Consider the following 72,089-nt stretch of genomic DNA (forward strand, 5'->3'; position numbering starts at 1 on the left):
ATTCAATCTATATTAAAATGTGCTTGGAAACCAAATTTTGTATTTTTTGGAATTTTTTTACTATTTATTAAGATGGTTTGAAAATCGTTGTTTTCCAATGATGCATAATTTTAATAAAATCAGCGATTTTCAAACTATCTTAATAAGTAGTAAAAAAATTTCAAAAAATGTAAAATTTAGTCTCCAACAATGAAAATATTCAATAACAAAAGCTCGGTATATATAAAAAACACATATGTATTCTCATTACAACACTCATGATGGGCAAACTTATAAAACAATATTTATTTGGTTTAACAGGAAAACAAGATACAGATGTTAATTATATTGTGATATTATTATCATTATTAACATCCCTTTTAATTTAACCCACAAGCCAGCAAATGAAAGCAATCAACAAGCAAATGCTAGCTGAAACTTTGGATGAATATGAAAGAACATGTGGTTAAACTAGTCTTATGTCTTAGGAGCGAGCTTGGTCTTGATCTCCATGACCTCTTTGTTATCGATTTGAAAGGCCTTGGCAAGGATGTCGTCAGCAACTGGAGGAGTGGAGGCGAAGAGTGTGTTGGCGATGGACACTGTGCCCTGCAGCTGGCTGTTGAAGGCTGCAATCACGGAAGCCGGCATGTATCCGGCATTCTTCTGGAAATGGACGAGACCTCGTGGGAACACAAAGACTTCCCCCTTGTTGATGGTCTTCGAGATAAGCACGTTGGCTGTGGTGATGAAGCCAACATCCAGGGTACCCTCCATCACGAACACAATCTCCGTGGCGCGGGGATGCGTGTGTGGTGGGTTGATGCCCCCCACTGCGTAGTCAATGCGGGCTATCGACACGCCCAATGTGTTAAGCCCTGGGATTTTCATCACGTTTGCCGCCGTCACAAGTGACCCCATCAGGTTGTTCGTGTTCCCGGCATTTGCCAATTCCTTGGAGAAGAAGTCGTCGGCTGTCACGTTGTTGTTGTTCTTGCATACGAAACCATTCACCCTAGTGGCTGCAATTAGATATTCATGTGTAAATATTTAGATACTATAAATACTTGATTGATTAGTTGAATAAGTTCATTAACATTTATACAGATATATGCATTTGATCAATGGCGCTTACCAGCAGCAAGGTCAGCTACACAGATGTCTTGAAGCATGTCGGGGTCGGCTTGAACAATCGAAGGAAAAACAACAAAAACCAACACTGCAATGGTGGCAACCTGCAGCTGGTGGAAACAAGACATCATCTTGGCCATGGCTTTAATTAATTTGATCGATATCTTTGTAATTGGAAGTAAGTTATGATTCAAGTAATGGATGGAGCTATGCTTTATATAACTGAGGCCTAAGGGATGAGGGTCACGGCATATGTGGAAGAGCGTTGACATATCCATATAACCAACTAACCAAGTAATATTATAATAAAGATTAATTGATCGGTTGTTTGGTTAAATATTGCAAGTTGGGTGGTTAAATATTGCAAGTGGTAAGGTAAGGTATACCTTTTTTTTTTTATTGGTGACTAATGTACATCGATCCAACAAATGAGGTACCTCCATTATTATGATAAAGTCATGGGTCGATTTCACAAGGGTGCTATAGTCGTTCATATATATATCTTAGATTAAATTTGGTATTATTATTTGCACCATATAAAATTTTAAGCAAGATCGATGTACTTCTTGATTAGTTCTTACTATTAAAAAAATAATGTTATAATGGAAGTAATATGCAAAGTCAACGGACCTAAGGGACCTTCATTTTAGTTAAGAAATTAATGTTATAATTGAAATAAATAAAGAGAAAATTTTCAGTGTACCCATCTAAACTTTCAAAATAACCAATTTCCCCATGAATACAACATAATATCCAATATATCCATATAAACTCAACTTTCTTTCTTATATCCCCATTCATTTAATTTATCTTCTATTTAATTATTTTAAAATTTATATTGACCAATATACCCTTTCCTTATCTTCCTCTTCTCTTTCACAGATTAAATTTTACAAGACATGTATTAATGTATAGAATTGGGGAGGATGTGAATTCTCACAACCCAACTAAAATTTGTGCCTTCCAGGTATCTAAACGTCTTCATGTCTTTGAGCATTTACAAGACAGATTAAGTTTTAGAAGGAATTAATGTATTTTTCGTACAAGCAGATACATGGCTTGGTACAGCTAACCCTGCTACCTGATGCAATGTATGGGCATGCTCTCTCTGCCGAAAGACTAAAATTCTCACTTTGTATAGAATTGTCGCAAGAAGGTGCAAACTATTCTTAGTGAACACACAATAAGCTGGTTGCAAAATAACTTGCATGCTTCAACTAAAACAGAATGAAATGACATCATACATTTATTGGGAAAATTCTAATTCAACCAGCATCCCACCAATATCTCCGTATAATAATCAATATCTCCGTATAATAATCGAAAGCAACACATATATTATTCATTCCAATTTTTGAAGAAAAAAATAAAGTTATCAGTACAAAAGGGAAAAAAAATATCTTCATGCTTGGAAAGGATAAAAGTGAAACAAGTTAGTAGTGGGGAGATAAAATTAGAGAGAAAAGAGTGTGACAGAGTTCAAAAGTCAATGTAAGAAAATGATAGATAGAAGAAAGATAACCGAATTGTGACAAAAAACCTCAAGTAAAATGCATCTTAATTTGTCCGTGAAAGAGAAGGGAAAGAGAAGGAAAGGGTATTGATACGGGCTATCTGAGGTAGCAGGCCGTATGCTAAAATTGGGCTGAACTGGACTCGTCCTGCTAGAGGTCGCAGACCGAGAGATGATCAATTCGGAGAGATCAAGGGATGATCTCGGATCCCGAACCCTTACTCTCTTACACCCTTACTCTCTTACACCCTTACTCTCTTACACACTTGCTCTCATATACTTAAACTCCGAGACATCAAATAGGACAGAGTACGATATCTCCGAGGTAATCTACTGACCTCCGGGGTTCGGGATCCGAGATCATTGATCTCTCCGAATTGATCATCTCTCGGCCTGCGACCTCTAGTAGGACGAGTCCAGTTCAGCCCAATTTTTAGCATACGGCCTGCTACCTTAGATAGCTCGTATCAGGTATATTGGTCAATATAAATTTTAAAATAATTAAATAGAATATAAAATAAATGAATGGGGATATAAGAAAGAGAGTTGAGTTTATATGGGTATATTGGATATTATGTTGTATTCATGGAGAAATTGGCTATTATGAAAGTTTAGATGGGTACACTATAAATTTTCCCATAAATAAAAGCACAGAATCATATATAAGCAATTGATAGAAAAAGCGGCCATTTTTATTAATATCTTTAAAAAAAGATTTTTTTTTTTTAAAAACTACCCCCGCACTCTTTTTTTTAAAAAAACTACCCCGACCGCTAGGTCCACGGGCGGCCCAGATCCTCTAGCAGACCGCCCAGGCCAGGGGCGATCCGCTAGGGACCAGACCGCCTAGGGGCTGGGCGGTCCTCTATTTTTTTTAAAAAAGATCTTAATATTTTGATTTAAATAATTTTGTGAATAAAAAATTTTCTTGTATGCCAAAAACTAAGACATTTGATATATTTATGAGTGAGATGTCGTAACTATTTATAACTTTGATTTGATTTGTCAATTTTATATATCAAGTCTAAAGATAACACTAATTAAGGACTTCGCCTTGATTCTTAATAATTTATTTTATTCAAATATACACAAGAAAATATGGTTAGATTGCATCCATGATGTCAACTTCTTTATTTTTTTTAGAGAATAATTGGAGAGCGAGAGAGGGAATAATTGAATTATTTGATTATTGTCAACATATACCATTTGCTCGTAGATAGGTAAACGAACATAATAAATAGTAAATATATTTTAAAATAATTATATAGATAATTCTTGAATAATCTCTTAGGCTTTTGACTAAACAAAATACCGATCGTTGTATGCCTACCATCAAACAAAAACTTAAACTGAATTTTTGAGGCACTAAACGACATTTTTTTTTAAATTTTGATGCTTTGGATGCCTGGGGGTTTCTCCCGGGCGATATTCAGACCCATCTCGTCCCCCCCCCCTTTCCGAAAAGTGGTCATACGTGCAAATTCGACTTTCCTAACAAAATTTATGATTGTTTAAAGTTTTTTCGAAAGCTAAACTTTGGAAATTCATAACTAAAATATATCAAATGTCTTATTTTTTGGCATACAAGAAAAAATTTTCTTCACAAAATTATTTAAATCAAAATATTAAGATCTCTAAAAAAAAAAATAGAGGACTGTCCGGCCCCCAGGCGGTCTAGTCCCTAGCGGACCGCCCCTAGCCCGGGCAGTCTGCTAGAAGATCTGGGCCGCCCGTGGGCCTGGCGGTCGGGGCAGTTTTTAAAAAAAAAATTTAAGGGTATTAATAAAAATGGCCGTAGGAAAAGTGTGCACAGTTCATTTTTAGAAAAAAAAAAAATGCGCATAAGATTTTTATTATGATGAAAAAAAAATTATGCTTATGAACTACAAAGGTGGATAGGAAAGTTATATTTATTTTGTCATAAATTTTAATTACGAAACCATAATCACATTTATTAAAAAATTTAAGAGGAATCCAGTACACAAATTTTCTTAAATTAATCATAAAATTATTATTTTTTTTTAAAAGACAAAAAGTTGCCCGTTTTATTGCTGAAATATGTTAAACACAAGGATTATCTAGTAAGTTGGAGTTCATCCTTACTCATTACATACCAAAAAGCTAATTAAAAGGCAATACATTTGCCAAAGCTTGCTATTAGCAAGGCCCCAAAAGTATGTTAAATTTGCTAAAATTAAGCCACAAAATATTGGGTTAAGGCTAAGTATAACTATTTAGCAAAATTGTGTAGACATCTTCATCTTTCACTATGGTATCACATTAGCAGCTCCTTTCTGTCCAGGGGCCTCTACACCTGGTTGAAAAGCCACCATCTCCATTGGCATATACTGATTCAAGGGGATTGCATCTTCTAGGACTGGAAGCCAATCTTCAACTGCATCTTTGATTTTTCTTATTCATGTTTCCTACCCAATAACAAAGTGATTTAATTAGTAAAATCAAATTTCTAATACTTTTGATAGCATAGGCAGTAAAGCAAACATCATTTCTGTGTTTTCACAGACTCCAACTAACAGCACTAAGGATAATTAAAAAACCTATCCTATCTATGACATTAAGAAAGTATGCAAATTCAAGTATATTATCCTAAGTTATTCATGATTGCATTATAAATTGGCTTTTGTCTAGTTAAAATCAGATTTGCTGTGCTAATGTACAATTTATAAAGAGATGATTAATAGATTCATGATATAAACAAAATTGACATTTAGAATCCACAACCCAACCTTTAATGACTAGATTATCTTTAGTTAAGATAGTATTATGAAAAACTAACCCCTAATCATAAAATTATTGCACATGACAATTCAACAAAGGAATGCGTAATAAAACACTTATATATAGAATATGAGGACAAATAATTATAAAGAGGAAGAGAAATATATATTTTTTTCAATGAAATAAACGCGGTCAAGAAAATATTTGAAAGAGAGTAAAACAATATATTTCCGAGCTGTAGGTTACGCTCTCTCTTTCATTCTCCGTTTTGCGCGCGACAGCATTATCTGCGCGCTGGAAGGATAACGCATTTGAATAGGATATTCTTTCGTTCATATTATATTATATTGTGGTCTGACTAGTTCATCGAAATTCTACATTCCGTAGTTAGTTGGGGAAGGCATAATAGAGTAGAACTAGGGTGTTCTTAAGCTCACCAAAGTGTTTCGTGAGCTTAATTCCAAAATCCATCAAATCAGTTTTAAATGATAAATCCAAACTGTTGAAACCCGCCTATTTTACGTGTGATGCGTCTACATGTGAAATTTTTAAACATTCAAATTAGTTTAGTATAAAGTTAATCGGTCAAAATTAAAAGGTTAATAAATTAATTTTAGTGAATTTATTTTTTAAACGTTTTTTGACCGCTTGACTTTATACTAAATTAATTCGAATGTTTAAAATTTTCACATGTAGACTCATCACTCGTAAGGTAGGCGGATTTTAACGGTTCGGATTCATCATTTGAAACAACTTTGTTGGATTTTGGAGTTAAGCTCACCAAACACTTTGGTGAGCTTAAGAACACCCTAGTTCTACTCGGCATAATAATATTCGCATTACTACTACAATGACCAAACCACCACGCGCGGTACATATGATAAGCGTTGACGTATAGGTACATATAAACAAGTAATAAAACAATAAAGACTGATTAGTTTAATTGATTGATTGTAGTGCATGAATTTGGTGGGGAGGAGTCATGGCGCTCCAATATTGACTTTCCCTTGGGGTAGCGCAAGGGACAATCATAATTAATTAAGTAGTTAAACTGAATTAAACTTTAAAGATTGATTACAAACGGGAACCGGCCAGATACATAATTAATTCCGTAGTAGTTAGCGAGATGTTTGGGCCTTTGAAGAACGAGCCTTGATAATGCACAATGGGCTGTAAAGAGGATTACACAATTTACACAAGAAAAGACGAAGCACATTGGGCCCAGAAGAGAAGAGAGCCTACGATAATTTATGAAGACGCAATGGAAGAATGTACAAGCGGCATTAGCAATGCTAAGTAAATGCTCGGCTAATGGAGAACAGAGGTCGCGATTGGGACTACCTCGACGGGGGTTGGGAGGACGTGGTGCGCTCCGAAGGCTGGGTGGATTGGGACGACGATGCGGCGTGGGATTATGGCCGCATGAAGGCACTGAGCGGCCAGCGCTCTGACTGGGAGCCCCTTTTCCTCTTCTGGCGCCGCCTCATCCTCCTCGTGGCATCCCACCTTCGTATCTCCGTCATCCCTGCTTCCCGAGTCAAGAATCACTGGTTCCGCCGCCGGAGCCCCGCTACTGGTCTCTACCTCTCGCCCCTCTCTATCCCTCAGGTCTTGCACGAAATGCACGCCGCCGGTGACATCCTGTTGCTGGGAGAGGATCTCCCCCTAGTTGACCTCAGCACTGGCTCTGGTACCAGAACTGTTGCGCGCCTCTCTGGCATCCTTTCCCGCTTTGCCAGAGCAATGGGCGTCTTTCCATCCCCTTCCTTACTTGATGACCATGCCCGAGATCACATCCTTGTTATCAAGCCCGTTCTCGAGGTGTTGCTCACCCTAGCTTTCCTTTAATGATCTTAGTATAATTTCAGTACCAGCATGGAGCCAACACTTGCTTCTGCTACCAAAATTAAAGCTGTGATTTAACACATATTCTTATGGAATTGAATTGATTCAATTCAATAGAGATGATTTCCAATTAGACTTTGTTGATGGAACAAAATGAAGAAGAATTGAATTCCTCCCAATTTGTTTTATTGGAAAGTATATATAATAGAAAGAAAGGAAATGTCTTAAGTGAAAATGACACTTTTATCCTTGTTATATTTGTCCAACAAACCAGGATTTTCAACAACCAAAATGCCAATTAAATTATTACCATCAGTCACTAATCAATTTTCAGTGTCATTTTACTTATTCTTAAGCTTAAATGCCACTAATACATCAATTAAATGACTGCAAACACATTATGGATAAATTCTAGATTAACCAACTGAAAAATATTGATTAGAACATAAAGATTAAACAGATGATGTATAGTAGATAGTTCCAAAAAAAACTGCTATTTGCAAAGTTAAAATTGGACATTTTGCAAGTTTTCTTGTGTGATAAGTGCAGAATTAGATGATCAAACTAAATTAAGGATACAGCCAGTACAAGCATTAAATAAAGGAAACCAGCACCACCATATTTGTAGTCCCTACAACACAAAAAAATGCAAAATTAGCTGAAACTAGCTAAAAGGGATTGACATTCCCTGCATTTTGCAAGTAAATTCAAGTACAAGTTAATAAAGGAACTCAAAACAATCAAATTTTGATTAAAAATAGGACTGAAATAGAAGTAGCACTGCGGTTGAGGTTGTTAGCCAAGTACCAGTACAAAAATTAAGCATTAACTATTTGTGGAAATAGAAAGCTCAGTGCAATATCAAGCAAAAAAAAAATATTTAGAATCCAAGAGAAACAAGCTGATTTTGATTCTGTTAAAATATAGTAATATCAATTTTAATTATTTCCTGTCTTTGCTAATTTGTTATAATTTTATTTCCTTTTTATGTATATAGCAAAAGATCAGTGATGTGGTCAGCACACTAAAGGAGGGGCACTGGACTAGTGCCTGTGTGCTTACAATCACCAAATTCCAGAGCCTCTTTTGCAGCCATGATGAGGCCTCTGCAGCCCTCTCATTTCTCTCTCTACATGCTAATGCTCGCTACCTTTCTGTCTCCTTCAAAGACAAAGCCACTGATACTGATTTTGTTCAGGTGCTTTCGTCATTACTTTCAATTGCCCTTTTTATTTCTCCCACTTCTCTTTTGCTCCACCTACTGTTGGTTACTCTCACTCTGCAATCCATATACCAAATAAATAAATAAACATAGAGAACTTTTGCAATCACCAACAAGACTATTAATTCAAGTACCAATTGTTGATTTATTGAGTTGATTTTTTTCTTAAAATATGGTATCATTCATAATGACTAAGAACACTGCGCACTTCATAAAACAATTTGTTTATTTTGTTTTATTTTTTCAATTTTGCATATTACAACTAGATAGGCTTCTAACAGAAGGGAAAAAAAAAACTGTGTTTATGCAACCTACCTGATATGCAATTACTTTCTTTCAGGGAGTAAAGCTATCACTTAGTACAACACCTGTTGGAGTTGTGTCGAGTCTTGATTATGATTTACTGAAGTTGGTCTGGACTCAAGAAAAGTTGGAGAAGCATATAGATATCATTGATCAGAATTGGGAAAGGTGCATTCATTTTTGGTACCTACTTTTGACATGAATATTTGTGTTATATTGCACAAGCAATGACAGTTGATGCTCTCCTGCATGGACAATTGAGTCTGATTGCAAAATTAAACAATCAGGTTCAGTGCCAGCATGCTGTGCTTGAAAGATTTGTCTGCCAGAAAAATTTCAAACTTGATAGTTTTTGCAAATGATGGTTCTATTCAGAAATTACTGGTTCTCATCTGTCAAACTGCATTGTTGCATATAAGCATGCTGACGGTTTGTTCTGCTAAAAGCATAGGTACATATAGACGTTCAGAATTACTAAACAAAAGAAGCTTCTATCTTTCAGCTCAAGAAAAAAGGCTCTAGAGTACTTCAAATCAGGCAACAAAGAATTTGCTTTGAGACACATAAGACGGTCTAAACTACTGGCAGAAACCCAGAATAAATCCAATGGCATGCTAGAGAAGGTTGAGCATCTTCTTCTCCTCCTTGCCGATGCTGAATCTTCCTACAAGGTATGGTTGGTTAACAACTATGTTACTGTGCCATGAAAATCTGAACTGGGTTAGAAAATTGTTCTGAAATTTTACCTTCTATGTCTTTGGGTTTTTTGATTAGGTGGCTGAAGCAATTAAGATTGGTACAAAGGCAATCAAGGAGCAGAGCATCTGTATAGAAGAAGTTCATCGCCATATGGAAGAGTTGGATCGTGTTGTTTCAGTCTTCAATGATGTTCAGGCAGCCTTAGGTAACATCTCTCTCTCTCTTGATTTCTAACTTTTATCTAATTATCTTAGTTGATGATTATGCCTCAATTGAAAGCTGATCTAGTTTCTCTTGAGCAATTAAAGAAGGAACAACTAGAAGATATAACTAAATCGTACAGTACCAGAATATTTTGAAATGGAACTAAAATCTGTGATTCACTTCCTTTGTATTACTATTACAGAGTCAGTTCCAGTGGAGTCGGATGAAATAGAAGATGGAGAAGTTGAAGAAGAACTGGGGAAGCTTGAAGAAGAACTACTGAGGGAGGAGGAAGTACAAGAAACTAAAATACGGGAAAAGCAGGGGTCACAGGCACATGGTCCGACTCAGGCTCAGGAGCTGGCTGATTCTGTGTGCCACAACTTGTCAAGTCTCAACTTAGAACCAGAAGCTGCTTGAATTTTGAATTGTTAATGTAAATAAATACTAACACTCTGTTGTTATATCTTAGAGCTAGATAGATACATCATTCTTACTTCGCGTAGTTTATGTAGTACATATATTGTAGGTAGGATTGGGGGGTGTTAATTTGATTCATGGTCTTATGCTTAGGAGTGAAATCCCAATTGTAGCAGCAAGTTTAACCCGTGAATCAAGCACATCAGTTCCTTGCAGGTAAATATATATATATATATATATATATTTTTTCCTTCTTGACTCATGTATTGAACTATAGATCAGGAAATACATTATAAGAAGACATTATTCATATTTCATTGGTGAAGCCTAAGTTATTAATAGGCTTGCTTACTAAACAACTTGTCTAGCATAACAAAGAGGAATATGCCGCCATTTTCTAAACATTTTCAAACAACATTTTTGTTATTATATCCAAATCGGGTCTTTGCAACAAATAAAACATTTATTTTCTGAAAATTAATTAGTTAAACAATCTGAATTAAAAGGGCACACCGCACAGTCGCACACTCATGCCATCAACCAAACAGTTAAAAATGAAACTGAAAAAGGGTGATAAACAAAGTGCTGTCCATAGATGCACTGAGTCATTCATGACTGAATTTGTAAATTACTTGTACCTTTTCTTTCTTTTCCATTTTTTTTTTTTTTTTTTGAAATCAAACAAAAATTAAGCTCAAAGATATATAGTTAAAAGAGACTAGACGAAGAACGATAAAACTTTAAGAAACATTTTACATTCATTCGTTTATTTATTTTGTGTACAAGCAGAAGGGAGTAAAAGCAATTTTCTACCACTGGGAAACTGGTGGTCCAGCAGTCAGGCCGTGTTCAAGAAAACAAAAGACAAAAAGGCAAAAAAGAGCCTTTTTTTATAGGTTAATATATTTTTATGGCTTTTTTTATTGATAGATTAACGGCTTTTTTTTATTGATAATTATTCATGAAAAGACAAGCATTGATAGATTTACTATTTCCGTACATACATATAGATCCTCTCCTAAGTCCTAATACATCTAAAAGTATATATGAATACAGTATACAGATTTTAAGTTCCTGGTGACATGTCTTTTCATTTCATAAGTTACTTCTTAATGTAGCTATATTTATTCCTCACACTTTCAAAATTTACCTCACATGTCATGCTATCCATGGATATTTAACCTGTGTAGATTTACAGTCTCCTCGTTAAACTTATCTGTGCATGTCCCATTATCCTGTAGCTGCTGCACATATGCATGCTCCAATTGGATAAACCCGCAATGAATTTATTTGTTCTAAGAAGTAATGCAATAATTAAACAAACAAACAGTGTAGCTTTTGTCAGATAGCCCTAAATCAAAAGGGTAATCCTCTCTATAAATCAAAAAGGCTCCCTTGGTCGATTAATGATTAATGAATAACATTTCCGTTTTCACAAAAAAAAAAAGAGAGAAAATTGTTGCTAACTAAATGGCTCTACCAGTACTATCACAATAATTTAAACAATACAAGTACGGTCTGAGAGCTGCGGTCAGCACCAAACTTGTAGTTGATTTTGTTGTTTCACCATTAGTTGTGTCAGTAAGGTTTATTCCAACTTCACCAGATTGAGTCAAACCAGATTTGTTAATACGACTTCACCCTAAGCAGACCCCTATAAAAAATACATGAAACAAGCAATTAGATTTTTGTGCTGACTTTGACAGTAAATAATCTTAATCAAACGAATAGAGGAAGGAAAATAAACTAACCCGAGCAGTGGACTCAAATTGTGATGGCATGTGACAGCCATTTGCTTTATCATCTGAATCAGGGCAAATATCCCGAGGTTTGAAAGATGGGGCCAGAGGAATCCCAGTACCAAGTTTGAAGGGGGGAGCATTAATCATAGGCATGAAATTGAAGGGTGTTGCCGGGTGAGGCGGGGGCGGTGTTGGCATTGTATGATTAACAGTGGGGTGAATGATGTCCCCAACCCCCATCCCATACCCCGTGCCCATTCCCATATTCATCCCCATCCCCATCATCCCCATCCCCATCTGAGCGTACGGAGCTAATGGCATGTGATGTAGACCTGGTGGCAGCATCATAGGTGGAACGCACATCCCAGCTCCCATCATCATCATCTATGGTCCAAATTGTAACATTAGATAATTACTATACGTTCTTAGTTTTGAGAGGTTGAACAATGATGTTGTAAATTAAACAAATTTATTTATTGTAAACTTGGTAGCCACTACCAAGCAATTTCAAAAAAAGATTGCATCCTGGTTTTTGAGACAAGGAGTAGGGTAGTATATCTTGATCGATCAGTTATTTTACTTTACCTTTTTTTAATCTTGATTGTGTTTAACATTTCTGTAATGAAATGGGCTTTATGCCTCGTCCACCTTCAAATGAACTTTCTTTATACAGAATTTGTAGGTACCTGGACTTGAAGCTGAAGCAATTTAAGGTGCTCAACCGCCTCATCAAGCATAGATGCCTTATCCACCTTCAAATATGGATTGTTTTATGTTAAACAAATGCCGCTTCTTGTTCATCACATATGTCAGTAATATAACAATATAACACAAATATTAAGAGTACCTTGTTGCAATTGGGAATGAGCTCTTGTAATGCTCTCATTTTCTCATTAATCCTGTCCCTGCGTCTCTGTTCACCAATTACAGACATGTCAGCATGTTCATTTCTTCATATAAATTTATAAACAAAATATGACATGCCTTTTGAGCATGGACTAACCCTTTCTGATAAATTGTGTACTTCAGCAGTTCGGCCCCTCTTTATGCCTGCACCTTTCAATGTACTTGGCCTCGTCAATCCAACCGATTCATCTTCACAATTCTGTTTCATAGATATCTTATTCAACTTAAATAAGGCATGTATACAATATGGATCAATATATTTGAATGTGCACTTTCTATCGACTGGTTTAAATTATTGTACTATTTAATTTTAATGACCTTTTGTAGATAACCGATCAACTAAGCGTGATATATTTGATGGTCGTTAGCATGCAACAAAAAGAAAAATAAATAAACAACAACAAATGATGTTGTGTTTTTTTTTGGATAATAGTGGATTACAACAAATGATGTTGTTACATACCTCGTCAGAATGAGTGGAAAAATCTTCCTCCGGTAATTTTCTCTTCGACTTGTGTTTCAAGTCAACATTTCTTGGACAAACAGAGGTCGGCACAGGCACCGGTTGTGCACCTTTCTCTTTCTCTTTCCCCTTCTCATTGTCTCTCTCAAGCAATTGTTTCCTTTGCACCTGTTGCGAACTTGGAGGGGGCACTTTGTTGTCACCATCACAGTAACGGTTGCTGGCGTCGACCACCTTCTGACAACCACCGGGAAGCAACTTTTGCGGTTGGGGCAGCGAAGATGGCTGAGCTGGTGGTTGCAATGCAGAGGTCGACTGGCTTACCATAGAATCCAATAAAGAATTGTTGATATAGCTCGTAGATGCCTTTTCATTGCTCCTCAATCTCTCAGCGCTCTGCAAACTTGCCTTGGCAAGAATAGCATGTCTCAAAAAATTAGAGAAATTAATAACACCCAGAGCCTGACCACCTTTCTGTAATTGTAACTGTGGAGGCTTTTTGTTAGAACACGGCACGTTGTCTTCTCGTCCAGATTTATGCACTGGAACTGCTGCCTGGATGTCAAGAGATTTTGAAGGAGGAGCAGACAATTGAAGGTTGTCATTTAGATTGGATGGCAACTCATCCTCGGAGTTGTGTGCGGATGCATCCAGTATGGGGTAATCGATCCAGGGGACAGTACCCGTATCTGCGTCTGCATCCCTTTCTTCTACATGATCACGGTCACGGTCATGGGTTAGGGGAGTTGCTGCCAAAGAGAATATGTCAGGTGCCAGCATCGGCTCTGGGGAGCCGAAACGCAAAAATTTTGGCAGTGTTCCGGTATCTTTGTTCATCATCGTTGTCTTTTTCTCATTTGTTTCTTGACTCAGTGACAGGGCGATGGTGTCGTCAAAAGGAGCGAAGAGAAAAGGAGTGGCACCGGTAGTTCTCTTGTAATTGTAATTGGTGGTGGTGTTGTTATGGATAAGGTTATGGTTATTACTGGGGTGACTACTTTGACCTCGCACCGCTACGGTCCCTCTATGCCATAGTAATTCAACCAACTCATCCATTTCAATATACAGATTTTGTTTGTGGGGGAAAGAAAGAGCAAAATAATTAATGAGAACAGGGAAGTGTGTAGCTAGGTATATTAGCACAAAAGAATGGAGGAAGAAAGAGCAAAATAATGAGACTAGTGAAGTTTGTAGCTAGGGATATATATCAATTAGCACAAAAAAAAGGAAGAAGAAGAGGCGAGAAAGAGATTTAATACATGCATCTCCTTCTAATCGGACTCCAATTCTGCAATGGATATGCACCCCTTCAGCAGTACTGTACTAAACTAATTAATCCCTTGCAAATTGCAATGGTATCTAGACAAATCGATAGATAGATAATTAATATACGCAGCTCTATAGATTTCTCTCAGAATAGTTTGTTTAATTACAAAGAGGTGGCGCTTATCAGTTATCACCTCCTTTGCACTTCCTCATGATCTCTGGCCATAAGACTATAGAATTAATAATTAAAGCAACGTGGCCAAGTAGCTTACCTGGATTGATAATAAGATTCGACTGAGAGCCACCAGCAGCTAAACAACTGTATAGGACGTATAGCTTACGGCTCATGACATGGACAGTACTATTTATTTTATAATACCAATCCATAGAAATAAGTTAAAGGGAGTGTCGGAAGAAATTTTCCAAGTTAAACCGGATGGGAATAACATGGACATTTGACAACGACCGGTTCATTCACGGTTTTGTCAAAATAAGTCTGATCAGGACCATACATTATGATGAGATGAATATTGACGGGTCTAGAAAATTGAGATGCATAATGATAATCCACGTGTCGTCTTGTGACAATTGGCACGATTCCTAATTTAGATCACTTGTAATGAGTTTCAATTTTCTCGGTCAGATATTGATTCGAATCAATTTTAGATCATCCGTGTTCACATTGCCCCACCGGTGTTGGATTATTTGTGATGGGTTTCAAATCATGGCAAGTTGGGATATTATGTCAATTGAATTTAAAAGTCAGGTTGTTTGATGACATTGTCTTAAATTATTTTATAAAATGAGATCTATAAAGTTCTACCACAAGCCAGGCGGAACTAGAAAATTGAGATACAAAAAGCTAAACCAATAGATTTCATGTTATTTCATAAATTAAATTTATGGCAATGTTATAAATATTTTGGATGTCTTGCAATAACTAATTTTGTTTCAACTCTATTGTTGCAATTAAATAACAAAATCATAAAAAGATATATTTCTCTTAAAATAATGTTTTATATGAGTAATTTCACGTTTTATATTTAAAGAATAAGCAATTATCTTTATGACAAACAAAGTTTTAATGCAGCTGCAAGTGAAATAGTAAGAATCAGACTGAAAATGCAGACACATTAATTGATTTTCTGGTGAAATGAGATGTCCAACACTTTTTTGTAGGAAAATTAGGGCACAAGTTCAAAGAGTTATGCATCTTTGAAATTGTTCAAATTAATTTTGTATAAATAATCATAGTTTTCTTTTGAAAAGAATTTGGATATATAGGAGAAAATTACATTCATTTGTAGTTTAAAAAAAAAAAGATGTTTATGATCATTTAAATCAATGGAATAGCGATTATAGCGGTATAGCGGGACGGTTTAAAAAAATAAGCGATTGCACTAAGTAGCTAGCTATAGCGCCGATAGCTAGCTATATATCGCCTATAGCGCCATAGCTTTTAGGGTCCGAAAAAGCTATAGCTAGCTATTTAGAATACTGATTTAAATCGTGATAGTTATTTCTCAAAGCAGTAAAAGAAATAGTTTCTAAAGTTTTCCATAGTAAATCATAGGATGATAAAATAATTACAATTTTATTTTTAGCATAAATATTTATGGAAAATGAGAGTATTATTTGCTGATGACATGGTTTTTGCAGCAGATTTGTTTATTAGGTGCACATCAGATCATCTTATAAGATGCAAAAAAAAAAAACACTGTTTAATTCTCATTAATTACTTTATATAACAAACGATTTGATGTTCCTAATTCACGTAACATAGTAACTGAAAAAAATATATACATGTAATAATGCAAGAATGAATATACACTAATCTAGCTTTAAAATTAGCCATATGGATGAACAATTGGTTTTTTTTTTAAATGTTATCTAGATGCCTGATATTTTGCTCATAGAAAAGACTTTGAATTTGGATCTATATACTGAAAATATATAGTCACATCTGTCTGCTGAACAATGATATTTTGCTTATGTAGGGCCGGAGAGAGGAAAAAAAATCAAAGCTTTGCCATGAATGATCAGAAAATGCAGTTCAAAAGGCTGAACACTTTATTGAATGTAACTTCTTGTTAGATAATATTTAACTTAATTGATTGTTAGTTCAAAAGGCTGAACCCATAATTGATTGTCTTCTACTCATTATTATATTAGATATATTCAAATATTTAACTTAATTAATTTTGGAAAAAGGACATAGGAAAGAAATGTATTTTGAATAGTTATATCTTCTGGTTTGGAATCAAGTGCATTATCGATCACATACTTTAATCATTAAAACTTATTGCAATACATCAAAATAATAATTATCCATAAAAAAAAATGTGCAATGATAAATTTCTAAATGTTTCTGGATTATTAATGTGAAGATTTGAGTATTGTAATTGGTGTTACATGTGAATAGTGAATAACAAAAAATTAAACACATATATAATACAGTGAACACGATATATATCCGGTGTTAGATGTCTATCATGACGTGTCTGTACCGTATGAAATTAAAAGAAGTGTTTTGTTCAGAATTATATACATACAATCGGCAAGTTTTAACACAGTATACGTATGGCCAAGACTAGTCATAACAGGAGCTAGCTAGCTAAGAGCCTAAGACAGTAAGACACAGTTAGATATAGATAAACACTGCTTCACACTTACTCTGCCATAGAAAATCCAACAGCTCATTTAAATTCAGATTTGATGCAACCCACCAATTTTATCCATTTATCACAAAACAACCAAAAAATTCTAAAAATAAACATCCTAGGTCGTGAAAATATTTACATTTATCAAACTAATTATAAATTAAACTTATTACAAATATACAACAATCCAAAAGAAAATGAAAAAAAAAAAAAAAAAAAAAATGACAGGCTGAGAAAAAAATTGATAAATAAAAATAAAACTTGTCAAAAAATGAACTTGAAATAGTCACCGGACCCGAATTGACATGGCGCTTGGTATCACGGCACAACACTATTATCATTCCCTACATGTAAATAGATTTTTTTTTGTACAAGCTAGTTAACTATTTAATATATTTGTAATCCTATGTCAAGCCACCCAACTATTTGATACATTTGTAATACAACAAATGATTTTCTCCATCTGGGTTTCGAACCCATGACTTCTCATATAAAGACCATGTGTCTTTGCCAATAGATCAAAGGCTAGTTCTTTCATAAAACTATTTTGTATTTGAAAAATTATAAAAAATTATTATGTCAAATAATAATGTTGGCATTATTTTTCGTAATTTAATCATTTTTATTCTTTACTATTAGAAAATCCGAAAATAAAAAGATGAGCTATTAATCTGCCTCAAACAACTTTTTTCTTGCCTACGGCCCAATTGGAGCCTTTTGTCCTTCAACTAACAATTCAAAAGGAAAATAAGTATTAAATAATAACACAAGCCCAATAAATTGCAGCCCATTCACTTAGATTTATTGTCCCACCTGTCAAAAGTTTATTCCCCCATCTAGTTTTGTTGTTTTCAATTTTCACGCTATCTAGGTTGCTAATCAAAGACTCAAATCACAAAATCTCGAAAAAAAAAAAGAGAAGAATCTCCCATCTAGCAGAGAATCAGTTCGATTCAAACAAAAACTGGATCTAGGGAGGAGCAAACTAATTTTTAAAGAGGAGCAAAGAAGAACCGAGTATATCTTTTTCTACTAAATTTTAACATTCAGGGAGGGCAGCCGCCCCCCTTGAACAATGCTGGATCCGCCCCTGTCGACAGTTATACTAATATATATGTGCCTTCGGTGGATTATTGGACAGGAAACATTGAGCAAGTTGCTCAACACTTGCATATATGGACACCTGAGAATACAGATATGAATCCTCTTCAGACATTACCTCCTGAGATAGAAGAATTGCTAGAAGATGGAGAAGGCACCTGTTGCTAGATGAGTGAGGGAGTTAGATATTGAGACTGTGCTTTTGATTTGTTGTTTTAAATACTGTTTTGACTTTTGAGAAGGTTTGTAATAAAGGGAGTGTATCTCTCTAGAGGGGCATAATTGAGGCGTAATTAAAAATATATATATAAATCACCAACAGTTCAAATTAAAAACAGATGCAAAGCTAAGATAATAATCCCAACACAAATAAAAACAAAAACGATGTTGTATGTGACATTTGTCATTGGCAGATAAAAAAGCAAGTGATGCCATTGAACGCGCAACAACACACCGTTAATCACATCTATCATCAGTTGCCAAACAGAAGTGATGATGTTGGGTTCGTCAAACCCAATGGCCAAACGACCTCTGCCGATGATATATTGAATAACGCCATTTGTTTTGAGCTGATGACAATGTATATACCTTTCCTATCTGGTCGATAAACAACAGTTCAGAACCAAATGGCATAACGCGATTGCAACCGATATAGAAGTGTTTTTCTCTAATAGTGCAAGTAGATGTTATTTGAATACAAGCCCGAAAATAATGGTTCCAAATTGGGACGACAATTTTTTAGTGAGTTCAGAGTTTCTCATGCAAGTACACTACTCATATTGAAAATTTATTTATTTTCATTTACAGCATCCTAAAAGTTGTTTTCACCGTTATCCTATAAAAATAATTATTAAATATAAACTTATATATAATAAAACATATTTGTACATGAGGGTTCAAATGCACCCAAATTTTTGTGCACCCAAATGCACCCTATCTTTCAAATTCTTTTTCTCTATTTTTAAAGTCCGAAGAGTCAATCCGAACCGTTAGATGCGATCTACATATTAAGATGTGCTTGCAGACCAAATTATATATTTTTTGGAACTTTTTTACTATTTATTAAGCCACTTTGAAAATCGCTGATTTTACATTTTCTGGACCATTGGATCAGCGATTTTCAAAGTGGCTTAATAAATAGTAAAAAATTCCAAAAAATGTAAAATTTGGTCTCCAAGCACATCTTAATATGTAGATTGCATCTAACGGTTTAGATTGACTATTCGAACTTTGAAAACGGAGAAAAAGGATAGGGTGCATTTGGGTGCATTTGAACCCTCCTCTTTGTACATATAACTATTTAATTTTATTATTATTAGAAGATTTATTTGTATTATATTTAATTTATATAAAAAAAAATTATTATTTATGAAATTTAATATTATATGTAGCTTTTTAATTAGTAATTTAGGACAAAATTGATCTATAAGAAGTTTTTATACTTTACTTTCTGTGAGAGTTTTTTTCTTATATTATGATTTAGACCTCAACCAAACATCTTCCTAGTAGTAAATAAATCTGAAGGCAGTTTAGCAAAAGAAAAATGAAAATATAAAATAATCTAAAGTTATAGGCACCTGCGTGCAAAAAGTGAGTATCTAAAATAAATCTGCAGCTCGAAAAGCAAAACTAAGGACTTTGAGATCAAAGCCCTTATTTGATATATGAGGATGGATCTAATTATATTATTTTTTGTGACACCGAATTATCATTTTGATTTACAAAGTTTTCAAAATTCAAATAATCGATTCAAACCGTTCAATATTGTTTATAGTTTTCAAAATGAAACCTATTACATATTAAAACAAGTAGCTCAATATTGTTGAGCTAAAAATAATAAATAAAAGGAAAAAAAAGGAGAAAAGGTAATAGAAACTTTTTAGAAATAAAATTTGATGAAAACAGTAAAAGTCTTCTCTGCCTATTGTATAATTTGCCACTAAGAACTTAACGAGACCGTCTCGGACCCTTGTGAGGATTCCTGTAGCGAGTAATTTGGTGGATAAACCATATTAGTTAATCCCAGCCCACAACTTGTTACATCAATAGGAATATAATTTACTCTTTTTTTTAACCGAATCCCGGCCCAGAAGCATTGGTAGCAGATGCTATGCTATTTGGGCTGAGGTAGCAGATGCTATGCTATTCGGGCCGAGGCAGCATATAGGCCAACTTCTAAATCTCGGACTTAAAAGAGAAGAAAAAACACCATCCGGTAAGAAATTTTGGGAGTGTGCTGTCTGTGCTCCCATAATTTCACTTAAAAGTTAAGAAATCAAATCATGATTATTCATGTCATAAGAGTATTTTTTTTTATTTAAAATAATTATATTAAGTATGACCATTGAAGTAAAATTTCAATTTTTTTTGTTTCGAGTTCAAAGTCAGACAACTTGAATTAAGAACAAAAAATAAGTGGCTGATAGAAAATGGAAAATTTTTATTTCCAAGTAAGAAGTCACAAATTTAACTAATAATATTGATAGAAAAAATAAGTGGCTGGTCATTTCTCGCATTTTATTATCTTTTAAATTAATTTTAATGATTCAAGTACTTAAATTTAAATTGAAAAATTGGCTGGTCAACTGTCACGTCAGATGGAGATTGAGGTACTTCTACAAGAGAAATGTTAATAACGCAAGATTATAGAACTAAGACGTCTTTATTGACTGGTTCTAACTAAGGCTTTTTTTCCAAGAAATAAAAGACAAGTTTCAAGCCTGATGTACAAGGAATGTGGAAATATTCTAGAGGTTTTGAAACAGCATTCAAAACCAGCCAAGCCAAACGAGAATTTTTTATTCATAGTAATTATAAAATTTAGATGTACGAAAATAGATAGAGTATTTCATTTTCAATCAATGTAGTAAGATCATCGGCATTGATTGTGATCCAACATTTTATAGATCTGAAGCACTGTCCACAATTCTTTTTTTTTTATATGTTATATAAAAATATATATAGAGTTAGGCTGGGGTGCTATAAATAGCATAGTGGCCTCTATGCTACGGCTCAATATTTGAGTTTTCAAAATCCAAACGGTCGATCCGAACCGTTCATCTTATTCTCCATATTAATATCTGCTTGGAGACCAAATTTTACATTTTTCTGAATTTTTTTACTATTTATTAAGTATTTTACAAAATTGTTGATCCAACGGTGGCTGCACAAAACAGTAAAACCGTTGGATTAGCGATTTTCAAAGTGGCTTAATAAATAGTAAAAAAATTCAGAAAATTATAAAATTTGGTCTCCAAGCAGATATTAATATGGAGAATAAGATGAACGGTTCGGATCGACCGTTTGGATTTTGAAAACTCGAATATTGAGCCGTAGCATAGATGCCACTATGCTATCCATAGCACCCCGCCTAACTATATATATATATATATATATATATATATATATAGAGGAGGGTTCAAATGCACCCAAATTTTTGTGCACCCAAATGCACCCTATCTTTCAAATTCTTTTTCTCCGTTTTCAAAGTCCGAATAGTCAATCCGAACCGTTAGATGCGATCTATATATTAAGATGTGCTTGGAGACCAAATTTTACATTTTTTGGAATTTTTTTACTATTTATTAAACAACTTTGAAAATCGCCGATCCAATGGTCCAGAAAATGTAAAATCAGCAATTTTCAAAGTGACTTAATAAATAGTAAAAAAATTCCAAGAAATGTAAAATTTGGTCTCCAAGCACATCTTAATATATAGATCGCATCTAACGGTTCGGATTGACTATTCGGACTTTAAAAACGGAGAAAAGAAATTTGAAAAATAAGGTGCATTTGGGTGCATAAAAATTTGGGTGCATTTGAACCCTCCTCATATATATATATATATATGGATTGTGGACATTGCCTCATATTCATAAAATGTTGTATTACGATTGATTAATGCTGACAATCTTACTATATGAGTTGAAAACAAAATATTCTATCTATTTTTATACATCTGAATTTTATAATTACTATAAATAAAAAAAATTCCAAGCCACACTCAATTGCTGCGGCCGCCTGTTGTATGTTTTATGGAAGTATCTCTCTCTTCATTGGATTGGGTGAAAAGAAAAGTAACATCTATCTTTTCCATCACGCCATTGGTCGAGACGAGACGTCAACGGTCTCCACCAAACTCGTGAAAAACTGAAAATACCCTCCCGGAGAATTGTCAAATTTAAAATTTCAATTAATTCATAAAATAGGACCCCATAGACTCTAGAGTACTTCTAGTCTCTCTGCATTCATTTATCACCTTTTTTTAAATGTTTTACACTTTTACTTTCTGGACCTAGATGCGGAGAAGCTAGCACCAAAAGTGGAATATGCCGCATGAGATTGAATCTCCCGCACTGCTGGGCAGAAAATTTCTGCTCATAGAGTTATAGTAACAGGATTTGAGTTTAATTCGTAAATTATTTGTGAATTAAATACTTTGAAGTTATTAACGAATCAATCCGTGTTTAATACGACGATTCGCGTATTAAACGGTCAATTCGCGAATTAAACACGTATTTGACGAATTTTCTGTTTTATACACATTTTCTTCGAAACATTCGTTGTGAAAAAAATCATCTCTTTTACTATGTAGAGCGCCACGTGTTGAAAATTTTGATTTCCCAGACGGTCACGTGGTGGGGTTCTCTTGTCCACTGTTATGAGACATGTGAATTGATTTAAATTTTATAAAGAGTTAGGCTGGGGTGCTATGGATAGCATAGAGGCCTCTATGCTACGGCTTAATATTTGAGTTTTCAAAATCTAAACGGTCGATCCGAACCGTTCATTTTATTCTCCATATTAATATCTGCTTGGAGACCAAATTTTACATTTTTCTGAATTTTTTTACTATTTATTAAGTATTTTACAAAATTGTTGATCCAACGGTGGCTGAACAAAACAGTAAAACCGTTGGATTAGCGATTTTCAAAGTGTCTTAATAAATAGTAAAAAAATTCAGAAAATTATAAAATTTGGTCTCCAAACAGATATTAATATGGAGAATAAGATGAACGGTTCGGATCGACCGTTTGGATTTTGAAAACTCGAATATTGAGCCGTAGCACGGGAGGCCACTATGCTATCCATAGCACCCCAGCCTAACTCTTTTATAAAAGTAATAACTTGAATGAAATTGATTTATACATTTAAGTTTTGAGCCATTGCATTAAAGAATCTCCACTTGGCAATTAAGTTTGGCAGCTCATATTAGATTAGAATTTTCAATTCGAACTCAAAATATAATTCCGAATCATTCCTGAATTATATCCGAATTATACCCGAATCACGAGTTTTTGACCCTGCCGAACCGAATCCGTATTTTTCATTTGTTACTATGCCTAGAGTCACTGTCGGTGGATCCGAGGTGGGCCTGAGATTAAATATTTAAATATTAACAGTGATTCTAGTTTTACCCGGTAGTGACTCTAGAGCAGGAATTTCCTGCATCCCTGGGCAAGTGTGCGGTGATTTGATTCTATGTTGTATAGCCTAATAGCCATCGTATCCGTACATTTTATTTGTTTTGTAATTTACATTGTGTCAATATTTATTACGCCAAAGATCCGGGTTTTGGATTTTAAAGGAATTCAAGTTTTTATTTTAAATTTGAACTGTCCAATATTAATAATTAATTGTATCAAAACTAATCAGACGATCTGAATTTAAACTCGATTACTTTAAAAGTTCTTTCCTTAATCCAAATTCGCTACAAGTCTACAACTTTGCACTTTTGCAGTCATATCGTGTATCTTTTGTCCAAGATACAAAGTAGATTAATCAACGTCTCAATTTAAGGAGATTACACGCAACACGAGTCGGCTCGGATTCGGATCAATTTGATATTGAATTATTATTGGATCTCAAATAATGCCTAAAACACTTTCCTAAACTGCTCACAATAATCTTTTCCTAATCATTGTATCAAATATTTTCAATATTATATATATACCATAAATTCAGATTCTCTACATGTCGACTTGTGATCGAATTCAAGTCGAATCAAACCAAATTCGGTAATTACAAGATGAATGCAGTTTGTGCGAACAAATATTTTTTTTAAAACCTTTTTTGGCAGCTGCTACCAAGTTTTCCAAAAAAAAATACTACGGTTTCGCCAAAAAAAAATGCCATACTGGTGGTTCATTTAAATTCGTATGGAGCAAATACGAGATTTTGCAGAATTTTAAACAAAAACTGTTGAGTTTATCAAATCATTCTTCCCATTTGTATGGTACAATCGCACAGAGCTTTGCCTGATTTCAAATTTTTTGAAAGTTCTATTTGAAATCAAGGGACCAGATTTGAAAGTTCTTTTTGAAATCAAGGTACCTAACAAATAAAGTTGCAAATCTTACTGACGTTGATATATTGAATTTTACAGGTTACCTGGTTTTGACCGTTGACGCTGTTGATAATTGAAACTGCTAAAATTATGAGAAAACCATAAAAGTCATATCTCATTTTTAAAGCATACATCATATATATTGATGCATGCTTTAAAAATTAGGTCAATTACCTGATTAAAATGAGATCTGACTTTTATTATGGTTTTTCTGATTACCTGATTATATGTTTGAAAATGTAAAAATCGAAGTATTTGTTCCACGGCTTAGAAATAAACATTTTGATATTAGCCAACTTTTCTATATATATATATAATATCAAATTATATTTCATCTATTTTCAATACAAAAAATTTAAAAAATTATGTTTTATAAATAAATATATATATATAAATATATATATATATATATATATATATATATGAGGAGGGTTCAAATGCACCCAAATTTTTGTGCACCCAAATGCATCCTATCTTTCAAATCATTTTTCTCCATTTTCAAAGTCCGAATAGTCAATCCGAACCATTAGATGCGATCTATATATTAAGATGTGCTTGGAGACCAAATTTTATATTTTTTGGAATTGTTTTACTATTTATTAAGCCACTTTGAAAATCGCTGATTTTACATTTTCTGGACCATTGGATCAGCGATTTTTCAAAGTGGCTTAATAAATAGTAAAAAAATTCTGAAAAATCTAAAATTTGGTCTCCAAGCACATCTTAATATATAGATTGCATCTAACGGTTCGGATTGAATATTCGGACTTTGAAAACGGAGAAAAAGGATAGGGTGCATTTGGGTGCACAAAAATTTGGGTGCATTTGAACCCTCCTCTATATATATATATATAGAGGTAGGCTAATAAACAATTGATTGTTCCTAGCCTCCCGTGCAACCAAGTCATTTTTCGATTTTTAAAGTCCAAATAATCGATCCAAACCGTTAGATGTGATCTCCATATTAAAATGTGCTAGGAGACCAAATTTTACATTTTTTGGAATTTTTTTACTATTTATTAAGCCACTTTGAAAATCGCTGATCCAACAGTGGCTTAACCAAACAGTAAAATCAGAAGCTACCGTTGGATCAGCGATTTTCAAAGTGGCTTAATAAATAGTAAAAAAATTCCAACAAATGTAAAATTTGGTCTCCTAGCACCTTTTAATATGGAGATCACATCTAACGGTTTGGATCTATCATTTGGACTTTAGAAATTCAAAAACGACTTGGTTGCACGGGAGGCTAGGAACAATCGATTGTTTATTAGCCTACCTCTATATATATATATAAATATATATGAGATAGGCTAATGTGCTTCCATAAGCACTTGGCCCGAAGTGCTGCCACCCCATTTTCGATTTTTCAAAATCCAAACAGTCGATCCGAACCGTTCATCTTGTTCTCCATATTAATATCTGCTTGGAGACCAAATGTTACATTTTTTTTGCTATTTATTAAGCCACTTTGAAAATCGCTGATCCAACGGTGGCTTGCCAAACAGTAAAATCAGGGGTTCACCGTTGGATCAGCGATTTTTCAAAGTGGCTTAATAAATAGCAAAAAAATTCCAAAAAATGTAAAATTTGGTCTCCAAGCAGATATTAATATGGAGAACAAGATGAACGGTTCGGATCGACTGTTTGGATTTCGAAAAATCAAAAATGGGGTGGCAGCACTTCAGGCCAAGTGTTTATGGAAGCACATTAGCCTATCTCAATATATATATAGAGCTAGGCTACGGTGAGTTGCGAAGTAAAACGACTATTTTACTTCACGCTCATATTTTGCGATTTTAAAATTCAAAACGTCGATCCGAACCGTTCATCTTGTTCTCCATATTGAAATGTGCTTGGAGACCAAATTTTACATTTTTTGGAATTTTTTTACTATTTATTAAGCAATTTTGAAAGTCGCTGATCTGATGGTCTAGAAAATTTTACTGTTTTTTACTGTTCACAGCAAAACAATAATTTTCAAAAATGCTTAATAAATAGCAAAAAAATTCCAAAAAATGTAAAATTTGGTCTCCAAGCACATTTCAATATGGATTAAACATCTAACGGTTCGGATTGGTCATTTCAACTTTCAAAATAAAAATACGGCGTGAAGTACAAACGCGTTTTACTTTGCAACTCACCGTAGCCCACCTCTATATATATATATATATAGAGCTAGGCTACGGTGAGTTGCGAAGTAAAGCAACTATTTTACTTCACGCTCATATTTTGCGATTTTAAAGTTCAAACGTCGATCCGAACCGTTCATCTTGTTCTTCATATTGAAATGTGCTTGGAGACCAAATTTTACATTTTTTGGAATTTTTTTACTATTTATTAAGCAATTTTGAAAGTCGCTGATCTAATGGTCCAGAAAATTTTACTGTTCAGAGCAAAACAGCAATTTTAAAAAATGCTTAATAAATAGTAAAAAAATTCCAAAAAATGTAAAATTTTGTCTCCAAGCACATTTCAATATGGATTAAACATCTAACGGTTCAGATCGGTCGTTTGGACTTTCAAAAAAAAATACGGCGTGAAGTAGAAACGTTTTTTACTTCTCAACTCATCGTAGCCCACCTCTATATATATATAGAGAGAGAGATGAGCTATGGTGCATTGCAATGCATAGGCCATGGTGTGCATTGGACCATAAATCTCCGATTCAAAGTCCAAATGACCGATCCAAACAGTTCATCTTGTTCTCCATATTAATATGTGCTTGGAGACCAAATTTTATATTTTTTGGAATTTTTTTACTATTTATTATGCCACTTTGAAAATCGTTGATCCAATGGTGGCTTCTGATTTTACTGTTCCAAACAGTCACCGTTGGATCAGCGATTTTCAAAGTGGCTTAATAAATAGTAAAAAAATTCCAAAAAATATAAAATTTGGTCTCCAAGCACATATTAATATGGAGAACAAGATGAACGGTTTGGATCAGTCATTTGGACTTTGAATCGGTGATTTATGGTCCAATGCACACCATGGCCTATGCATTGCAATGCATCATAGCCCATCTTTCTCTCTCTCTGTATATATATATATAGAGTGGCTAAGCTCAAATCGTTTGTTCCTGGACTTAGGAACAAACGATTCGATTCTCCTATTTCCGAAGTTCAAATGGCCGATCCAAACCGTTAGATGTTTAATATATATTAAAATGTGCTTGGAGACAAAATTTTATATTTTTTGGAATTTTTTTACTATTTATTAAGAGGGTTTGAAAGTTGTTGTTTTTATTAAAATTCTGCACCATAAAAAAACAGCGACTTTCAAACCCTCTTAATAAATAGTAAAAAAATTTCAAAAAATATAAAATTTTGTCTCCAAGCACATTTTAATATAGATTAAACATCTAACGGTTTGGATCGGCCATTTGAACTTCGGAAATAGGAGAACCGAATCGTTTGTTCCTGAGTCCAGGAACAAACGATTTGAGCTTAGCCATTCTCTATATATATATATATATAGAGTTAGGCTGGGGTGCTATGGATAACATAGTGGCCTCTATGCTACGGCTCAATATTCGAGTTTTCAAAATCCAAACGGTCGATCCGAACCGTTCATCTTATTCTCCATATTAATATCTGCTTGGAGACCAAATTTTACATTTTTCTGAATTTTTTTACTATTTATTAAGTATTTTACAAAATTGTTGATCCAACGGTGGCTGCACAAAACAGTAAAACCGTTGGATTAGCGATTTTCAAAGTGGCTTAATAAATAGTAAAATAATTCAGAAAAATGTAAAATTTGGTCTCCAAGCAGATATTAATATGGAGAATAAGATGAACGGTTCGGATCGACCGTTTGGATTTTGAAAACTCAAATATTGAGCCGTAGCATAGAGGCCACTATGCTATCCATAGCACCCCAGCCTAACTCTATATATATATATATATATAGATGAGCTACGGTGGGTTTGCGATTTGAAAATCCAAACGACCGATTCGAACCGCTCAACATGATCTCCATATTAAAATGTGCTTGGAGACCAAATTTTACATTTTTTGGAATTTTTTTACTATTTATTAAGCAATTTTGAAAATCGATGATCTGATGGACCCAAGGAACTAAATAGCGTTTATAGCGGTATAGCGGGGAGACAAAAAAAAAAACTTTAGCGAATAGCGGAGCTATAGCGAAAGCTATTATAAATATCATTTTTTTATTTCAAAAATTATATTTTATATTTCTACTAATAGTAAAAATATCTCATCAAGAAAAAAATACCAAATTAATTAAGAAGTTCTAATATTCATATTGAACCAATACAAAGTTCAAATTGTCATTCAAAATATCTCTAATTCAAAAACTATCGATATATTTTATATTCAAAATATACCACTACCATATATTAATGCATGATACAAAATTTAATTGATATAGCGGTATAGCCCGCACATGTTCCATTGTATTGATATAGCTTGATAAAGTAAAAAAAAGCCCATCTGGATATTAAGGCCCATTAAAATTGCAAAATCATAACCCCGTGTAGCATAGCGGACCGCTATTACCGCTATAGCGGCCGTAGCTTGATTAGCGCAGTTTTACCCCGTAGCTTAGCTTTCTAGGTCCAAAACCGCTATAGCTAGCTATTTAGAAGCTTGGATGGACCAGAAAGTTTTACTGTTTTTTACTGTTCACAGCAAAACAGCTGTTTTCAAAATTACTTAATAAATAGTAAAAAAATTCCAAAAAATGTAAAATTTGGTCTCCAAGCACATTTCAATATGGAGATCACATCTAACAGTTCGGATCGGTCGTTTGGACTTTCAAAATGAAAATACGGCGTGAAGTAGAAACGTGTTTTACTTCACAACTCACTGTAGCTCATCTCATATATATATATATATATAGAGGTTGGCTAAGATCAAAGTGGTAGTTCCTGAGCTTTGGTGCTACCAATTCGTTTTTCAATTTTCAAAGTTCAAAACGTCGATCCGAACCGTTCATCTTATTCTCCATATTAATACGTGCTTGGAGACCAAATTTTACATTTTTCTGAATTTTTTTGCTATTTATTAAGCCACTTTGAAAATCACTGATCCAACGGTGGCTTAACAAAACATTAAAATTAGAAGCCACCGTTGGATCAGCGATTTTCAAAGTGGCTTAATAAATAGCAAAAAAAATCAGAAAAATGTAAAATTTGGTCTCCAAGCACATATTAATATGGAGAACAAGATGAACGGTTTGGATCGACGTTTTAAACTTTGAAAATTGAAAAACGAATTGGTAGCACCAAACCTCGGGAACTACCACTTTGATCTTAGCCAACCTCTATATATATATGAACTGTCTAATTTGTTGCCGGCAGCACTTCGGCGAGGTGCTTACGGGGTCATATTAGCATATTTGATGTTCGAACAACAAATCCAAACCGTTAGATGTTAATCTATATTAAAATCTACTTGGAGACCAAATTTTACATTTTTTTGAATTTTTTTACTATTTATTAAGCTGGTTTGAAAACCGCTGATCCAACGGTAGTTTTTGATTTTACTGTTTGGTTAAGTCATCGTTGGATCAGCGATTTTCAAAGTGGCTTAATAAATAGTAAAAAAATTCAAAAAAATGTAAAATTTGGTCTCCCAGCACATTTTAATATGGAGATCACATTTAACGGTTTGGATCGATCATTTGGACTTTAAAAATCGAAAAACGACTTGGTTGCACGGGAGGCTAGGAACAATCGATTGTTTATTATATATATATATATAGGAATATGCTAGCATGCTACACGCAGCATAGAGGGCCTTCCTGCAATGGCTCAATATTCAACTTTTTAAAATCCTAACGGTCGATCCGAACCGTTCATCTTGTTCTCCATATTAATATGTGTTTGGAGACCAAATTTTACATTTTTTGGAATTTTTTTTACTATTTTTTTAGATTTATTGAAAATCGTTGTATTCAGCAAATTGCTATTATATATATATATAGTGTGACTAATATGCATTCGGTAGCACTTCGGCCGAAGTGCTACTGATTCATTTTTCAATTTTTAAAGTCCAAATGATCGATCCAAACCGTTAGAGGTCATCTCCATATTAAAATGTACTTGGAGACCAAATTTTACATTTTTTGGAATTTTTTTACTATTTATTAAGCCACTTTGAAAATTGCTAATCCAACGGTGGCTTACTAAACAGTAAAAATCAGAAGCTACCATTGGATCAGCGATTTTCAAAGTGGCTTAATAAATAGTAAAAAAATTTCAAAAAATGTAAAATTTGGTCTCCAAGCACATTTTAATATGGAGATGATGTCTAACGGTTTGGATCAATCATTTGGACTTTAAAAATAAAAAAATAAATCGGTAGCAGTTCGGCCGAAGTGCTACCGAATGCATATTAGTCACACTCTATATCTCCATTCTATTATTAAGCACGTTGGGTGTCCGATCCGCCAACCGCTACAATTAAAAGGTGAAATTTCGGATTTAATCTCAGCTCTTCAATTACATAATTTATCTTCTTTTGATTAAATACATCTGTTTTATGTATAGAAGTCTAAATTTAGTTAAAAACATACCCACAACATGTGTTGTCACACGATACGTTACAATTAAAATTGAACAAATTCTGAAATATAGCGATATATTTATCTGTTTCCTTATTTCTCTGTTTCCATATTTCTTCTCTTCAATTGAGAAGACTCCACCTTCCATTTTCTTATTTTTTTGTTTCATTCTTCTTCATTTCTCTTTCTTTGTTTCTATACATATTGGTGTGGGCAATTTATAATATATTTCCAATATAAAATATATCAATGTGTGTGTGTATGTATATATTCTATAAATTGGAAACAAAGAAGAAGAAGAATATAAATTAGAAACAAAGAAAAATATAAATTGGAACGTGTGTGTGAATATATATTTCTCTTATAATATGTGTGTGTATATATATATTCTATACATACATATGATAACACTTTTTATTTATGTTTTTTGATATCATATTATATATTGATATTGAATTGTTGTATGATATTTAATATTAGATTCAAATCGAGCTATTATTTGATATCATTGGTACTTAAAAATAAAGAATCATCACATCATCAAATTGTTATCAGAGGTCACGATTAAAGTTAATTAAAAATACATAATCATATAATTTTTCTATTAACATTTATTTTAATTTTTAAATAGTTATTAGTTTTATTGATATATTTATTTCTTATAATATGTCCCGTTGCAACGCACGGGTATGATACTAGTATATATATATATACACAGTGAGAATCTCACCGGAAAGAGATTAAAGAATTGGTGAGATCTCACTGGAAATAAATTATAGAACCGGTGAGATTCTCACCGGTTTAGGCATTTTTTGAAATTCCGCTGAAAGATGAATAGAATTTGAAAGCTTTTAGTTTTTTTGGATATTAATAAAAATTTCGGATATATTAACATGAACGACAAATGATCATTAAAGATTTAAAGTTTGATTAATGAACCACATAGAAAATGATTACTTGATAAAAGTTTCCTGTCCGTCCATCAATGACATATCATTTAATGTGACACTGCGTGACGATACTTGAACTCTCCTTGTTTTTTTTATACTGTTAGTTAATTAAAATAATTTTTTTACTTAAAAAATAATAGTAGTACAATCTTACCTGTAAGTTTGAAAGCAATTATACGCGTTATACCTTTCTCTAGAAAAAAATTCTTGATTATTTAAATTCCCAAAGCATAATTGAAAGCAATTATACGCGTTACGCATGAATATGTCGCCACCATCTTCCTTTTTGATTCAACGAATTCTATTCCAGGGGCCAGCACGCTGTTTTGCAGACTCCGTTGGAATTGCAAATCTCTCCATTTCATCACAAAATTGAATTTATATTAGAGAAATTTCATAAAATACCCTTCATTTTCAAATTAACAAACAAAATATCTTCTTTTCAAAATTATTAACAAGGACACTACTTTGGAAATTACAGCTATAGCAATGCTTTTATGGATTCATTTTTTTTTTTTTTTTTTTAAAAAACTGTAGCAATGTTGCAATGCATACAAAAATTTTAGAATAAAATATTTTAAAAATTTATTTGCTAAAATTGTTTAAATGTATATCATTTTTAAATATCGTTGCTAACTTTTTTTTTTTTTACCTTTTTTAATCTCTAAATTTTGTGTTGTGTTGTTGGATCTGACAGATAAAATAAATAGGGATAAAATAATAATAACAATGATAATGATAATACATTACTGCTATCAATCATTTGACCACTTAATAATTATTAAACAATAATAAAAGTATATAATCATAATAATAATGATGATAAATAAATAATATAAAATAATAATAACCTCATTCGCTATTAATTGAACTCATTTGCTATGATATATGAATTATTTAATCTGTGTTTTGTAACTATTTTTTAGTTGGATCAAAATCCAATTTTTTTTTTTTTTTTGTTATTTAATGGTTACGAAGTGAGTCCTAAAATTTAAGCAATGAATAAGATCCTTATTATAAACGAAAGATTGAGCAATTAGCACAATTTATTCAAGCAACATCAAACAATGTACAGACAAAATTAATATGTTAATTAAAAAGTTTTTAATAAATAAACAAACATCATATATTATAATGATACTTTTAGGGCCCGTTCGGCAGCCCAGTAGGGAATGAGAATGGGTGTGGGAATCAAAAATTTTGAACTGAATTTTACTGTTCACCGTGGGAATAAAAACTTAACTCTGAGCAAAAAAAAATTTCCCACGGTGAACAGTTGTTCACCGAACGGGCCCTTACGGATAAACACGCAAACAATATATTTAAGCCAATAAAATTTTAAAGTATATATTTTATCTTTTTGTACGGATTGGTACAAAAAAAAATTAAAAATAAAACCATGAAAACATTGCTATTGCTGTAATTTTCAAAAATGAAAAATTAATTGTGAAGTAAATGTAAAAGAGTGGGAGGTACGGGAAGAGAGAAAAAAAGTGGAGCCCATAAAAGTATTTTGTTTGTTGATTTGAAAAAGAAAGATAGTTTGTAAAATTTTCTTTTATATTACGACACTGATTTCGATCATTCGGAGCAAATTATCTAGATAATTCTGAAAATATACACACCTATATTTCTTTTTGGTTTACATTTTTTTTGTACTGACTCGCAAACATTCTCTCAGAAAAGAAAATATTTGGAAATTTCTGTGAAAATGTCATCTCCAGTTTTGAAGAATGGAGAGATCACTTGATTCTGAGAAAAATCATGGAACAAAACTCGAAAGTGGTAATAAGACTCTGTAATTGATTCTTTTTAAAAATCTATAGAAGTAACACTAAATCTTTATTTAATTTTATGTGTGCGTCAACTGTACCGAAATTTTTATATTTATCATTAAAAAAAAAAAATCATGATTTCGTGTGAATTCCATTGTTATTATGGACGGGACGATAAATTGAGGCTAACAAAAAGGTGGTCACAACGACAAATTGAGACCTTGAAATTAGCCTCAAATCATGTTTCAGCAACATTGGATCCGCAAGCTATCGTTGCGGCCATGATAAATTTGTCATTGCATTCATAATAAATTTGAAATTCTATAGAATTCGTGATGTATTGGTTTATCTTTCTTTTTTTTGAATGATATATTTAAAAATTAAGGTCAACTGTAGAACCCAGTTACATGTACTTAATTAAAAAAATGATACCTCATGCCATGAACATAAGCCGCCTATATATGTCCAATAATTGATTTTATTTTTATTTAAAAAAATATAATGACAAATTTGCCTAAATAGGTCCCGTATTGTGAATATGATCTACTGATGAGACAAAGCCACCCACGTCCAATGAATTTTATTCGAGTGGCATAATTTATTTTATTTGAAATATTATAATGCAAAGTTTGCCGTGTATGAGTTATTGTCAATATGATTTACTGATGGAGACAAAAAAATATTACATTTTTTGAAATTTTTTACTATTTATTAAGCCACTTTGAAAATTGCCGATCCAGTAGTCCAAATTTTTTTACTGTTTTTTACTGTTCGCCCAGATTTGCAGATTTTCAATAAATCTAAAAAAATAGTAAAAAAATTTCAAAAAATGCAAAAGAGGAGGGTTCAAATGCCTCTATGTTTTTGTGCCTCCATCATGCCTCCATCTCTCTCCATCATTTTCAAAGTTCAAACAGTCGATCCGAACTGCTCAACCTAACCTCCATACTAAAATATGTTTGGAGACCAAATTTTATATTTTTAGGAATTTTTTTACTATTTTTTTAGATAGGTACAAAAATACTGTTTTTAGATAGTTCAGATTTACTGATTTTGTACCTATCTAAAAAAATAGTAAAAAAATTCCTAAAAATATAAAATTTGGTCTTCAAACATATTTTAGTATGGAGGTTAGGTTGAGCGGTTCGGATCGACTGTTTGAACTTTGAAAATGATGGAGAGAGATGGAGGCACAAAAACATGGAGGCATTTGAACCCTCCTCAATGTAAAATTTGGTCTCCAAGCACATTAATACGGAGAACAAAATGAATGGTTTGGATCGGTCATTTGGACTTTGAATCGATGATTTATGGTCCAATGCAAAATGGTGCCTGTGCATTGCAATGCACCATAGCCCATCTCTCTCTCTCTCTCTATATATATATAGAGAGAGAGAGATGGGCTATGGTGCATTGCAATGCATGAAGGGGTTTGTGCATTGGATCATAAATCTAAAATTCAAAATCCAAATGACCGATCCAAACCGTTCATCTTGTTCTCCATATTAATATGTGCTTGGCGACCAAATTTTACATTTTTCTGAATTTTTTTACTATTTATTAAGTATTTTACAAAATTGTTGATCCAACGGTGGCTGCTGATTTTACTGTTTTGTTAAGCCTCCGTTGGATCAACAATTTTGTAAAATACTTAATAAATAGTAAAAAAATTCAGAAAAATGTAAAATTTGGTCTTCAAGCATATATTAATATGGAGAACAAGATGAACGGTTTGGATCGGCCATTTGGATTTTAAATTTTAGATTTATGGTCCAATGCACAAACCCCTCCATGCATTGCAATGCACCATAGCCCATCTATATATATATATATGAGTGGGGTTAAAATGCACCCTCCTTTTTGTGCTCCTAACGTGCACCCTCCCCTCGTTTCTTCATTTGTAAAGTTCAAATAGTTGATTTGAATCTACCAACGTGTTCTACATATTAAAATGTGCTTGGAGACCAAATTTTACATTTTTTGGAAATTTTTTACTATTTTTTCAGAATTTTTTATTAAACTAAACAATAATAAAAAATTCAGCACAGTGATGATTTTAAAAAATTCTGAAAAAATAGTAAAAATTTTCCAAAAAATGTAAAATTTGGTCTCCAAGCACATTTTAATATGTAGAACACGTTGGTAGATTCAAATCAACTATTTGAACTTTAAAAATGAAGAAACGTGGGGAGGGTGCACATTAGGAGCATAAAAAGGAGAGTGCATTTTAACCCCACTCTATATATATATATATATAATTATATATTATAATAAGAGATGGGCTATGGTGCATTGCAATACATGAACCCTCTTATGCATTGCACTATTAATCATGGATTTAAAGTCTAAACGACCAATCTGAACCGTTCATCTTGTTCTTCATATTAATATGTGCTTGGGGACCAAATTTTACATTTTTTGGAATTTTTTTTACTATTTATTAAGCAATTTTGAAAGTCGCTGATCTGATGGTCCAGAAAATTTTACTGTTTTTTACTGTTCACAACAAAACAACAATTTTCAAAAATACTTAATAAATAGTAAAAAAATTCCAAAAAATGTAAAATTTGGTCTCCAAGCACATTTCAATATGGATTAAACATCTAACGGTTCGGATCGGTCGTTTGGACTTTAAATCCGTGATTATAGTGCAATGCATAAGGGGGTTCATGCATTGCAATGCACCATAGCCCATCTCATTATAATAATAATATATATTATATATAGAGTATGGCTAAATTGCTACCGGTAGCACTTCGACCTAAGTGCTTACGGGGTCATATCTTCGTATTTGATGTTCAAACGACAAATCCAAATCATTAAATGTTCAATCTATATTAAAATGTGCTTGGAGACCAAATTTCATATTTTTTGGAATTTTTTTACTATTTATTAAGATGGTTTGAAATCGCTGTTTTTAATGGCGCAGAATTTTAATAAAAATAGCGATTTTCAAACCATCTTAATAAATAGTAAAAAAATTCCAAAAAATATGAAATTTGGTCTCCAAGCACATTTTAATATAGATTGAACATCTAACGGTTTTAATTTGTTGTTTGAACATCAAATACTTAGATATGACCCCGTAAGCACTTAGGTCGAAGTGCTACCGGTAACAATTTAGCCATACTATATATATATATATATATATATATATATATATATATATATATAGGGTCTGTCTAAATTGCTGCTGGCAGCATTTCAGCAGAGGTGCTGCCGGGGCTATATTTAGCCGTGTGATGTCCAAACAACAAATCCAAACCGTTAGATGTTTAATCTATATTATAATCTACTTGGAGACCAAATTTTACATTTTTTGGAATTTTTTTTACTATATATTAAGCTGGATTGAAAACCACTGATTTCAGTAAATTTCTGCAGTATTGAAATCAGCGGTTTTCAAACCAGCTTAATATATAGTAAAAAAATTCCAAAAAATATAAAATTTGGTCTCCAAGTAGATTATAATATAGATTAAACATCTAATGGTTTGGATTTGTTGTTTGGACATCACAAAATAAAAAAAAACAGCGGCAGCAAATTAGCCACAGCATATATATATATATTATAATAATCAACTCTCTCTCTATATATATATATAATTATATATGAGCTAGGCTACGGTGAGTTGCGAAGTAAAGCGACTATTTTACTTCACGCTCATATTTTGCGATTTTAAAGTTCAAAACGTCGATCCGAACCGTTCATCTTGTTCTTCATATTGAAATGTGCTTGGAGACCAAATTTTACATTTTTTGGAATTTGTTTACTATTTATTAAGCAATTTTGAAAGTCGCTGATCTGATGGTCCAGAAAATTTTACTATTTTTTACTGTTCACAGCAAAACAGCAATTTTTAAAAATGCTTAATAAATAGTAAAAAAATTCCAAAAAATGTAAAATTTGGTCTCTAAGCACATTTCAATATGGATTAAATATCTAACGGTTCGGATCAGTAATTTGGACTTTCAAACTAAAAATACAGCGTGAAGTAGAAACGCGTTTTACTTCGCAACTCACCGTAGACTACCTCATTATATATTATAATAATAATATATATTATAATAATCAAAATCAGTTTTCAATGAAATGAACGATGATAATTTTATAAGTGAATACTAGACAAAGAGCAAGCAAAAGAAAGAATTAATATTTGTATGTTTTCTGATATATAATGAGGAACTAAATTACAAACATAAATAAAAGCACATAGTTCGGTTTAGTATACTTATCATAAAATACCATGTAGCATCAGAAATAAGAACAAAAGCCCATGTAAATCGCAAAAAAAAAACCCATGCAGCATAACGATAGCAATAGCGCATAGCGGTAATAGTGGCAAGTTATTATAACTATAGCGGTCGTAGCTGAATTAGCTCACTTTTATCTCATAGCTTAACTTTTATGGTCCAAAAAAACTATAGCTAATTATTTAGAACACTGGTCTTATCGAATACGATATGGTTTGAAAAAATGGTATTCGATAGTCGATACGGGTCGGATAAACATATAAAATGGTGCAATTGACACCCCTAATTAAATTGTCTAATTATTAAAAACTTTAGACAATACTGTGTTAATAAAAATATAAATGCGGTTAATATCATGACCCAAAATCTATGGCTCGTTAACCTGGACATGAATGAATTCGTATCCTTTGTAGTAACTCAAAAGGATATTTTTTGAGTTAATGAATTTCACTTATCTGATTTATTTGAAGATTTTGTACAAACTAGATCTATACTAATATTAAAGAACTTTTATATTATAATTGAAGCTGAATTAGCTTCGTTTAAAATCAGATAGTTAATATTCATTAACTCACGAGGGAATCTTTCAAGAGGATTCGCAATCGACAGGAATAACTGAAATCGGACTGTTTGGGAAACAGGACAAACTTCATATCAAAAGTTAAAACAAAATTCTCAACATAATACGCTGGATCCCACAAAAGAAGGATCAGTCGTCCGATCGTAATTTACTTGATATGTCCGTTGATTGGGTCCTCGACGTGGTCGCAGGAGAAAAGTTCTGTGATTTTCTGCGGCATATTTTCTTTCACAAACATCAACTTTCATTCTTTGAAGTTTGAAGTTTGAATACAATATTATATAAAATCACTCGTTCTATATTATAGAAACTATCAAAGAGTAAATCCGGACTCCGCAGAATCGTCTGATTTATGCTCCCCACGAAACTCGAACACATCTAGGGCAGAGTGGAAAAAATGGCATGATGGAGCCGGTTCTGTCACAGAATAGTACGTTTACGGTATGGAATGATACGATATGCGTGTCAATTATGTGTCGTGATCTGCGTGTTATGTGCCGTGATTATTTTTTGAAACTTTGGCACGATATGACACGTCACGTCACGTGAAAGATTTAGTCATGACACTAACAGCACGTGTAATTAGAACCATTAGATATTGATGAAATGGTGAATCTTTAATAAACTAACTTAAATTATGATTTGGCCACGCGAAGCACATTTGGTCACGGCACGTATGGGCATGATGTGACTCACATGGCGTGTTCATTCACGTGCTGTGATCACCCCTTGACATTTTGGTCACAGCACGACATGGCACATGAAAATTGAACTTGATCACGACACGGCACGACACAAGATCAAAGTCACGACACGATACGTTTTTTCCACTCTAATCTAGGGTCTGTTTGGATAATTTGTATCTTTTGCATTAAAAAAATATATATTTTTGAGCTAATGCATTTGGACTGTCCAATTCGCTTTAAGATCCATATAAATAAGATTCACACTAATATTAAAGGACACTCTGTGTTATAAGGAGAGGCTGTAATGACTCCATTTAAAATTAGACGGTCGAGATACATTAACTCAAAAGATGCCTTTTGAGTTAATGTAGACGATACAGATTCATGTTTGAATGGGAGCTAGAATAGTTAGAATAGTGAAATTTAGGATTAGTAAATGAGAATAAAGCAAAATAGTAATTTTTCAGAATAGTATGAAAATAATGCTATTCGGGTTAGTGAAAATTTTGTTTGGTTTGTACATTTTGAATAGTGAATAGCTGTAACAGATAAAAAATAATTTTAAAAATGTGCTAATTAAGAGGAAATATAAACAAGTAGAGTAAGATATGCAAGTGGGGTCTCAAATAAATTGTCACAACGTAGAGATGACAAAAGTAATGTCAACTTTGTTATTTTAGGATTGCATTGGCAGAAATATGAGAAGAAAATGTTTTTTTTTTTCTCTTTCTTTCTCTTTCTAAATATTAGTTATTCCAACATTTACAAAGAATAAAAAATAACAATTATTCTAGTTATTCCAAATAACAAAAATATTGTTTGAATACATTTACTATTCATAATAGTCCCTCTTCTTAACCCATCCAAACATACTCTAGAGTTAAGATTATTTGAGGTGCTTCATTTTTAGATCACGAAAAATCTGGTGCATTCACCAATCTTAATGGACTATAAATTTTAATTTGTGAAAGGGTTGGTGCGTGCACCAATCTTTATGAAGTAAAAATTTTAGATTCTGAAAATATCTAGTGCGTTGAAAGAAATATAATAAATCTACAATGTAATCCTCAGTCATACTTTATATTCTGTTTTTTCCAAAAAAATCGAAATATTCCCACAAATCGGATATTTGACATCATTTATTCATTTATGATTAGAAAACAAAACCTACTTTCGAAAATAAGTAAAGAGTGAGTCTATGGTACTATGCATATCACGGGTTGTTACTGTGCTACGGCTCTATATTCGAGTTTTTAAATCTTAACGGTCGATCCAAACCGTTCATTTTGTTCTCCATATTAATATGTGTTTGGAGACCAAATTTTACATTTTTTGAAATTTTTTTACTATTTTTTTAGATATTTAGAAAATCACTTGATCTGAAAATTCTGGACCATCCAAAAACAGTGATTTTCAATAAATCTAAAAAAAATAGTAAAATTTTTTCAAAAAATGTAAAATTTGGTCTCCAAACACATATTAATATGGAGAACAAGATGAACGGTTCGGATCAACCGTTAGGATTTGAAAACTCGAATATAAAACCATAATACAATAACAAATCGTAATATACACAGTACCATAGACTCACTGATAAGTAAATAACAATTACTTACTAAAAGAAAATTATTGCGCCAAAAGAATAACATAGTAGCTAGTGTTTGGTAAACGGGCCGGGCCGGGCGGTCCGGGCAAAACCCGGGCACGGGCACGGGTAGCCACGGTCACGGGCGTCACGGGCACAACGGGCCGGGCATCACGGGTTTTTTTTTCAAAAATCCTGCCCTGCCCGTTTAATACCCGTGCCCGTCACGGGTTCGGGGGCAGGACGGTCCGGGTACGGGGGGCCGGGCGGTCCGGTCCGGTCTGGGTCCGGACCGTTTTTTTTTTTTTTTTTTTTTTTTTTTTTTTTTTTTTCTGTTTTTTCTGTTTTTTCTGTTTTTCTGTTTTTCTGTTTCTGTTTTTTTTCGCTGTTTTTTTCTGTTCTGTTTTTTTTTCTGTTTCTGTTCAGTTTTTTTGTTCTTTTTTTTGTTTTTTGTTTTGTTTTTTTTTCTGTTTTTTTTTCTTTGAAAATCAATCAATTATAAATCCAAATTCATACCTATTAAAATTCATTTGACATAGTAATTATATTTGTTAAAGATAGGTTATAATCTATTTTTATAACCTATAAAAATTCTGATTTATTTGTTCACTCTCCATTTGAAATATAAGTAATTATATTTGTTTTTGAACTCAATAATTTTTGTTATAATTAACACATTTTAATTGCTTATGTAATTATATCTTTCCTATAAAAATAAATAATACATATATACAAGACAAAATAAGAAAATCAAAAGATAAAAATTTCATTTGTTGTGAATTAAAGTCATAAATACTCAATTTTGAAAGTAAAAAATTAATTGAGATAAATGAAGGAAAAATAACATTGAAATAAAGGAAATTACAACTAGCAACTGATAGCTCGCGTTTGAAAATAAAAATAATACAACGTTGAGATAATCCTAATCGGAATCAGAGTTCCACTGCTTCTTTCGTTTTCTCTTTTGCCTGCTTCGCTTAGACTTGTCTAAGGCGCATGGTGGGCATATAAAATGCTTGAACCTTATATCCTCCCTTGTGCGTGTCGGGTAGGCGCTAATGCAGAAGGGTGGAAACCTTGCAAACATTCCGCGCAACAGAACATCTCGCTCCTCTTCCCATATTGGTGACAGGGATTGCAAAAATCCACCGGTTCTTTGTTTGTACGTTGTTGGGACTTTTCATGAAGGTTCTCGGGATTTTCTTCTTTCATAAGTTCCTCGAGATCTCTTGAGCGGAAGTAGGGGAGGGCTCGTGTACGAGATTCCGCTGAGGGCTCTGCAATCGGGCTGAGAGCTCGCGTATGAGATTCCGCTGTGTTGGCACTCATTCTTAATAGAATAAATATAACCTATTTAAAACAAATCAAATTACTTCACATATTCAAAAAAATAAATCTAACATCTTTTATTAACCTATTAAAAATACATCCGAATTTCAAAAATAAAATATAACCTATTCAAAACAAATCAAATTACTTCATATATTAAAAAAAAAATCTAACATCTTTTATTAACCTATTAAAAATAAATCCGAATTTCAAAAATAAAATCTAACATCACATATTCAAAAAAATAAATCTAACATCTTTTATTAACCTATTAAAAATAAATCCGAATTTCAAAAATAAAATCTAACCTATTCAAAACAAATCAAATTACTTCACATATTCAAAAAAATAAATCTAACATCTTTTATTAACCTATTAAAAATAAATCCGAATTTCAAAAATAAAATCTAACCTATTCAAAACAAGTCTAATTACTTCACATATTCAACAAAATAAATCTAACATCTTTTATTAACCTATTAAAAATAAATCCGAATTTCAAAAATAAAATCTAACCTATTCAAAACAAGTCTAATTACTTCACATATTCAACAAAATAAATCTAACATCTTTTATTAACCTATTAAAAATAAATCCGAATTTCAAAAATAAAATCTAACCTATTCAAAACAAGTCTAATTACTTCACATATTCAACAAAATAAATCTAACATCTTTTATTAACCTATTAAAAATAAATCCGAATTTCAAAAATAAAATCTAACCTATTCAAAACAAGTCTAATTACTTCACATATTCAACAAAATAAATCTAACATCTTTTATTAACCTATTAAAAATAAATCCGAATTTCAAAAATAAAATCTAACCTATTCAAAACAAATCAAATTACTTCACATATTCAAAAAAATAAATCTAACATCTTTTATTAACCTATTAAAAATAAATCCGAATTTCAAAAATAAAATCTAACCTATTCAAAACAAATCTAATTACTTCACATATTCAACAAAATAAATCTAACATCTTTTATTAACCTATTAAAAATAAATCCGAATTTCAAAAATAAAATCTAACATCACATATTCAAAACAAATATAATTACTACACATCTAACAAATCTAATATAAACTAAATAAATCTAACAAATCTAACATAAAATAAATCTTATAAATCTAATTACTTAAGAAATTTAATAAATCTAACATTCAATAAATATAACAAATCTAATTACTTAACATTCAATAAATCTAACATAAACTAAATCTAACATTCAATTTAAATTCCTTTGTAAATACTCTTTTTATTATCAAGGAATTGACAGTCTCGAGCTGTCCTTCAAAAAAAAACATTCAATTTAAATTCTAAATTTTTTCTACAAAAATAAATCTAACATTCAATATTTCAATCTAGCAAAATTTAATCTAGCAAAATTTAATCTAACAAAATGTAATCTAACAAAAATTAATGTTGCCTTTTTAATTTCGTGGGAAAATCTTCGAGAATACCTTCGTAATTCCCTTTCCGTTTGCGTGTTTGTGTTTGCGTATTTGTTAAATTAACAACTATTTTTTTTTAACAATAAAATTAAAATTGGAGAATAATTAGATTGAGAGAATGAGAGATGAAAATATTGAGAGAGATGTGAAAATTTGTAAGGAATGGGTGTATATTTATAGAATTTTGTTTGGAGGGATTAAAATTTGAATTTAAAAAAAAAAAAAATTGAAAAAAAAATGGGTAGGGGTCCGGATAGAAAGTGGGGATGTGGGGCATGGGGGGAATGGGGGGGAGAATTTGATTTCAAATTTCGAATTTTAGACCCAAAAAAAAAAAAAAAAAAAAAAAAAAAAATTCTGCCACGGGCTCACGGGCACGGGCGCACGGTCTCACGGGCACGGACGTCACGGGTACGGGTTACGGGTACGGGGGTCCGGGTTCTCACGGGCATTTTTCCAAAAAACCGGGTCCGGCCCGTTTAATACCCGTGCCCGTGTGCCCGTGTACCCGTGCATACCCGTGGCACGGGCACGGTCCGGTCCGGGCACGGACACGGGCGGACCGGTCCGGGTTGGGTCCCCGGGGCATTTACCAAACACTAATAGTAGCTGTGTTTGGACCAGTAGTGTTTGGAGGGCCCGGGTTTGATTCTTAAAATTTACAAGTGGGAAGCCAGGTCATTTTGGACCTTCTGGAATGCTTATAATGTGTTGTGCTTATTTCACTGGTCGTCGCTAGGATTTCAAATTTGAAAATAAATCTGCTACGATCCCGAGGAATTGTAGGGTCCTACGATTCTAAATCCAACATTTTATTTTTTGAGTTATACGAATCTTTATAATTTTTTTTTTTTTTTTAATGCATGAATCTCAAAACAAATGAAAGGTTAAAGAATCGTAGGACCCTACAATCCCTCAGGATCGTAGCAGATTTATTTTCAAATTTGAAACACTAGAGGCGACCAGTGAAATAAGCACAACAGATTATAAGCTTCCTAGAAAGTTCAAAATGGCCTGGCTTCCCCACTTGGAATTTTTTTTAAAACCCCATTGCCATTGGCTTTATAACCTTATAAATACATACCCCAGCTGCCTATCATATCATACCCATCCACATTATAAAAACCAAAGTCTACCAAATTCCCCCCAAAATTCTTCAAAATCTAAACAAAGTTAAACACAATCTAAAAACCGAAGTCAAGCTAGAATGAAGAAGGCAGCCTCACTACAAGAGATCGGTTTCAGCCCCAATGCGAAGCACCACATCTTCACCCCGCTTCCTGAAGCGGAGACGGCAGCACGTACAAGCAGGCACATAAAAATAACGGTGGTCGGTTGCGGTAACGTGGGCATGGCGATTGCGCAAACAATCCTTACACAAGACATCGCTGATGAGATTGCGCTTGTCGATGCCCAGCCGGATAAGTTGCGCGGCGAGATGCTCGATCTCCAACATGCTGCTGCCTTCCTTCCCCGTGTCAGGTATGCACAACATTCTCTTCTTTATCAATGTTTTTGAAATCACAACTATTGGCTGGGGGGCGGTTACGGTTAGCCCCTACAGTACCTAAACCACCCACTGGAAAAGATCCAAACCGTTGGTCCACATAGAGATCCACAATTGCACGGATCTTGATTTGGAATAACGGCTAGCATTATTTCCTTTGCAGGCCTGGAACTTAAGTGGAAGGTCTGGTATTATTTCCCTTTGTTAAGATTTTTCAGCCAATATACTGTTCCCCAAGTTAGATCTTGAATGAATGTGGGACAGCACTGTTCCCTTTTGGGGGCAAATTCGAGGCCTAAACTTGAGTCAATGTATCAATATTGTTGTTGAATTGCTGAAGTGCACACATTTTTATCCTGATATCATTTGATGCTGTTCAATTAACACTTTCTATGATCGCATTCAGCTAATTTCTAATGAAAAAAAAAAACCCAAAATTGACCCAAAATATTGGTACTTGATGCCTATGCAGAATCGTATCATCGACTGACTACGAAATAACAGCTAATTCGGACTTGGCCATCATTACTGCCGGTGCCAGGCAGAACCCTGGCGAAACACGGCTTGACCTGCTCCAGCGTAACCTCGCCATATTCAAAAGAATCGTGCCGCCACTGGCCACCTACTCACCCAATTGTATCCTGCTGGTTGTGTCAAACCCCGTTGATGTGCTTGCTTACATTACATGGAAGCTTTCTAACTTCCCCCCCAACCGGGTTATCGGGTCCGGAACAAATCTTGACTCATCGAGGTTCAGGTTCCTCCTTGCAGATCATTTGCATGTCAATGCCCAAGACGTGCAGGTACTTGTTTATTATTCCCTTTATTTTTAAAAAAATAAATTAGAGTGTTTTGTAATGGTATTGTTGCATTAGTGCCCCTGAAAAGTCGTTTAGCTTGATTTTTTTAATATTTGTGCTTTGTGCAATCGTGTTAGTGTGGTTCTTATTGGTCCGATTAAGACGTCTAGAACGTTGAATTTTGAATTTTTCCAGTTGCTAGAAAATCTGCATTAATAATGTAGGGGATATTGTAGAATATCCAATGATGAAATGTTTCCTTAAAAATATTTTCTTAAATTGAAGAGCAGCTCAAATTCAATATCCTTCCAGATATGATTGAGCGTCTTTCTAAAAGTGGCATATCTATTTTTTAAAATAATTTCAAAATGGAAAAGAGATGGCCTTCCCTTATGTGACCACTTTTAGTACAGTATTGAATAAACTGATATCTATCCACCACAGGAATTAAACATATTGACAACTGTACAGTATGATGTCAAGTATAATGGCAAATTTAACTTTTTAGTTTTTCACTTATGTATATTGCATAAATATTGATTCCCCTATGAATGCCAAAAAAATAAACTATGGAAAACCCCCATTCAAATTCACAGTAGAAAAAAATAAATTCCCTAACAAAGTAAACTATGCGTTAAAGCAATAATAAGAAAACTACATCTCAATAATCTTGCAACTTGTTTCCTCAAAAAATAATCTTGCAACTTGTAAACATGATTTGATCAACCTTTTGCTTTAATTACCTCAATAGGCTTACATGGTCGGGGAACATGGTGACAGTTCAGTCGCGCTTTGGTCGAGCATCAACGTTGGTGGGGTTCCCGTCATCAGCTCGTTGGAGAAGAATGACAGCAACCTGTCTCCAGAGATGCTGGAGGCAACAAGGAAAGCAGTGATTGACAGTGCATATGAGGTTATTAGCCTCAAGGGCTATACTTCCTGGGCTATCGGCTACTCTGTTGCTAGCCTGGCTTTCTCCCTCATTCGGGACCAACGCCGCATCCATCCTGTTTCACTACTTGCCAAGGGGTTTTATGGCATCCCTGATGACAAAGAGGTATTTTCTTATCTATGTTTGCACACATTCTACTCATACAAGAAAATAAAATAAAATAAAATAAAAATAAATTAAACCTGTTGATGTCTTATTCAAAATTTAGGTAATGAATTTTGTATTGTCTAAACTTAATTTTCTTATTCATGGAAGAACACTAATGTTGTGGCTATATCGTGAAGCTTGGAATTTGCATAACAATTCACTTAATTATTGCAGGTTTTCCTGAGTCTTCCTGCACAGCTTGGCAGAAACGGGATCCATGGGGTGATAAACATCCAACTTACTGAGGAGGAGATTAAGAGGTTGAGGCGGTCAGCAGAGACGCTCTGGGAATGCCAGACTCAACTCGGCTTTTCATGAAATGCTGATACATTCGACATTTGAACAATGCTGGTACATTCTACAGGTGGCCGATATTGATTTCATCTGATTTTTGTACTAGTCATTTTTGCTTCAAGTATAGATTCATCCTTGTTTGTGCTGTCATTTCTTGAATAACTGATTGTTATTTACTTTTGTATGCTGAATCAGTTATAGAAATAAGATTTTAATTGTGCATGCTTGTAGCCCTCGTATCCATCTGTCCTTTAAAAAAAAATTGACGCTATTTGTAATGAAGAGAATATTTATTTCGTAACACCGTCTTTCAGATTCGTTCTGTTATGAATATTGGCCCAACACCTTTTTTTTTTTTTCTTCTGTGTATTGACATTTTTGCCCTTTCATTTTAGCAAACTTCTTTATTATCCTCTGCTCTTCTCATTCAGCAAACGTCTTTTCCTTTTGATAAAATCATGTATCATTTAATTCTCACATTTTTCAGTAACTTTTTGTAAATTTATAATCAATATTTAAACAATATAGTTACTGTATGAATTTGTACAGAATGTTAATGAATTAGTATAAACATCTGACTTTTGAAGTTTAACAACGAATAATTGAAAGTAAATATTGGATCCAGATTAGCGGAGCTATTTGGGCCATTTTGGGCATATATTTTGAGACTAAATATTACTTTGGGTTGAAACCATCTTATGCTTCCATTATTAGATAGATAGGCCTATAAAACTGGTCCACTTAAAGCCTTACATGGGCTAAAATTTTCTCTTTTATTTGACAATACAACCAATAAGCAATGGGCTACACGTTTTCCAATGGAGAATAGCTTGACTCAACTTGATCCAAGAAATGGCCTTCAGATTAATTTCTTGTACAAACTATAAAGGACAGCATACGTTATGAATAATAAACTAGCAAAACTCATAATTGTAATGTATTATATATATATATATATTTTGATTGTTATAAATTATAAACTAGCATTTCTTATAAATTATTGTGAGTTCTGTTTGTTTATTCGCTGGGCCTGTCAACTTTAAAATTTGTGTCATATTAAAAGGACGATCGACTCAGATTTTTATTCTACGCGGTCAGAACTTAATTGCACAGGATCGATCTGAATCCCCCCGGCCCCGGCCCCGGCCCCGGCCACCCCACCAAAGGCTATATATTCTAATTATCATATTACTGTAACCCTGTTGTCGCCGTAGCAATTTTTATTTTGCAAGAGGATAAAAGGTGCCTTTTTGGATAATTAAGTCAGACAGAACCTCAGAGCCTTGCACTAAAGGAGCTAGCGCAGACAAAAAGTATAAACATGCGATAGAAAGCTTCCCACAGAAAGGTGCTATATGACCTTAAAAGCCAAGGATAAAAAAGTCATCTCCTCCATTGGTTTATCGAATGGAGGCATCCATTAGATCAATACTTTATTAATAGTATGTATATGTATATGTATTTGGTAGCATATATATTCCAACAGAATAGTACGTACAAATTTCGGTATATTTATATTTTTTTTAAGAATTATGCTGTCAACTTGGTTTCGTACATATATAGTATAGTTTTGATTAGTTGATGGAAACATGAAGGATGTAGCTAGCTAGCTAGCCATTTTCGAATAAAAAATTAATGACAACCTAATTAATAATTAAGCTATATATCATTTGTCTCAAAGATACTATATATATACACATACATTTTTGAAATTTCAACACGATCGAGATTCATGCATGCATACATATTTCTCTTAGCAAACTATATATGGTATAAATGTTTATAATGAAAAATGGATAGCCGGCCGCATATATAGTACATCCGAAAGGAGAGGGGTTTCAACTAGCTAGATGAGAAAAAATTCTAGTTCCTTTGCCAATAGTTGCACATGTTGTTGGCCCTAGGAGGAGTAAACAACAATTACTGAACACAGAAGCATCGACCCCGTAGTGCAGTGTTGGTCCCAAAAATTAAAGCCTCTCTCTAAAGCATGCATTCAGAGGAATCAAATAGCTTCAATGGGGAATTAATTTATCCTTGATCAATTCAGGGATTAAAGCAAAAAGTTCTTCTTTTGTTAAGTCAATTGAAAGAAAATTAAGGTTTAGAAGCATCATAGTCAAAGAGCTAGCTATACTATTTAAAAAGCACAAGAACCGTTAATTGATCAAAAGCAAAAGTAAAATTAATTAGTTGATTACATATATAGTTCAATATATTACTTTAAATTGTTACTTTAAAAAATAATACTTTAAATTGGATGTTGATTAATTTGAAAGAAGCCATTATGTTTTAGGCATATTTAAAATAAGCACATGAATAGACTTAATTAATTAAGTATGAATGGCCAAAAACTGACGGAAATTATTTATATTTGACTGTGGTCAGTATCTAGAATTCAAGATTCATATTCAAACTTTCACAGATTTGGATCAAATAGATATACAGTTTCAATTTCTGAAGTGTATACAGATAGAAATACAGATAATTATTCGTATCGGTATTTTTTAATTTTTTGGATATCTGTTTGTACGGATATGGATAATTATACGTATCCAATTATCTTGTATCTATATTTCTTTATTTTTTCAATATCTGTTTGTACGGATAAAAATAATTACCCGTATTCGTATATTTTTATCTGTTTGATTTAGTATCACGTGTTTAGAGAAATTTTTTTTTTTTTGGTATCTTTTGATATATTCAAAATATGGTTATATCTGTTGATGATTAATTTTTGTTAATGAGATATATATTTAAATTTGCAATGACATAACAAGTTTAATATGTGAAAAATTACTGTGTTGATCATAATGATTAAATATCTAAATTATATTTGTATTTTAAGTTATATTTATTTTCTAAGAAAAAATAATTTATTGAATAATTAATATGTTAATTTTGTAATACTTAAATTAGGTATTTGAATTATACATCCAATTCCGTTTCTGTTTACGTGATCTCTGTTTAATATTTGATCCATATATATATATAACTGTTTAATATATATCTGATGCACATCCGCATTCAAAAAATAAAACAGATACAAATATAGTTTTATTACTATCTGATCCGTATCCGATCCATTTGCACCCCTAAATATTAGCACTACTCTTGTTTCCAGTACAACGATCTGTTTGCTAATTACTTGTATAAAAGTACTTAACCCCTAATTAAAAAATATTTTGACTAGTTGCTCTACTATATTGCTTTTACGCGAATTGTGTTCTATATCCATCTTAGTACACGAAGAAGCCCGTTAGTGTGTTTGTGTGTGTGTGTATATATATCAAAACTCAAATTATAAGACGGAAATTAATGAGAAAAGAACCCTTAGAAAATATAAATGCATGTCCTCGAATGAAATAATTAAAGAAAGATTAAAATGGTCGTCAAACTGAAATATGCTGAATCAGTCGACCTGATCCATAATTAAATTTGCTTCTTGAAGATTTCAATTGAAATCAGAATTATACTTAACTATGATCAAATGGAGTAAAAATATATTTGTTATTTGTAATGCCAGAATGCCGAATCGAAACCCTGTTGACATATACATGTTCAAATGCTATTGATCTGCTCCAAGTTTTGCATTTTTTTTTTTCTGAAGTAGGCAGCAAAATTAATTGTATTATATAACAATTCCGATTTTTAGAGAGTGGAGCACTTGCCTACCAATGAACTATTTTTTTTTCTTCAAAATATATATGCTTCTTTTGCCGACATTTTTATTTTTACCCCATTAAAAAATTATTTTAATAATAATAACCAAAATTTAGCAAAAGTTTTAAAAATATCCCACCTGTGAAAATTTTCCACGGGCTGGAATTGAAATTCCTATTTTTTTTTATTTTTTTTTTTAAAACAGAATTTTTTTTTGTATTGAAATATTAGAAATGTTGGATATATTTCTTTGAAAATAGATGGAATACAATATAATTTGATTTATTAGAAAGACTGTAACAAATAACCCGGATTAATATTTTTCAGATCGGATTTTTCGCGGCCGTAAGAAAAATTAATATATTTCTGTATGTGTTATTGGAAAAAAATAAAAATGCTTAGATTCTGAGTTATTGATCCCGGTTCAAAAGTCACTTCTATGTAATCTAGAAAATATTGTGATCCTTTTAGGACATTTAATTTATGGAAAGTTATATCTATTTTTGAAAAAAAACAAAAACTTTAAGTTATTTAATAATTATTATTCAAAAAGAATTCTCAAAATAGATACAACTTTTTATAAATTAAATGTCCTAGAAGGATCACAATATTTTCTAGATTACATAGAAGTGACTTTTGAACCGGGATCAATAACTCAGAATCTAAGCATTTTTATTTTTTTCCAATAACACATACAGAAATATATTAATTTTTCTTATGGCCGCGAAAAATCCGACCTGAAAAATATTAATTCGGGTTATTTGTTACAGTCTTTCTAATAAATCAAATTATATTGTATTTAATCTATTTTCAAAGAAATATATCCAACATTTCTAATATTTCAATACAAAAAAAAATTCTGTTTAAAAAAAAAAAAGAAAAAAAAAAGAATTTAAATTCCAGCCCGTGGAAAATTTCCACGGGTGGGGTATTTTTAAAACTTCTGATAAACTTTGGTTATTATTATGTTACATTCCGAAATTTTTAAAACTTGATTAAAATTGATAAATCGATCAATTGGCTTAAATAAAAAGTTTAATTAACTTAACGATCGTTCTGAAATTTTCTGACCGACTAAAACGAAATTAAAATTTCGAAATATAAATAACGTGTGAAATTATGTATAATAAAATTTAGAGATTTAGAAATAAAATAAAATATAGCACTAGGAATAAAATTATAATTATTCGGTAAATTAGAAACTTAGAAAATCCGTTACAATTCTTTTTTTTTGTTTTAGGAAAGAAAAAAAATTGATTTAATTAGATTCGTGTAAATAAACAAATAAGTAATTAAATTTCAAATAAGAGTATAATTATACGAAATTATTCGTACGAGATAAATTATATAAAAGTTACCAATTTCATTTATTTGAGAATTTTAAGGATTTGATTTGATATTTATATATATAGACATAGATCTATCCGATATCGATTTATTCGAATTCTAAAAATTAAATATATATAATTATATAAAAGGAAAATCAAATTATTCGAATCTTAAATTGAGAAATAAATATACGAATTCTATGTACAAATATAGTTACAAAAATATTATGAACTTTCGATTCGAATTAGAGTAGAAACAGATTTCTTAAACCAATTAAATGACCTTATTGAAATTCTGGATTTGTTTGGACCTTTGGATTTAATCTAACACGGATCTTAAATATTGTAATTTAAATGCTGGAATTATATCAACCTTTCATCTTGATCCAGCACGAATCTTGAAGCAGCCCATTTAAATCCCACCCCCTTCCCTTCTCTCTTTCTCTCCTCTCCTTCCCAAACCGTTACACCCCCCCCCCACAGCCCGCCCCCCCTTCTCTCTACGCCAAAGCCAGGAGAGCCCGCCCTCCCCTCTCCCGTCGCCGGCGGACCCACCAAAACCCGCCACCCTGCTCTCCTCTCTTCCTCTCTGGCCGTGAGAGCCCCAGCTCCGGCCCCCGCTCCCTCTCCTCTCTTCTACACCGAAAACAGGGGGCCTCGCCCCCTCCCCTTCCGCCGCTGCCACGGCCACCCCCGGCCGCCACCACATGCTCTCCTCTCTCTCTCCTTCTCGGTTCGGAAAACCCCCGCCCCTCCTCCTCTTTTCCCGCCCCCCCTTCCCTCCCATGAAACCCTAGTTTCTAGGGTTGAGGTTTGGTGCTGCACTGGTGCTCGATTGGTGCTGTCCCGATAATTGGACGTGCCCATTGCATGTGGTGCTCACTGATTTTAGACGACGGCAAGACGAGGCGAAACCCTCGGAACCGATCCCTTGTTTCGACATTTTCTTTTTCGGTTAATTTCTAAAATTCTTGATTTGTGTTTTGATGAATCGATTAATGTTGTAGCACTTGAATTGACTAATTATCGAAGTACGGGTTGTTGATTTTCCCGACTCGATCGAATTGCTCGAATAAATTAAGTATAAAGGGTTATATTGCAAAATGATTTTATTAATGGTCGGAATTGTAAAATATATGACCATAGTGATTTGTATGAATTAAAGGGAATTGTAGTTAGGATTTTGTAAAGGGAATTGTAGTTAATTTCACCTTTGCTCGGGTTGTTGATTTTCCCGACAAATGGTATTGACTTGTGGCTTGTGCCTTGTGAGATGTTCTGTTTTGCTGGTTTTATTGTGCATAGCTGTGTTGTGTTGTATGAATGGCGAAGTGCTGGTACCAGTGGTACCAGCCTAGTATATTACTGGTATGGTGCTGACTTTGTGTGTGTACCAGTCCTTGACTTGACAGGGACCAACAATGTAAATAAATTAAATTGAGGGTTGTTTCGTGCAAAATACAAGCCTTGGGAATTTTGATAAAAATAAGGGGTATGAATTGTAAAATATAAGGCCTTATATGAGTTGTATAAATATAAGGGGCCAACTTGTAAGATGTAAATTGTTTGAGGCTATGGCCGGCCTATGCATTAGAAATGTTATAAATGGACTTGGAGTAAATTGTGAATTGTTAATTAGCGGCTTAAACCCTTGCTAAATTATGGGCCTTTAATTAAATTGAATTGGAATAAAATAATTGATACGTCAAAAGGGCCGACCATATATATATGTTAATTTGGAATTGGACTTGAATTAAAATGATTATAAATGAGCCGAAAGGTATAAAAGAATTGATGAATTAAAAGACGGCTTTTGGAATTTAAGTTTTGATAATGTAACCGAACTAAACCAAGTAATCGTATAATATAGGTGTAGGCTCAGTCGAGCCAGATTTCGCGAGGCAATTCGAGACGCCTGATCTTTAAATTAAGCGGTACGCTCGTCATAATAAGGTGCGGGATTCTTGGACTTGTTTGATACTTTATTTTCAGGAATTAAACTGTGTTTTCGTTTGTCATGTTGAATATCATTGATTGCATCTGAATTGTGTAAAGCATTTGCATAGCCCAATCAAATTAAACTCGAATTGATGTGACTTGAGTGATTTGCATGCTGGTATGGTTGTAGGTTGTGTCGATCGATTATTATCTGATTTGATTGAAAGTCACCACGATTTGATTTGATATGTATGTGAATGGATTTACGAAGTTAAGCACTTGGATCCAATGAATTTGCCAAGTCGGGCTGTATGCTGACTTGGATTCCCAGGATCCTAAATGGCCTTAGGTGAACGGCCCTCGATATTCCCAGTACCGGTTGGGACGAGGGAGGGTGATTATGTTATGAGATGTGATTGGAAATCGTGGGTGACATGTGTAACGTCTATGGCTCTGTGGCATTCTCCTACGTGTTAATGCATTTGAAAGGTCAATTGAATATTACGACTATTGGAATGATTCCAGAAACGATTTTCTTTATATGATTCGAACCAGACCTTAATAAACTGTTAAGCCAAGTGATTGCAGATGGGTGTCAGATAAAGGGTCCAGCGGTTGGCCATCTGTAGGTGTCAGTAACCCTACAGATGTGGGTTTGATAATGGTTCAGCTCGAAAGAACATCTGTAATTGCTACAAGCCCTAATGAATTGAGTTAAGCCAAAATATATGTTGTGTTTGAAATTCATCTTGGAAATTCCGTAAACTGTGTTGCAGGTTGATTAAATTGTTGTCGAGCATTGGCATTCTGTTATTTATGTTTAAATATATCTGTTTGCATTGTTATTGTTTGGGTTTTATTTTTGAATATAGAGTCTGATTGCAAGTCCAATAATCTAAACTGTGGCAAATTTCGCACTGAGAATTTATTCTCACCCCCTCTCCCCGCTTATTTTCAGATTCATTACACGGACGCAGCAAATGAGGATATTGGTAATGCATATAAAAGATCCACTGCCTTGCGTGTATATGTGACGCTTGATTTATACACGCGGCAGGCTGTCAGACCCGGTGGATTTGGGGTGTGACATATTATTAAAATAATTTTTTAATGGGGTAAAAATAAAAATGTCGGCTTCTTTTGTCACGTTTTTTTTTTTCAAAAAAATTACAAAAAATATTCTTGCATATTTAAAACAATCATACAAATACCTTATATTGATAAATTTTGTGTGCCATCCTATTCCTATCCTATAATTTCCTGACTTCGCTCCTGGTTGGAGTACACTTTTATTGACATGATATGCGTACAATCGATCATACTAATGATGGTGATACATGTACGAAGGCACGCTATGAAATACATAAGCCATACTATGTGCTGACAATTATATATGTATGTACATAAATTATAAATACATATATGTTATAAATGTGTCCACATGATTGAAATGATTGGAGAGATTCCCTGCACTCGATAAGACTTGTTTGTCATGATCCACAACATTTGTGTATTCAAACCATGTAATATATATATATATTTCATACAATATAGAGCAATGTTATCAAAATCGGACCGGACATCGATTCGGTAAAGCTCTGGATCAACGGTTCCCTAGATCGACTGATGGTCCAACCGGTTTAATTAACTGCTGGTTCTTTTAATAAGCTGAATAAACGTTCTAGGAATTTTTTATAAAATTAATAGTTATATGTGAGTTTTGATCTCTCTGCAAGTCATAGGTCAAATTAGCAAAGTATTTTATTTTTTTCCAAGTGAATTCAACTCTATCCAACAATTTTGAACGCGTTCATATAGATTGAAACCTGTTGCACAATATAATTGAATTAATAATTAGAAACAAGGAAATGAGAAGACCCTTGAATAAGGATATATCTTTTTTTTTTTTTTAAATAAGGGTCAAATTTCATATTTAATAATTGCGGTTACAAAGTTTGTATTCACAGTTTACAGAAATTTTAAATGCTCAAAACAATTGAGCTTGAAACCAAAAAATAAATTGGAGAAAATTAAAGCAAGTTAAAGAGAAGTCCCTAAATGGGTGAATAAAAAATGACAGAAAAAGCAGAAACAAAAGAAACAGCATTTAGAAGTTGCTATTTTACACCAGAGTCTCCGGTTCTTCTCCCTATCGTACCAGCAGTATCCTGTACCAGTCCGGTACAGTTTTAAATCTCCATCAATTTGCAACAGCTATGTTTTACCAGTAACTGCAGCTATTGTGTACTGGCTCGTGACTGACTCCATCCTTGAAAAAGGATATATCATTGACGATATAAAATTTTCACAAGTTCGAACATTGTACTTGTACCAGTAGAAAGAATTGTAAGTTTTATGACTTCTTCTTATGCCTTTACAAATGAATAAAATAAAAAACAGACTAAAGCATAGAAAAGTATTTTATTTGGTTGAAAAACTACAACCGAGAAAAAAAAGTGATATGGGACAAGGACAACGAGGGCAACGATTGAAGGTACTAGGTATCACTTTATCAGCACAACTAATCAATAATTTATTAACAGCTGATTATACCAACGACTACATATTTCCTCACAAAACGACCAAAGGCAGCATCAATCTTTGATCCTCGTTTCACAAATTGTCAATATCGGATCAAAGAAAAATTAAAGCCCAGAAAAAGGAGATTTGAGAAACTTGAGAGAGATCGAAACTTATTAAATTTAATGGAACTTATTAGGTTAGCGAGATTGAAACTTGAGAGAGATCTGAGATGGGAAGCAGCGACTCTGAGAATGAGATTTGAGAAATGAACTGGGTTTTTTTGTCCGTTCGATTCAGCAGATTTTAATAAAACTGGATGATTAAACCGGCTGTGACGGTTTATTATCTTAAACGATACTTGTAAAGAACTGAACCGAACAGGTGTTTGGTTCTGGTTTTTTCCGATCGAACCAACCGGTCTGGTCCGGTTCTGATAACATTGGTACAGAGGGTTCAATGTGGTCCAATGTGTACGTATCCTCAATATATATACGTGGATTTATGGAGGCGTATACTCCATCGATCCACGATCGCCTTTTTTTTTTATTTTGTTATGTTTTTTAATTATGTTATACGTACCTACAGATGGGCCAATGCAAGTATACAACAAAGAAGAAAGTCATCGATCGAATCCAGAAAATTCGCTTCTGCTTTTCTTTGATAAGTATTTATCGTATTGTAATTAAAGCATAAAAATAACTTAAGAATTATAATTTTACCATACCCACCATACATTGGTGCAGTTTACCTTTTGAGAAAACAAGTGATTTATTTTCTTTGAGAGTAAAAGGTGGAATTATATATATACGTATATATATGCTATATTTTTGTGTGTGAAACGGGTCCCTGCCAGTGTGCCAATCGTTGCTTATATATTGAAACTCAAGTAAGATGATATTCCAACGTAACTGCCTACTGAAATTAGTTAATAAAATGAAATACGGCAACGGTCGGCATAGTATATATATTATTTTTTATTTTTGTTAATTTTTTGTCCAAGCTACTGTCCCCATGTATATAATTGGGGTAGAGAAGGTTCATGATGGGGCATCACATGAGGGGTTTCACGCAAGGCATGATGTTAGCTTCATCTACAAACAAAACAGCCGACTATTCATTTCATACAACACTCTCTAATTATATTATTCTCTCTCCCAGATTTCTCTCCATCTCTCTTCCATGCATCTCCATCCTCATGCGTTTCTCTGCATGCATGTTTAGTTGTCTACCAGTTTCCCAACACCACCTCTCTTGTAACTCATGAGGCCATTTCTTTGGTACACTTGCCATATAATATATTTGTGCACCAATAAAAAAAGAGTGCAATTATAGATGGACACCTTTTTTTTCTCAATTTTGGAAGTAAATAATAACATTTTTATTCGAAATCCTAGACATATTGCTATGACCCTGCCGCCAAGCCGGGAATCGTGACAATAGATGCACCCTCGCATCTATCTTTCGTCATGTCAACCTACGTCGCAAACAAATTAAAATAACAAACAAGAAATAATACAGAGTCAGCTACAAAACTCAGTAACCGGTTATTTAACGACACACATACACTTCTCTATAATTGACTTAATTAAACAATCATTCAAACATATTGGATTAATCCACACAAATCTACATCAAATTATGAATACATATTGAACCGATGATAGCACTTGGATCTGGGTTATCAATAAAACAAGTCACACACTATGCGTATCATTTCATTTCACACAATTATATCATTTCTCAAATTCTCAGAACACACAATCATATCATTTCACAAATCAAATTCGAACCTCAAACCCGCTATCCTGTTAAATATGCATCATAATCCAATACCCAATTCAATCAAACAAATCGAAAACACAAATTATAGAAAGTTCAGTTACCTGATAGCAATAAATCTAGAAATCCAAAATAGATTACAACGACAATACAGAATCAACGCGATATAGTCGAAATTTCAATCAATATGACTCAATATCATATATATATATATATATATATATTTTTATCAAAGATTTGTTTTCGTTTTCTCAGTTTCTTTCTCTCTTCCTCTCATGTTTTTTATTTCACTTTTTTTTTTTTTTTTTTTCATTTTCATCCTAATCTGATAACAATGAGAATGACCCATATATAACATGCTAACGGTGGTAAAAATATTTCACGCATGAAGCCACGTGGAAAGAATTAATCCCACGTTATTATTATCTTTTCCAAAAGAATAAGATGGAATTTTTATACTTTAAACCTTCATAATTTTCATAATTATAAATAAGTAAAAATTATAAGTTCATAAGAATTTATAAAAATTATGGGATGTTACACATATACTGTACGTGGGATATAAATTAATTAATTTTCTTAAATGTGATATACTACATATCCAAAACAGTATGTAAGTTGGTTAGTTTAAATTACTGATTAAATGAATTATTAAGGGGAGCTTGTCACGTTTTAATTTTGCACTGGTCAAGTGTTAATTAAACTTCATCTAGCTAGTAGTGCTGAATAACAATTTGATCAAATTAAGTACCAATATATAGTATTCCCAAATGTACTTTATTCACCACTGCTGTACAGAGAGTTTGACTATTTTATCTCTTCAGGTTAATTAATTCATTCATAATTAGTAGAGGAGTACTATATAATTAATATAGCTGCACATAGAGTTTTAATTACACTTTGTATACATACTACATAACAAATTAATAAGATAGTTTTTGGGGGTAGTCGACCCTTATTTTTCCTACAATAAAAGAAAAACAAATTAATTAATCTAGTTTCTATATATTGATGCACTGAAACTGATATGAACCCCCTTGCTAATTTGAACAGTATTACTCGAAAAATTTACATTTTGTCTTCCTCATGATACATATTATGGCTATTTCTCCATGAAAAAAAATCGACGTAATTATATTGTTGTCCATTTATTAAATGTGGACCTCGTCCAGCCAAGGGCTGTATGTCAGTGCGGCATAGTAAGTAGGTTTTGTACTGCATGGAAGATAAAATGATGGGGGCTAGGGGTTGGTTGCATGGCTTGTAAGTGGGGTTTCTTGACCTATATAAAGAGAGCATGCATGTTAGATTAAGCTTAGTTGGTGGGAGGCAATGCTTCTTTGCTCACGCTTGGCCTCCTTAAAGCAACGGCTGAGAGCAACATCTCGATCTTTCTACCAACCCCTTCTATATGGTGATCTCTCTCTCTCTCTCTCTTTCTCTCTTCCTCTCTCTCTCTCCCTCCCTCCCTCTCCCTCCTCACCCCAGGTCCACCTTTATCTCTCTTAAGCATGTGTTCTTGATCTTTTAGGTTTAGAATGCATGGTTTACATTGAAGTACAATAAGCAGGTTAATTTTGGGCGTTTTCTTTTCTAGCTGTGAGCCTGTGATTATATGAGATATAATTAGGGCTTGTACATATTTCATTGGCTTTGTCTTGTATGTTTTTAGGGCGTGTTCTAGTCAACATGAGATATATATTGGCTTTCAGAAATGTTATATATATATTAAGCTTCTACGTACCGAAGTCTCCACACATATGAACATATAATATTGGTGATTATTCTTGGTATATATAGATAGCCGATCATTTAATTTATTACTATAATACAGTTGTTTAATTGTCCGATAGGAAATTGCATGAAATTACAAACATATATATATATATATATATATATAATTGATAGGAACAAAAGGTTTTTTTTTTTTTTTTTTTTTTTGGGGCGGGGGGGGGGGGGGGGGGGGGGGGGGGGGGGGGGGGGGGGTGAGTAGTAAAATATAACCATATATTTCTTTAGACAAATCCGCATTTGTTTGTCAACATGCGCGCATACATGCACCATCGTATATATCATTTATAAACCACTAAATTTATATATGTCAAAATTTCTTTTTTTTTTCCTTTTTATATTTGAAATTGCTAATTAAGTACCTCCTGGTTCTATATTAGCTTCTAGGAATTACAAATTGCACAGCCTCAATTGTTCCTTTTCAATTTCCATCCTTTTATAAACACATAAAAAAATTTCCCTCTTGGACTCCATATTTATTCAGCAATTTAGCATACATAATTATCTAAAACATTCTAGATACATGAAAAACTAAGATATAGTAATTAACTAATTCATAGCAACATATCTGAGAGTATTCATTTTAATATTGCTGTTTCTTAGATTTATCCAGAAGTATGCTTCATTTAACCATTTTTTTTTTTTTTAAGTTTGATATGTATAAATGCATGTCCAGTCAATATATATGCAAATGTCTGTGTTCACCTAATCAAGTGTTATTGCACATCTATATCATAATTCAACGAATTTTCCAAGGAAAATGATATTAACATGTGGTTAACATTTTCCATATCATATCAATATAGTTCGTGTAGAAATTAATATGTCTCCTGTATATTGAGGATAACCTAATCTCATACTGTTATCATAGGATTTCAAGAAATATATTACTTATTATTAACTACAAATTAATATTAACCTAATCTCATACTATATATTACTTGATTTTAACTAGCTACAAATTACAGAAAAATGATGTTTTCACGTATATATGAATAGTTTACATATTAATGGTCATATGCGTGTGTGCATAAATAGCCTGACTACTATTCGAATTTAGAATTATATTTGGCTTCTTAATTAATTAAGTAAGCTTCTGCTGTTTGCAGTTTACATAGTTTAGCTACATGGGATATAATTAAATAAATACGTAATTGTTCTTAAGAATTTACAACTACATGTAAGGAGATATATTGTTGCTTTGAAGGGATCGACAAATTAAAAGTTGACTGAATCAGAGTAAGTACTCAAATTGAATTTTCCAAACAATAAAGTACTTGTTGTGTAAACAATTTATTGGAAAAAAAAATGAATGGTTGTTATGCATATCATATGTAATTTTTGTTTCGAATTGTACACAGAAACATGGAAGTTGTTATTGAAAGAGAGGCTTAATCCAAATGATAATAGACACAATAATAGTATGTATTATTATCGCGACAATGATCGTCCAACATCAAATTTTATTAGCTATTACTCAAGTTCGTGCATCCTCATCATCATTACAATACCAAATTAATATTGTTTAATGTACACAGTAATATTTTTCATTATACATATTATTATTATGGTGTTAACTAAATTTATTAAACATATTTTGTTCTCACTTCCACATGTCAACTTGGCAACTTGAGGTGGATGTGGATGCATAATCTCCTATCGCCTCTTGCTTCTCTGAAACTTGAAGAACATCTGCTGACTCAGCATTGTAATCTTGTTCTTTTGACACATCATGGCTAAGTTGAGATGCAACGAATTTGTCTAGGACCCTCCAATCAGTGACTTGCTCTGCAGATTGTTCCTCGTTATTGTCATTTTTATAATAATCCAATGCAATCTGAACTGATCGATCACCTTGATTGTTATCAGCTTCATGATTTTGTGATACTAAAAATGGAACTTGTACTAGTGTGTTTCCGTGGAGGACAAGGTTTGGAATCTTGTTGGGGCTTTCTAGTTGAGGAATTTGGTGAAGAAGGTCATGATTTGGGACATGGTAATTTAACTTCAGTTCCCTTCTAAATGGAAATTGGAGCTGGCCATGGGGATCAAATACTGGCATGCCACGGTTTGGTATCATCATTTTCATGGGAGAGTTAAGGTCTTGCATGAATGAGGAATCTTCATCGTACCAACATGGTGATTCGTGATCGGCATCTTTTCTTGACGTCGGTGCACGTTTCTTGAATACTCGACACACCACCCAGCCTTCTTCCTGTAATTGTTTTTTAAATAAAACGTAATTATATTAGAGTATATATTGATTATGCACTAAGGTCAAAAGCTTATTTTAAGTTTTGCATATGTCGCCTCAACTAAACATCAGCACGAAAGAAAAAGCCAGAAATATTATCTAAGTTAATTAGTTCTCTTATTTCAACATATATGTACTCAAAGATAAACTTACTATTATTTTAGTATTCCATTTAAGTATATATAGTTTAGGAGCGTAAGCATGACAATTGTCACAATAATAACATCCACCATTTGACATATATGGCATGGACATCCTTCTCCATCATTCTGTAATACCCCACATTTCCCATGCATGATAACCCTAAATGCTTGGTAGTTGGTACTATTATTATGATACACTTCACATGGCTGACGACAAATGCTTGAGTTTTCTCATAATTTGACCATATTATGCAAATGAAATGATACATAAATGTGGCTTCTGCCATCCTTATATAATACACTGTTCTATATATTTCTGTTAACTAGCCATTACAAAAAATGCAAGAAATTTTGGTAATAATTAAGAAGTGAAGTTCCTTGTGATTTTTGTGAAATCAGGTAACCACGATTTTTAGCAATATATATATATAGCGAGAGAGAGAGGTTGGCTACTCTGTGCTTGAAGACCAAATTTTACAATTTTTTATTTTTTTTACTATTTCTTAGAATTTTTCAAATCAGTAGCTTAATATGATAAAAACAAAAAACAAAAAATCTGAAAAATACTGTTTTGAAAAATTCTAAAAATATAGTAAAAAAAAATTCAAAAAATGTAAAATTTCGTTTCCAAAACATATTAATATGAAGAACATGTTGAGCGCTTTAAATCGACCATTTGGACATTGAAAATGCAAAAATGACTTATAAGTATATGCTATCATATGTTTATGTAAATAGAGTAGCCATCTCTCTCTCTCTCTCGCGCGCTAATTTATATGCTACGAAAGTGAATGAATCAAAATATATAGCTCCGGGTAATCACCATCTGACTTTATACACATGATAGTCACCAAAATGCATTTTACCACCAAAAGAGGAAAAAAAAAGGGAAGAGAAATCCAAGCGCAAAAGTTCTTGCAACATGGTGCAACCACTTTTCATTAGCATGCATGTATAATATTCTAGTTAAACCTTGTTGTTGTGAATTTGCAGGACAATTAAGCCATTGACTGGCTAGTCTGGTGCTTTGGTAGCATTAGTTTTGAGACTGAAAGAGGAAGCTTTGAGTAAATTCAACAACACGTTCATTGTTGATGAAACCAAACTAAAATATACAAAATAATAACAAGTCAAATAAAACGTGGTCATAATAAGCTTAAGATTGTTTCTCACAATTAATTTAATGATGTACAAAATATTCAAGGAAATAACAAAAGGGAACTACCTTAAATCTTAATGAACGGTTTCATCTCAATGATTGCAAATAGAACCATTTTCAAAATTATAATTGAAACTTTGGTTTTAGGAACATACCTGCTATTTCGGCATATGTTCATAAAATATGTTTCGACTTCTTTATGAGAAATAACTATATATTTATATGGAAAAGAACTTCATGAATACAAACAAGATTATATATGCCAGACACTATTAGATATCTCGGACATGTAAAGACCTAGTCGTGATGTTATGCTTTACCTGTTGGCATTATAAATTAATTTATTTGAACTTATTTCTAAAAGAAAATTAAACAACATAACACCATTACAAGGTCTATGTGAGGTAAAGTGTGAAGGCAAGCTAATTTTCATTTTTGTTGCGAAAGATGCAGACCATAGTATTTCATCAACAGCAGATTTGTTGAACAATTACATATATAGAAAGTGCACAAGTATTCCTATTTAACTGAAGTATCTTAATGAGAAAAGCAGTTGGTACTATAATATACCCTTTCAGAAAAGAAATTGTATGCTTAATGTAGTGCCTTGTTTCTAGAGTAACAATGGAGTCGTTCAGTGGCGCAAACTTCACATTTAACGAATGGAGATACTATTTAATTATTTGTATCAGTGAAAAATATACTAAGATGTACCAGAAGATTGTCAATTGCTTATCAGAGTTATGTAGATGAATATTGTTCACCAGCTATGTATTTCACCATTGGTGCCATCTAATAATTATAAGGCTTGACACCCAATTATAATCTTCTTTGAAATTTGAAGGGTTTAATTAATTACCAACTAAAATACTCTCAAAATGCATTTATTTTCTTAATTTAAAAATCAAATGCATTTACACTATTTATTTAAAAAAAATGCATTCACTTTCTTAATTTTAAAGAAAGAGACTTTTAAATCCGAGAACATTATGTTAAATGATTAATCCAAAATATTGTAGAAATTAATTAGGTGATCGAGCCAAAATTTTCAAATTAATTTTTTTTTATTTCGTTTTTTTATAAGATAAAGAGGTTAGAAAATGTAAAAATCTAAATTACGGGTTAAATGACAAAAATAAATTAAAAATTAAAACATAAACTTTTGACTCTTAATTAAAATAGAAAAAGATAAATGGTTTGATTTGTTGTTTAATCCCAATCAGCATTCATGCTTGAGAGAAATTGCAAACTCAGGTGCCCTCAAGTAATTAAGACACAATTAAGAACTATGAAAAAAATAAATCTAAATTAAACCACAATTTATTTGAGAAAAAAAGTTGAGTTAAGGTCCCTAAAAAATCCATCTAATTAATTTATGATATCGGAATGGAGAAACTTAATTACCTGTGGTGGAGCGTTTTCGTTAGTCTCAAGCCTGTATTCATGCATGATCCAATCTGACTTCTGTCCATTTGGTGCCCGGCCTTTGTAGTATACCAAGGTCTTTCTCATTCCAACCAACATGTGCTTAGTATAAATCGGCTTATCTCTTCCCGTAGCTTTCCAAAATCCGGCTGCTGTCGCCCTATTCGTGCGGGTTCCGGTTGGATACTTCTTATCCTTGTGACTAAAGAAGTAATATTCGTTTTGTTCCTCTGCTCCTGTCTTACATTTTTCTGTAATAGAATACAAGAAAAAGGAGGCAATGCCATTAATTAGTATCATCCTTAATTGTGAGAAAGAAAACATTCAAATATCTACTTATTCCAAACCGATGACATGCATGGTTGCACCCATCGACGAGTCTGAATTATACTACTAGCATACATCCGTACGTATCATCCTTAATTGTGGCAATGATACATAAGGTATATATACCACATAGATCCGGTTTGTCAATTAGTAGATATCAACTCTTTCTTATATCAAGTTATGTTAATCAATGATGTTTGTTTTCACATCCTTCATCTTCATGTGGGTAAACATGTGCCTTAAAGAAAATATACCTTCGAGATCCCATGGCTCAATTTTGTAAAGATCGACGTCTTTAATTACATTTAGGTCAATCCTTCTTGAGGCCACCTTTTTTCTTAGGTAATAGTCCACAAGTTCTTCATCCGTTGGATGAAATCGAAATCCAGGGGGAACGTGAGATGATATGCTCATTCTACTATAGCCAAGAACGACCTGGTCTTCACGACATAAAGGATGAAAAGGATATTAGAAGAGGTAAGCTTATGTTGTGGTAATAGTAACATATTTCAAAACTTTCAAGGATGATATTACTATATTAGTTAATATAATGAACGTAAAGCATGAAATGATCGATGAAAATAAGTTGTGCAAAGAAACATTTTTAAGATCTCTGTAAATCTCCTATATCATCTCTTAAAGTTTGAGTAACTCAGTCTATATTGCATGCGCGCTAAAATATATAGCTAGTACACATACAAAACATGTGTTTACCAATTCAGGTGAGTTTTCTAATAGTACTAAATATATATAAGAAACTTTAATTTGTAGATCTCTTTCATCAGATACAAAAAAAAAAAAAAAATGTCCAACAATGATGAATGAAATTGAAAGAGGTTCCTAATTCTATTTCATAAATAAATTAAACCATGAACTAATCAGAAACTACATATAGATCTAAAGAAACCATACAAAAGTTCTCCCTCCGAAGATAACTAAAAATCAAGATGAGTAGATAACATTGCTTGAAAACACCATACCTGAGTACTACTAGCGTTTGCTTGCACTTGGAGATCAAATCACATGTACAGAATCAAGAGAAAGAAGAAGTCGGTATTTTTCAAAGAAAAGAGAATGACCTAGTTATATCAAAGTACCCATATGTATAATATATATATATATCTTCGATCACTTGGTGTTATTTCAGTCTCCCCTCCCTGAAAAAACACACAATTAATCATATGTTCTGAAACATGTATAATAAAAAGCGAAATATCAGAAGCAAAACAAGAACTGTCTTTTATTAAATAATTAATGAGACCTTGCATATGGTAATAGTGTGTCAAGACTTCCTCTCCATTACTAACTTCAGACTTCACAGAGAGAGAGAGAGAGAGAGAGAAAGACGAGGGGAGGGGGCACTAATACGGGATGAACAAAATAGTGGTTGAGAAGAAATCGATCAGACACAAGAAGAGGAAAAGATATACAAAATAAAAATACGAACTTTTTTTTTGTTGAAGGAAAGTACAAGCTAATTTATTCTTAGCTTTCCTACAACCGATCTAAGTTAGAAATATAATGGATATATCACTACCTAGTAAAATAGGAAAGAGCTCATCAGGGAGGGAGAACGAGAGAGAGAGAGAGAGAGAGAGAGGGGTGGTGAAAGCAAATGCTAGAGAAAAAGAAGGAAGATATGGAGAAGGCGTGAAAGCACAGCCAACTCAGGTGGGCCCAATGTCCACATCCACCAAACATGTAATCTCGCCCATTCATTCCCCTTTGTATAACATATGGAACCTTTTATCTCTCATTCCTTTGTAAGGGTCTTGGATTTTTACTAATTAATGCCGCTTCAATATTGGAGAGGATAATTGGCTGTAATCAATGACTTGTGTGTGGAGCATATATATGTGGATCCTTCCTAATGATACAAATAATTTTAAGGGTCCTTTTGTAGTTATTGCTCTTCTCACTCCACATTTAATATGTTAATAATTAAAGTTTGGTTTTTTTGCATGCCTGATCTTTTGCGAACACCGAGTTCTTAGTTATGCAATTTTAAAGCTTTAATTTCTTGGAAAATAGTGTGTACATAGTCTACAGCGATGAAGAATTAATTATGTTCCTAATATGCCTCATGCTTGCTTGAGTAAGTTTTATGAGAGCAAATTAAGCTAGTGTGTGTTGTGCTATCAGATGAAGAAGGTAGTACAAGAAATTAAAGCTGACTTTGGTTATCAAGAATAACATATCCTTCTTTTACTTTGGTTATCCAACTTATTAGATCACGTGAACAACTGACTTGAAAAAGTTGTATAAATACAAAAGAAATACAAAAATAAATTAGGAAAATAATAGTGGTGTCGTTACTGGAAAAAAAAATAAAAGTTATTGACATTTAGGATGCATGGTTAGAGAAGAAAAGTTTTTTTTTTTTTCCAATTATACCCTTACGCCTCGTTTTCTAAAGAAGAAACTTTCAAATTTAAAATAAGAAAAAAGCAGAAAAACTTTCTTTGTTTCGCTATTGGAAATTTTAAAAATTTAAATAAGGAAGCCATGGATTCTCTAACCATACATTCTAAATAAAAAAAATAACATCTTTTCTTTGCTTTCTATTAATAGTGCATTCTAAATTTGCAAAAACTTCTTTTCTAATAACTTTGTAAATTTAGAAATTTAGAAGACAAAAAAAGAAAAGAAAAGGGAAGCCAAAGATTAAAAAGAAGAAAATAGTTAATTATAGAAAAATTTAAAACAAGCAAGGTATATAAATATGTTATGTTTTTTTTTTTTTTTTATAAACATGTCATGTCATTTATTGATGTTAGTTATTTATTGTAACTTTCATAAAATCAAACAATGAAGAATCATATTATCTCATGTTATATAGATTTTGGTTTTTATTATAATATTTTTAAATGGATAATTATAATTTCTCTCACCTATCCATCCTCCATTTCATCCCCTCACTAACTTTCTATTTTAACTATAACTATAACTACTATTTCTAACAACATTTATTTATTTCCTCTTTCTCTCTTTCTCTTCCACCTCCATTTTCCTCTTTCACCTCCATCTTCTTCTCTCACCTCTGCCTCCGCCTCCCTCTCCCACCTCCCTCTCCCACCTCCCTCTCTCACCTTCGCCTCCCACGCCTCACCTCACCTCCGCCTCTACCTCTCTCTCCCACCTCCGCATCCCACCTCCTCCTCCGCCTCCGTTTTTTCATCGATAAGCTCACCTCCCTCTCCTGCCACCTCCCACCCTCTCCCACCTCGAAATGGTAAATACAATAAGCTCCCTCCCTCTTACACTTTCGCCTTGATTTTTTTCCTCTATGCCTGCTGCTCCCGCTCCAGCGAACGTTCTGCCGGAGATCATCCATCACTCCATTCCAATCAAGCACGCCTCTGCCAGGAATGAATACTTGAATGTGTATGAATGAATACTAGGGCACGTCTCTACCGAGTCAGATCCGTCACTGTCGATCGTATCAAAATAATTTTGTATATGTATATGCAATTAATCCCTTTCATGTTTATGTTCCACTTCCTCATAGAGTAGCGAGTTTTGCAATGAACAAAGTTTTATTAATGATGAATTAGGCCACTGCGTATTAAATAAATGACATAAAAACAAATTTTGAAATAAAAAATAGAAATATATGAATGAATACTTGATGTTTTAGATATGAATACTTAATATCTTAGGTATGAATACTTGCGTGACAAGATATTAATACTTGTGCAACGGACAACTCGAAAGTATGTCACCATGGATCTCATTTGAAAGATAAAATTGTGTAGAAAACGTCCGTGGTTTTAGATTTGCAAAATTCTTCACAGATCGTCAGAAATATTGGTTAGATTGAACGGAGAAAAAAAACCACCTCTAAAAACGTGTAAAAGATGGATGAGTGATGTGTCCAGCTTTTATATTTGCACTTACACGACGAGGATTAATACTTTCTCAATAAGAGATGAATATTTGTGCAACGGACAACTCGAAAGTATGTCATCATGGATCTCATTTGAAAGATAAAATTGTGTAGAAAACGTTCGTGGTTTTAGATTTGCAAAATTCCTCACAGATCGTCAGAAATATTGGTTAAATTGAATGGAAAAAAAAACCACCTCTAAAAACGTGTAAAAGATGGATGAGTGATGTGTCCAGTTTTTATATTTGCACTTGCATGATAAGGATGAATACTTGTACAACGGACAACTCGAAAGTATATCATCATGGATCTCATTTTAAAGATAAAATTATGTCAAAAACATTCGTGGTTTTAGATTTGCAAAATTCCTCACCGATCGTCAGAAATATTGATTAGATTGAACGAAAAAAAATCCCACCTCTAAAAACGTGTTAGTTTTTTTAAAAAAATACTTGATATATTAGGTATGAATACTTGATGCATTATAGATGAATACTTGCGCGCGCCAGTTGTAAAATCTTTCAAATATTATGTGGTCCCCAAATAGTAAGTGGTCCCCCTAGGTAGTTAGTAGTTATTGAAGTAGTTAATGACTGGGGGATGAAATGAGGGATTGTTACGGGGGGATAGCTAGGTGCTCCCTTTTTAAATATATGATGTTTAGTCAGTTAGCTCCCTCTATACATAAAATCGAGTTTCAACCTTAATGCTCATCAAGAGAGTTTGGTGAGCACATGTACAACTCCAAAAACCATCAAATTTCAAATTGACTTTAAACGATGAATTCAAACCGTTGAAATCCAACACTCCATTAGTGATGCATGCATATGCAAAATTTTAAAATTTTCGAATTCATTTAGTATAAAGATAATCGGTAAAATAATGATGAAGAATGAATGAATGCATTAAAATAACTTGTAAACTAACTTAACAAAATTCATCTTTTTTTATTGTGAAGTAGTTGGGTTCAACGGTTTGAATTCATCGTATGAAACCAATTCAATAAATTTTTAGTGTTACACATGCTAGCTTAATTTGCTCCTTTTATGAATATGAGAATTGAGACCTCTCTGCTATGACGTCTCCTTCATTAGTAATGTACATATGAAGTTTAATTAGTACTCACAAAGTAGATATTGAATATAATAAAAGCACATGAAATCCATCTTCAGCGAGTTATAATAACAAACTATCGTGCATTCATCTTTTAAAATATTTATTTAATTTCTCAAATATTCGGATGTGATCTTCCATCTTAAAGCTCAGCCGTTAAAAAAATATAATCGTTTTGACAGAAATTAAGCTAAATGAGTTTTAAATTGGCCCAATATTTAATACGTTTCACGCATATTTTATTTTTTAATTTAGTTTCAAGATATCAAATGAATGTAGCATAAATTTTATGTGCGCTAGAAATATTTTATTGTAGAACATATATTAACAGAAAACTTAGATATGTGAGAGAGGTACCATGTATTAATTCTTCACCAGTCCAATACTAAACTTTTTAATTCAAACCATAGTCTAGCTAGTTAATGAATTTGATTCTAGATGAAAACTTTGGAGTACCGCACGCACAATTAATTAATCCTTTATCAACGCAAGCATTCCTCGAATCACTACAGCAGAAAAGACTATCAGCGACCGGTTTTCCGGTCGCTGATAGTCATGACGCCGGTCTCTGATAGTAATCCCGGTCGCAGATATCCGATTCCGGTCGCTGATAGTCCGGTCGCTGAAAGCATTGTCGCAGATACTCTTCTGATGACGTCACCGGTCGCTGATTGATGTCATCCGGTCTCTGATAAGTTTTCTGCGACTAATTTTTTTTGTCGCTGTTGTTTTTTGCTGACGTCAGAAAAAAGTATCAGAGACCGGTTTTCCGGTCGCTGATGATTCTACCAACATTTTTTTTTGTTTGTTTTATTATTTACATTTCTCCATAATATTTGATAACAAACATACAACATTACATCAATACACATAAATAAGACAACAAATATCAAACATACAAGTGCCAAAAAAACATAACAAATTAAACATACCAAAAATCAAACATAAATGCCAATCATATCTCAAATAATATCTAAACAAAACATTTAAACTACATAAGTCATTGTACCATACCAAATAACATCTAAACTACACAAACCTATATCTAACTTGTCAATACCAGTACCGTTCTAATTTGGTACCACTCGGATACAATTATTTAAATACATGATAATTAAGTACCGTTCTCTGGCTGCGATCAAGGTAGCTTCTGAACTCAAACTCTGCTGGCCCTCTTCCTAATTGCTTCTTCAATTCTTTTAGCAGTCTCCTCTTCCAATAGCTAGATTAATATCAAATTAACGAAAAAAAAATTAATCCAGAATCTCACTAAGCAAAATCGAACAAGGGAAAAGAGAGAAGATACCAGTGTCGCCTCTGCTGGTTCACCGAGCCTCTGCTAGTCCACTCAAGCTCCTTCTAACCACGAATTGA

At 33.0% G+C, this 72,089-nt stretch overlaps 5 protein-coding genes across 7 annotated transcripts; 2 read left to right on the forward strand and 3 right to left on the reverse strand.

Moving 5' to 3' along the window:
• Window positions 1-222: 222 nt before the first annotated feature.
• On the reverse strand, window positions 223-1,370 carry LOC144567742 (germin-like protein 5-1). Its single transcript, XM_078317906.1, has 2 exons — window positions 1,115-1,370; window positions 223-1,001 (listed from the first exon to the last, which is right to left on the reverse strand). The coding sequence occupies exons 1-2, from the start codon at window positions 1,248-1,250 to the stop codon at window positions 457-459; spliced, it is 681 nt and encodes a 226-aa protein (XP_078174032.1). The 5' UTR covers window positions 1,251-1,370; the 3' UTR covers window positions 223-456.
• Window positions 1,371-6,629: 5,259 nt separating this feature from the next.
• Window positions 6,630-10,404, forward strand: LOC144567574 (uncharacterized). 2 transcript variants are annotated; one of them, XM_078317737.1, is made up of 6 exons: window positions 6,630-7,183; window positions 8,205-8,405; window positions 8,770-8,900; window positions 9,235-9,403; window positions 9,507-9,636; window positions 9,838-10,404. In XM_078317737.1, the coding sequence occupies exons 1-6, from the start codon at window positions 6,674-6,676 to the stop codon at window positions 10,053-10,055; spliced, it is 1,359 nt and encodes a 452-aa protein (XP_078173863.1). In that variant the 5' UTR covers window positions 6,630-6,673; the 3' UTR covers window positions 10,056-10,404. The 2 variants fall into 2 exon arrangements, with proteins under 2 accessions (XP_078173863.1, XP_078173864.1); XM_078317738.1 differs by having other exon boundaries at window positions 9,844-10,404.
• A 916-nt stretch (window positions 10,405-11,320) lies between these two features.
• On the reverse strand, window positions 11,321-14,352 carry LOC144567404 (transcription factor PHYTOCHROME INTERACTING FACTOR-LIKE 15-like). 2 transcript variants are annotated; one of them, XM_078317535.1, is made up of 6 exons: window positions 13,167-14,351; window positions 12,801-12,902; window positions 12,645-12,710; window positions 12,484-12,549; window positions 11,807-12,181; window positions 11,321-11,709 (listed from the first exon to the last, which is right to left on the reverse strand). In XM_078317535.1, exons 1-6 carry the CDS (start codon window positions 14,220-14,222, stop codon window positions 11,698-11,700), a joined length of 1,677 nt encoding a protein of 558 aa, XP_078173661.1. In that variant the 5' UTR covers window positions 14,223-14,351; the 3' UTR covers window positions 11,321-11,697. The 2 variants fall into 2 exon arrangements, with proteins under 2 accessions (XP_078173661.1, XP_078173662.1); XM_078317536.1 differs by lacking the exon at window positions 12,801-12,902 and having other exon boundaries at window positions 11,402-11,709; window positions 13,167-14,352.
• Window positions 14,353-44,735: 30,383 nt separating this feature from the next.
• LOC144567429 (Lactate/malate dehydrogenase family protein) lies at window positions 44,736-47,529 on the forward strand. The gene is made up of 4 exons (XM_078317566.1): window positions 44,736-45,168; window positions 45,666-45,996; window positions 46,745-47,050; window positions 47,267-47,529. The coding sequence occupies exons 1-4, from the start codon at window positions 44,894-44,896 to the stop codon at window positions 47,408-47,410; spliced, it is 1,056 nt and encodes a 351-aa protein (XP_078173692.1). The 5' UTR covers window positions 44,736-44,893; the 3' UTR covers window positions 47,411-47,529.
• A 14,320-nt stretch (window positions 47,530-61,849) lies between these two features.
• Window positions 61,850-66,150, reverse strand: LOC144567500 (NAC domain-containing protein 7-like). Its single transcript, XM_078317644.1, has 3 exons — window positions 65,971-66,150; window positions 65,369-65,640; window positions 61,850-62,623 (listed from the first exon to the last, which is right to left on the reverse strand). Exons 1-3 carry the CDS (start codon window positions 66,128-66,130, stop codon window positions 62,012-62,014), a joined length of 1,044 nt encoding a protein of 347 aa, XP_078173770.1. The 5' UTR covers window positions 66,131-66,150; the 3' UTR covers window positions 61,850-62,011.
• Between the last annotated feature and the right edge of the window lie 5,939 nt (window positions 66,151-72,089).

The sequence above is a fragment of the Carex rostrata genome, chromosome 16, assembly GCF_964058835.1.
Source record: "Carex rostrata chromosome 16, lpCarRost1.2, whole genome shotgun sequence".
Lineage (NCBI taxonomy): Eukaryota > Viridiplantae > Streptophyta > Magnoliopsida > Poales > Cyperaceae > Carex > Carex rostrata.

Bases quoted from the DNA above. Each gene is read 5' to 3' on its own strand.
- LOC144567404 (XM_078317535.1), bottom strand. From the start codon at position 14,222: ATGGATGAGTTGGTTGAATTACTATGGCATAGAGGGACCGTAGCGGTG. The intron at 12,711-12,800 runs GTTAGTCCATGC...ATTGGTGAACAG, and splicing joins TACACAATTTATCAGAAAGG to AGACGCAGGGACAGGATTAA. The intron at 12,550-12,644 runs GTACTCTTAATA...CCATATTTGAAG, and splicing joins TCATTCCCAATTGCAACAAG to GTGGATAAGGCATCTATGCT.
- LOC144567742 (XM_078317906.1), bottom strand. From the start codon at position 1,250: ATGGCCAAGATGATGTCTTGTTTCCACCAGCTGCAGGTTGCCACCATT. The intron at 1,002-1,114 runs GTAAGCGCCATT...ATCTAATTGCAG, and splicing joins TGTAGCTGACCTTGCTGCTG to CCACTAGGGTGAATGGTTTC.
- LOC144567574 (XM_078317737.1), top strand. From the start codon at position 6,674: ATGGAGAACAGAGGTCGCGATTGGGACTACCTCGACGGGGGTTGGGAG. The intron at 8,406-8,769 runs GTGCTTTCGTCA...ACTTTCTTTCAG, and splicing joins CTGATACTGATTTTGTTCAG to GGAGTAAAGCTATCACTTAG. The intron at 9,637-9,837 runs GTAACATCTCTC...TTACTATTACAG, and splicing joins TGATGTTCAGGCAGCCTTAG to AGTCAGTTCCAGTGGAGTCG.
- LOC144567429 (XM_078317566.1), top strand. From the start codon at position 44,894: ATGAAGAAGGCAGCCTCACTACAAGAGATCGGTTTCAGCCCCAATGCG. The intron at 45,997-46,744 runs GTACTTGTTTAT...TTACCTCAATAG, and splicing joins TCAATGCCCAAGACGTGCAG to GCTTACATGGTCGGGGAACA. The intron at 47,051-47,266 runs GTATTTTCTTAT...TAATTATTGCAG, and splicing joins GCATCCCTGATGACAAAGAG to GTTTTCCTGAGTCTTCCTGC.
- LOC144567500 (XM_078317644.1), bottom strand. From the start codon at position 66,130: ATGAGCATATCATCTCACGTTCCCCCTGGATTTCGATTTCATCCAACG. The intron at 65,641-65,970 runs GTATATTTTCTT...ATTCTATTACAG, and splicing joins TGAGCCATGGGATCTCGAAG to AAAAATGTAAGACAGGAGCA. The intron at 62,624-65,368 runs GTAATTAAGTTT...AAACAATTACAG, and splicing joins ACGAAAACGCTCCACCACAG to GAAGAAGGCTGGGTGGTGTG.